Here is a 69,116-nt window from a genome sequence, read left to right on the forward strand (position 1 = left end):
AGTGCATTAACACAAACATGGATGCATGTCCCTGCACACAACCAAATCCATTTAAAGATATGTTTAAATGTAATATGTGGAAAGCTAAAAATACTATTATGAAGCCATGTGTTACTGTTGAGTTTTCTACTGCTTTGCTGGTCAGGAGTTAAATTACTCATTGTTGAAGTGATGACAGTGTTGATTACTGTAAGACTTTTCTAAACAGTCATAGTACCACTAATTCAAGTACTAATTAGACACAAGGCTCTCAGTAGTTTTTGTGATAGGGTAGTAAAAATACTACAAGAAACATACAACAGCTGGTTGATGGATGCCACACTCACATGTTTATGACATAAGTTTGTGTTATTTTGTTTTAGTGACTATTTTCCACATCTTCAAACACAATATTTAGAGAGTTGGGGTTTTTTTTAGGGTCCTGCTACAAAAATCAGGAAGTGAATCTCTTTGTTATAAGAAAAACTTTAATTTTAGATGTTTTTAATTTTTCACATACTTGAAAAGAAGTCCATGTCACAACTGCGTGCTACACCCTTCCAGTTGTGACCCAATGAACTAGAACAGAAATCTTTCGTTTTATGCAAGTGCAGTATGCCCAGCCATGAGATACATTTATTTTCATAATCAAAGCATATTTATTTACACGTACCGAGTGTTGTGCCATGTTTTAAAGTATAAAAAAATTTATTACATGCTTATTTTGGATTTGATCCAAGATTCCTGGCTGAACACACCTATACTTTCTCTATTTGAGGAAATGGTGTAGCCAAAGATGTTATGGATGTCAATATTTCCCCCAGTGTTTGTGTGATTTAACAACAGTAAAGTGCTGAAAAGTACAATTCACATAGAAAAACAAACTTTATAAATATATTTAAAACCTCTGTGTTCATATCTACTTTTATTTCCATTTAATAAGTGATTGTTTTGAATAATATTTAATTTTATTTATGCTCATGTTATTGTTTTATGTGCATCTAGATCTAAGTTTGGCTGTTTTTACAATTACTTTTGCAGTTTTTAAGGTGCAATGGATAGGGATAGTTATAGTTTTTGCCAGTTTTAGTCATTCTTACTTCAAGGATGGCACACAAATAAAAACATAATCTAGAGATACACTTACCCACTAAAACCCAGGATGTGTTTCATTTTAGCCCCACAGTCTTGTGTTTTTGCTGTTTGTATCCCTTACAAAGAAGCCACAAAGCATGTGCACTTTTAGGTCAAATGATGGTTTTCACTTGAGAGCAAGTAAAATTTCCCTTTTGAAAAAAAGGGCCTGCCACTTTTACAATGGGAGGAAAGTGTGTTTGCGTGTGGAAAAAAAAAATGTGTTAATGCATCAATAACTGCTATTCACACATGGAATTCACATACAGGTTTTCACCACTTGTTATTAAGCATGTTATGAATACACTGAAGTGTTGCCCACCAAGACACAGCAATGGCACGGTCCACACATTGCAACTCTTGCAGAGATAAAGGCTGCTAAAAATGTAATTACACCAAGAAACTGTTATTGTACACACAACTTTTAGACAATTCAAACATAGGTGCACAAAAATATTTGTTGAGAGTGGTTGAGAATGAGAAGGAGGCTAGAGAAAGTAGCTGAAGCAGATTTACTATTCCACACCAATGAAATAGGAAGATAAGTTATCAATATTCCAGACAAATGGAAAACAGGTATTACTAATGGAATGGAGTTTTAAAAAGTACTCGTAATGCACAACGGTGCATGTAGTGGACAGTTTATGTATCATGTTTTACAAACGTAACTGGTTTATATGTAAAATAATAGTCTGAAAAAACTACTGCAATGAGATAAAAGTATACAGAGTATAAAGTGGATTATAAAGTATAAAGCAGCTTAACAGTACATTAAGTAAGTGCAGTGGAGTCAATTCACTGCCTCTGAAGCTCAAATCATGTTTGGAAATTTGGTGTTTACTGTCTGGATTTAAGGATTCCAACATTTCCAAACATGATGTGCTGTATTGTATGAAATGATGCAATATATTTTTATTTAGCTGTAATTGCACAACTCTGAAAAATAACATATTGGCTTGACATTCAAATGCAGCATAATTGGTCCACTGTCTGCAACAACTGTGTTTTTTGTTTAATTTTGATCTTGGAGCAACACAAAGGGTCATTTAATATGATGAGAAAGCTCCAAGTGAAACAGCTTGAAATGTTTTGATTGGAACATAACTAACTTTGACTTGTGTGCAGGTAGCATTCTTCCCTCGGACTGTGTATACACCACATGTGTCCCAGCGAAGTTCTGATGATGAAGACCACGGAGGACGAAGTCCCCCGCTGGAGGTGTCTGATGAAGAGTGTCTGAGAGATCGTGTACCTTATATCCCACCAGGAGAACTTGGTAAGGAGCCAGATTTACTTACTTACCACATTTAAATATCATATTCTATGTACCTTATATTAGCGGAACAGTTCTCTACTGAGCGGTTAACACAGACACTTCAAGACACAAGTGTCCTTCTCACGCGAAGATTCTCAGTCATTCAGGTCATGTTATATGTACAAGTGCTAAGTCACTGAACTTGCTTTTGATGCTTAAGATTCAGGCATCTAAAGCAAGTCCAGTGACTTAGCACTTCTACACACGCTGGCCATTGCAATATGTGGTTATGCTATATGGCAACACTGCATGTGTGGTCTCACTGATTACTTGATTCTCTCCAGCAAGAAGGGGATGTGTGCAGTTGCTTTTCTATTTAATTATCTGACAAGTGCTAAAATGTGTGAGTTGGCATTAATGGTTTAGATCTTTCAACCGTGTAAGAAGAACTTTCTGGATTTCAGCTCAGTGTCGTTTTACAGACAAAGAAGAGTGGATGTTTGGCATTAAGTCATGTCAACTCTGTGTTTTGCCCACAACTTAAATGCACTTTTAGTATGAGCTACCTGTTGCACAACTGCTTTTACACTTATAGTCATGCATCTTCAACAGAAGATTTTTACAGCTGTTTCATAGAAAGTATTGACCTTGGTCTCCATGCATGGGTTTTTCTTAGTAATAATCCAACTTGCGCACTACTAAGAGACTTAAAGTCATAAGTGAATCAGAGCTCTGGGGAATGATACTTTATGTTATTTAACCAAGTGCCACAGCATAAGTATGGCAGGTAGCACCTTGTTTGTGAGCAGATGTTGTGTAAAGTACAACGTTCTGAACCAGACTGGCAAGACGTCCAAATCAGTGGACCTTAGTAATGGATCACGTCTTTGCTGTAGTTAACCGTAGTTGCTCGCTTACCAAATGGCCTTTCCACTTCCTCTTTTGGCCATTAAACGATCCGACAAAACCAGCTGAGTCTGAGTAGTGTCTGTTACGCAGACTCTGCAGTGCCTGTAGTCAAGTGGACTGAGAGCAAAATACCTTTGTAATGAACTAAATGAAGCTATTTTCTATTTAAGCACCCAGGTGAGCACTTTGATAGCAGCGACTGTATCTTATCTACTTCACCATGACCACATTATTGTCGTATTTTTTATGCAATGCCAAACAGCATGGCCTTACAGAGTCCCTTAGCAATTGGAATATGAAGGTGCAGAGGTTAATAAAGAACAGTTAGATAAAGTTACCACAGTTCTCCACAAACATGAACATATGAAGTATGAAGTTCAAGTAACTCATCATGGCTTTTTATTACTTAACCAATGTTGGGACATTGGGGAAAATATTCTTTCCCTGGTGTACAATTAAATTAGTATTTATGGCTTCTTATGATGTATGTGGGAACTTTTAAGAACAAAAACTTGACATTTGGACATGATTCTTACTTCTGTATATAAAGTGATGTAAAGAGCAATCGCTCTGTTTATTGTGTAGCACAATGACAATGTAGAAAACAAATTAAAATGATGAATCATGAATGGTTACATTTACCAGTAGTTCTTTGAGTGTTAAGGACTTTTATATATTCACCCTCTGCTCTCCAACAAATACATTATTATTTTTAATAATTTGCCTTATGTTTGAATACTTCAATATCAGTTTTAATAATTTTTAACAACTGCTAAACGCACCTTCCAACAAGTAACTTAAAAAAAAAATTCAGAATTTCTATTCATATAAATGAATATTACAGAGTTAGCAACAACATGCTTTTAATAATAGATCCAACTTTGTGATGTTTCCAGGTAATAAAAAGAAGATCCGTTTGTACCAGTTCTTGTTGGACCTTTTAAGGAACGGGGATATGAAGGACAGTATCTGGTGGGTGGACAGAGAAAGAGGAACATTCCAGTTTTCTTCCAAACACAAGGAGGCACTCGCACACCGCTGGGGAATCCAGAAGGGCAACCGCAAAAAAATGACCTATCAGAAGATGGCTCGTGCTTTGCGCAACTATGGCAAAACTGGAGAGGTGAAGAAGATCAAGAAGAAGCTGACGTACCAGTTTAGTGACGAGGTGCTGGGGAAGACTCATCTGGAGAGAAAATCATACATGTAAACAGGCATGATACTGAAATCTCAGGACTGAATCATTGGTTGTAGTTTCTGGTAGATGCTTATCAGTGTTACTCATCTGGTCTGAGCTAATCCAGCATAAAAGTGTGGACCAAGAGACAAAATACTTTGTGTGTAGACTTTCTGTATAATAGGTCGTTTGGTGACCACTTTTGTCATGCAAAGTAGAGAAGAAATACCATAGAAAGCTCAGGTTTGTCGGGTCTGTCTGAACGTAGCAGTATGGAAATAAAGTCAGGACCAAAGATGAAAATGTGTAACCTATCATTTACAAATGTGCACAGGGATTTAGAAATAGGTACTTAGATTTAGGAAAAAAACATTGTAAATATCTACTGTTTGTGAATTCAGTTTCTTATGCCACCCTCAGACTTACTATGGCATGTGCACAACATGCACTCTGAACTGTTCCAGTGCAGTGGTCAAAGTTGGAACTGCAGGTCATGTGATGCAAGCCACTCTTTAGATGCCACACGTTGGTTCAAATACACTTACACTCACTCACTAATTTATAAAGTGCATCTAGTTAGACAAAATAGACTCTGAAACATTTAGTGGAACTTATTTTAAGATAATCTAGCTAAAAAACAAAAAATCATCTCTGTATGAAAAACTGCAGCCTTTAACATGATGCCGTTTAAACAACAACTAGTATGAGTATGCAAGACAAAGACACACATGCATGAGTATCATACATGTAGGCTTGCAAACAGGAAATATAAGAACCTTCCTTTGCAGCCAGTATGTACTAGGGTAGGTCATTTTAATTGAAATAACCGGGCCATCAGTTTTGGCATCTAGTGCTTAATATATCCAAGGTGCTAAATGCTGCATGCAGCTTTAAAGCAGTCAAACCACTACTAGTCAACATGAACATCTACGATTATAGCACATCAGTACATTCACAGTACTAAAATCACAGATATTGAGCTGTGGCACTGGCTTTCAAATCTGAATATACATTTACAAATCTCTGCTGATATGTCCAAATGAGGATGCAAATGAGGATGCATAAAGGATTTTCTTTTATTTTCTTTGTTCCTTTTTTTAATTCTCTTTTTTGAGGTTATCTTTGGAGAAGTATACTTGTTGACTTTAGGAAGATGAGGAGATTGATGCTGTTTATGCGGATGTCTGTACAAAAACCTAAATGTCAGCCAGGGCAATGACCAATCCTATCACATCATCTAACTTTTAGCATTAAAGAGAATGAATATAGGCAAAGGAAGGCAGAGATAAGAGACTCTGAACTTACATTATGCATATGAGACCCCAGGTTACTGTGAAACCTAGTTGAAATGCTTTTCCACAAATGTAAATGCACAGAGTCTATATATGAAAACATATGTTTACACATTAAAGTCATTAAAGTATACGTTTGATGACATGCAACCACTAGTTGTCCTCAGTAGGTCTGCCCTCCACCCCACTGGTTTTGCATCTCTTTGTGTTTGACATGCTTACAGTAAGTTTTCTTTGTATGTAATTCTACTGTACCTGCATATTTAACTTGACAATTAATATTTAAAACTCCAAGGACACGTAAATAAGACATGAGACTAACCTTGAGCAGTAAGTGTGATTAGGGTATATATGTTGGTATGTAGTACATGATATGAAATGTTTTGCACAGATCCGTGAAACTCTGCAACCTATGTTATAAATTGCGTGTAAAAATAAATTGTTCATGTGTGTTTACGACTTGTTACTTTTTTAAAACCCTCAAGAAGTAATAACATCTCACACCAGACGAAAAAGAAGAAGAGGGAAAGGAAGAAGAAGTAATTATTGTATGAAGAAGGTGTCCAGATGAGGTTGCTCACCTTTCATTACAACTGTAAAGATAACTGTTGACCTAAGAGGAACTATGAGGTTTATACAGGGCATGGGGTGAAGTGTCTTGTCACCCACTTCTTAAATATATTGGTCAGTGTATCTTGACACACTGAAGGCCCCAGCCCTCATGCTGAGCTCATGAAATCTAGTGCTAGACTGAGTTTTCATGCCAAAGATGTTTACAGTGTAGTTGTGTATCCACCTTCAAATAATTCAGCTTATCCTGATGAACACATCTCTTTAGATTCATGTATGTCACCGGTGTTTCATTTGTCATATTCCAGAACAAGTTTTCAGAGACATACACAGAGGCTTGTGAAATGCTTAACAACAACTTCACCACCATCACACGTCCCTTTTAACAGAAAAAGAGGAAGTAGCTCAGCCATATTTATTTATGACATATGACTGTAATTCATAAAAACAACAAAAACACAGTAAAACAAAGCAGCGATGACTTTCTAAAATGTAATGTGCAGCGCATAAAAGTAAAAATACTGCAGCACCTGGTGTCCCAAGAGCCGACATCTCCGTGGTCAAGTTGTAATTGATACCCAAAAGTGGAGAGAAGGTGGAAAGAAATGACCTTGATTAAACCAAGACACTAATCATCTTAGACACAATAAAAATATCATAGTATGTGCACAGAGCTCAGGGTATCAGAACAACAAAATAAAGTACAGTGGTGTGTATTTTACAGTGTTGTACATTACAGTGTAGTGTAGTATATTACAGTATAGGATCGTACAATGATGTTTATTGTTTCAGATAATCAAAAAAAAAAACAATCCCACAACATAGAAACATGTTTTTTAGAAGTCCAAAATCCAAATTCCATTTCCTGTCCAAGTAATGATCACATCTTGCATATTGCATAAATGTATTTCGCATATGTGTTGATACTGAACGCTTTATTAAAATATTTCCTAAAAAGTATTGAGGAACAACATCCACTCACAGTAACTATAAGCTATTAACTTTTCTATGCTCATGTTGAGGTACTCACAGCCCAATATGACCTCCAACCTAAACAGCCATATATGTCATTTGTCCTACCCTCCCGGTGCAGGTCGTCTAACTTTAACACATTACTGCCGGCACATTTGAACTCATAATTTTTACAACAGGACGAGACTCTTTCAGTACAGTTGGAGGTTTTAATGAAATGTAAACAAACATGTTGTGCCTTTGCTGTGGACCTCACCGTTATTGAACCAGGTCGTCTTACAATAAACTTCACCAAAGCGCTTTTGTTGTCTACACTTTAGCACAGACAGGAGACGTGGATGCCTCTGCATCACTTCTACCAACAGAGCAACACATGTGTGGATCCCTTTGCTTTTATCCACTCTATCCTTCTTCGCTTCATTACAGGGCGACACAATGCAGCACAGATGTGTGGAGAGCAAACATACAACTTTTTTTCTGCGTTCAAGGATCTAAATTTAAACATACCTTCCCCTCCCTTTCAAGGCCTGTCATTCAGGCGAGGTGTTGGAAGAAAGGATGGTTAAAATATAGTCCGAGGTCAGACATGACTGTGGGTGGGGTGGGGTGATGTGGGGGCAGAGTTGTTGTTAGGATGGGATGAGGGGGGTGGTTGTGACTTTTTGGACATTGTGTTGGGCCTAGAAAAAAAAGAACGGAGAAGTGGGATGGTAGATGAAAGGAGGGGAGGCTATTTTGAAGCAGTGGGACTATTAAAGGCAGAGGACTGAGATAGGCACAGAGCTGTTTAGTAACCGTGAGTCACACCGTGGAGGAGAAGATGCCAGAGCCAGTGAAAAAAGCAGGTAGGTGTACTCATTCAACTACTTTTGAGGAAGAGCACTTCATTACCACATGAAAATGGAACAATGCACAGTATATAGTGTTAAACCCCAAACTTTCAATGTTAACATAAGCCTGTTCTCACACCCCATGTTTGGTTTCTGCAAGTTAATCAGCAAAGTACAGTTCGCGACCTGTTAAAATGATGAACTTTGAGCTTCACACATGATCGTGTTATCAACAGAGTGCAAGTGAGCGTCTTGTCCTGAATGTTACTTTCTTTGTGCAATATTCTCTTTAGACAGAAAAGCATTGCTTAACAAACAATGTAACATTAAAATGTGTGAGAAAATAATAAGATTTGGCCTCACCTTATGCAACTATAAACCCAGGGAGTCCCTTCAGACCTCACCATTATCACATATAAAAATACATCATGTTTATTGTTTATGTTTGTTTAATTGCTAAGCTTGATGTCTTATTTGTGATAATTTGTCACAATAAAAAACTTATTGTTGACAATTACCAGTATATTATACCATTCAACAGTAAGACTGTATTTATATATGTGTATTTATAATATATGTACTACAATGATGTAAAACCAGTATAAGTGAGGATAAAGATGATAAGGAGTGTTGGATTTTATGCAATTGTTCATTTGGAAGTAAAGTAGCTATGCAGAAACTAAGATAAATTTTATATGGTTCATATATGTTCAGTGAATTAATAAAGTAGCACAAGGTTAAGCGATGCTCCATCTCTCATGTATCCAGTAACCAGAATCCGGCAATTATTATTATCCATCCTCACTCCAAAGTCTTCTGACCACTTGAAGGAGTCATTCACACGTCACATGGTCCAAGCAGAAACATGGTGTGATGTGAATTCGACACTGTCACATTTCCCACAGTGCTGCATTCACAAAATGCTCCACTGCTCCAAAAATGCCAGAGCAGATTCCAACTTGATGAATGACTTTCAACAGTTTTTTTTTTTTTACTCCTCTCTTCAGTGGCAGTGGATTGTTGAGAAGTCTGATGTATCGCATGACACATCACACAGTGCAGCCCAAATGGCCAGTGTGAAAACACTTTTAGTGTCAAGGATTTGTTCAGGACAATGAGTGTTGATTGTCCAGAGCCCTTAGCATTATTATCAGTTATTATCAATTATGAAGATGTTTTTTTTTTATCTTTTGCTACAGAAAATAACAAAGGAATAAACAAAAGAAGCTTGGTACAATTCTGTAACAGATGCAGATAACATAAATAAAAGCAACTATTACAATAAGCATAACAGAATAGAAATAAAATCAAACAATAGAAAAAAATGTCAGGAATAAACAGTTATAGACATAAACTAATACATTAGTTGTTAGAACAATAGGGAATATGGGAAGTTATTATTGCCTTGTATTATATTTTCATAAGTAATTTCATAAGTAGAACATCTAAACGTAGGTAGAACATCTATCTACGTTTTATTTCATGAAGGAGCCACAGCCAAATACTGTTATCTGTCATTTAAAATAAATATTAACGCATTAAACTTAATACTGACATTAGCCTTACATTTAATCAACATTAAATGAACCATAATGCGATTAAATTTGAATTTAACCTTAATACACAGCGTCATTAAAAGTATACCAGCAGGTTATTTATTAAGAGTAATCATTGATTGATTAGGTATAATTTAATTAAATGCCTTGTGGATATTTGACTAAAACAGATATAAGATAAGTGTGTGAAAGGTGTAGCAGCAGACCGACTGACCTCATGAAAAGAGCTGGTGTTACAGTAGGGAGCAGCGGCTGCAGACAGACTGAGGTCACAACATTCTTCCTTTGCCTCCAGAGGCACAAAAATAGAGGGAACTTAATCCCTCCACTGTGATACCTGTTGCAGCTGAAGCCTTTATTAGTCCGGTACAAACGGTTTACATCCTACTGTATATACACTCATCAACTACAGCTTTAGTAAAAAACTATAAGTATCCAGGCTTCCACGTCCATGGTGTTTTTGTTAAAGACGTCTACTGTCAGGCCCGTTACTATGTTTAGCTCCATTTTAAAGATGACAAGTGTTTCACAATGACTTTTCTATAGAGCAAATAGATCTCACAAAAACAAAAACACCAACAGCTGGTGTTTTACTGGTACTGTGCTTTCAGAGGTACTTGATTCTGTGCTGCTTTGTACTTTGTTCTGCTGTGATACATTTTTAATTAGAATAATCTTCTTCACAGTACTTTTTACAAATATATTTTACTTAACAAAAGTAAGTTTACATTTACTATTAATATAAAAGCTGTGTAAGACAACAAACACACACACACAGATAGAACCTTTAAAGACAGATGTCTGTGCCATGGAAAACTGCATTTGTCTTTTTTTGTCTTGAATTTGAATCTTGAAATTCACCGGTTTCACTTAGACCCGCCCAGTTTTCCGCAGACTGTACACTGTACTTTTTCAACATGAGAGGTTCTGCTTGTACAATGCACAGTATGTGTTGCTCTTACTTTGAGAATGTGTGACGCATTTGAATGAATGAGACAATCATCAGTTCTTTCTCATTAAGAAGAAATTATATTTCAAAGGGCTTGCTTTATATTGTAAACCCACCCTCCCTTGTCAGTTTCAGCATTTGCCAAGAAGCCAAAGACTCAGGAGGCAGAGGAGGGGTCCTCTGTGGTCTTTGAAGCAGAGACTGAGAAGTCTGATGCTAAAGTAAAATGGCAGTGTAACTCAAAGGACATTGCCAGTGACACCAAATACGTGATCACAGCTGATGGAAACGTGCACTCGCTCACCATAAAAGCTATTACCAAGGAAGATGCCAATTCTTATGCAGTGATTGCTGGCGGGTCAAAGGTCAAGTTTGAGCTGAAGGTCATATCTAAACCAGGTGGGAGACTTTGATCCTGCAGCTGTGTGTCTGAGGTCTCTGTTCGCTCACCTGCTGGCTGTGCATTTACAACAGACAACAAAGTAAACTGGAGCACTCAATGCAGAAAATCACTGAGGCAGTAAATAGTTGAAGCACTGCATGCACTTGATGTTTCTGCACATGGAGTCACGTTCTGAACCCTCTGTCAGCTGCACAACACAAGTCCCTGCAGCAGCTTTGCTTGTTTGGTCTGAGGAATATTTGCACTTAAAGAAAAAGTCTGATATTTTGGGAAATAGGTCTATTTAATATCTTCAGAGTCAAATTAAATAAAAATAAAAGTGGCATAACCGTATTTCCCAGAATATTCAGTAGCAACATGTCCTATCACTGATTGAATCACACCTTTTTGTCCTGCACTTTTTGTCACATCTATTGAGCACTGTGTTGCGACTGCGAGCCATGTGTGCCACGGAGCTACATTTTTGCTATTAGTCTGTGAGCATGACTTGCTGAGGACACTACAATAACAATAACATTTAGTGATTTATCAGACGCTTTTATCCAAAGCGACTTACAAGTGTTTGGAGTTGATAAGGTGAAAACAGATCTCAAAGAAAACGCAGCAGTCTAGTGGGCGCAGTGTGTATTATGAGCGTCCGCCCGCAGCTGTCTGCGGCTCATATCATGGCCGTCCTGACTCTGTCTGCACGGTGACCTTGACCCTCACACCAGCACATTATTTCCTCATGAGTAACCACCACTTGACTGGTGCTCAGGATAGGCTTGAGAGGCAGCTGATAACACGTGGAAAATCAGTCGACCATTCAAAGAAGATAAGACATAAGAAATATTTGGGATGATAAATGTTTGCCAGAGAATATTTTCACTCCTACATAACAGTTTTTAAAACAGCGTTAAATTGATTAAATGGCTCAAACGTCTACATTTTTTAGTCATTGCATGTCTCTGTGCAGAAAGTATTCACGTGTTAAACCCTCCCCTCAAAGCTGCACTTTCTAAAATGTACCACTTTATATTTACCAAACATGTAAAAAAATAGGTGTGGTTTACAACACATTCATTTTTAAAAGAGGTATAATATGAAATATATGTCATCTCATTGTATCTCTCTTTTGTCATCTCTGTGGTGATGGTAACTTAGACGCTCCAGCTGAGGCCCCTGCTAGTGAAGCTGGGACAGTCAATGTAGAACCAGCCCCTGCACCACCTCCAACAGCACCAACAGGAGAGGGACACGATCCACGTCCCGCCGAAGGTGAGTTACTATGTCCATTCAATATCATTTACTCCTCTGTTCAGTACCTTGTAATGTCCAGTCTATTGTCATTTTGTCAAATGTAATATTGTCAAAGACGTCCCGTGGACTAAGCTGACATCAACAGACAAACACACTGTATGTTTTAATTTAAGTTTACACCTCATTTTCTATGCCTCTGACACATATTTTTGACTTTGCAAATGGCTGCAGCCTGTGCAACAGATGCTACTCGAGCTCCTGTTAAAGATTCACACACTCGCACACACACACACACACACACACAAACGAAGTGGACATAATTGTGCAATGTACTGCACTTGCTGCTACACACACACACACACACACAGACTAAACAGACTCAAATTGTGCAATACTCCTGCTGCAATGTTACGCACACACACACACACACACCAAATGTACATAATTGTGCAATAATCCTGCAGCTATATGTGATTTACACTGAAGCTCTTCTTCCTTTCATTTTCACTAATTAAATTCTGTTCAGCACATGTATTGTTTTTGTGGTTTACTGTGCTGTTTTTTGTTTGTTTGTTTATTTGTTTGTTATATAATTTGACTTTGCCTCTGGAGGTAGAAGTGATTGTCATTTCGTTTTGCTGTGCACCATGTCATGTGAGTGGTTTTGAATGGCAATTGCTTCCACAAAGTGGTCACTAGTCTTCCTGGGTTCCACTGTAGCAGAGATTAAACACACAGCGAGTCCAATCACATTGATCAATAAACCAAACAACAATCACAATCAACAAACGCAGAGAACTTTTGAAAAACAAGCTGAAAAACGATAGCATAAGAAAAACTTCTCTCAAAGACTGGATTGATAATCCAACATGATTTGAATTTGACATTTTTTTTAATTATCATTCTTCAGCTCTATGTTGTGGTTGTATTTTTTAGATGGACACTCGCGAGACACCAGACAGGACCTGACTGGACTCTTCACAGAGAAACCCCAGAGCGGAGAAGTTGCTGTGGGTAAGTGGCTTCACAGTGCATCAAATGCATGAACATATTATACATATTTATATAGAAATGTTAAAATATGTAAATGTGCATGTGCAGGACAGATATACAGACATTACATAAAGTTACACTGGATGTCACAGTGTGAAGGAGAATGTGTGAAGCCACATGATAACTTGTCCTCTTGTGCAGGTGGAAACATCACATTTGTGGCTAAAGTGAATGCTGAATCATTGCTGAAGAAACCCTCTATCAAATGGTTCAAAGGGAAGTGGATGGACCTCGCCAGCAAGTCCGGAAAACACCTGCAGCTAAAGGAGTCGTACGACCGCAACACCAAGGTAGAGTAAGGCTGCAGGCACGAAAACAGGAAGATAGACATTAGCAGAATGAATTAGCAGAAAACATTGTTTGTCAAGATTTTGAAGATTGTATTCTTTCTCTGAAGAGAGCACATAAACAACTTGGGCTTTCAACTGAAATATGAACCATTTTACTTTGAAGCAACAAAATGGTTTTGCAAGTCTTGCCTTTCTCACCTTCAGTTTGGCAACGTCTTGCTTCAGTCGCACTTGCTGATAACATGATGAACCACAGACAAACTACCTTAGGTATTTCTTATGGTCAGCATATAACGCCCCTTCACATTCAAGAAATTCACAATTTCATAATAAGATACAGAGACAAAGCATTAAAAAGTAAATTAGGGAGTGAAGCGCACTGACACCCTCCTTAATTATCCCAAATCTAAAACAGACTACCAATGGTATATACATGGAGCTTAAGAGTTTATTCGTTGTTTAACATTAAAAACTCAGTGTCTCACATCTGTCATGCATGTGGCTGCAGGTCTACACGTTTGAGATGCACCTTATTGCTGCCAAGGCAAATTTTGCAGGAGCTTACAGATGTGAGGTTACATCCAAGGACAAGTTTGATAGCTGCAATTTTAACTTGACTGTACATGGTGAGTGTGCTTATTGTTTAAACGTTTATTATTCTTAAGATCTGTTGCTAATATGATCGTTAAGTATGAAGTTAGTATGAGTATGATCCTTATTTGTGTTTCAGAGACTTGTACCAATGAAGGTTTGGACATAAGAGCAGCTTTTAGGCGCACGTAAGTTTCATAAAACTTCATGTCTTTGTAGAAGAGAGAAAAAAATACTTTTGATCACAGTTCACAGTTTAAAACTGAATATGAACACTATACAGTACTAATCTATAAAAATACTATCAGGTAAATAAGATCAAATTTTAATTCTCTCTTGTGCTTGAGCACATACCATCAATTGCAATTTTGTAGGTATCCAAGGTCATTTAAAAGACAAAGAGATTATGAGTTGTTAATTAGTCAAATAAGCCAGCGCAATGAAAATCTGCATTATTTATAAGCAGCACAGCTGGAAACTACCTAAGAGCTGAATTCATCATTATCATCATCAATAATTCTGTGCATATGAATGATAAAGTTTGTCCATGCTGATAGCTAAGGGGAAAAAATGAACTAGAGTTGAACATTACCATGCTATATTTAAGAAGATATAACTGTGGGAATGCTAACCTATCAGGAATGAAGGCGGTAAGAAGAGAAGTGGACCATCAACAAGGTAGTAAAAGGGTTTGTTGCAACAATGACGACTCAAAGTCAAACTCTGATGACTCTGATTGTTAAAGAACAGAGAAAACAGACTCTGGATCAGGGATTCGTTCTCTGTCCCGGAGCCTGTTTCCTCCGTGAATTCTAGTCAAACTGAACCAGTGTTGTTGATGCTGAATTTTGAGAGAATAACCACAGCAGGAAGATCACGAGAGAGCCAAACGCAAAATTCAACATCCCGTCATAGTAGCAGTGATTTTGTTAACCTTTCTCTCAATACGTAGACGTGTGGTTTACTTAACAGTTGTGTACTGCAAAAAGAAGTAGTCACAGCAATCAGCTCTTTCTGATCTCCTGCTGGGTCTCAATCAAAACAGAAGAGCCAGCTGCTCAAACAGCCTCCCTGCACAGTGAGTTTTGACAGTGGTTTAATCATACTGAAAGTTCAGGATGTGCTAAGACACACGGGCTTTTCAGTAGCCGAGCTCTTCCACAGGGTTGCCACATAGAGGAAGTGCAGCCATGGTGTGTTGTAACTTTACCACATAAACCAGACACTCACCTTCTAATCCCCTGTACAGTACCAGAGGCAGGAGAAAAGCCCACTGATGAGAGTCGAGCAGACCCTACATCATGTCCAGTGTTTCCTTTAACCTTGAGTGTTTTGTATTGTTCTGACTTGGATGTTTTTTTTTCTGCTGCTCATGGCTTAAAGCAGTAGTTGGACATTTTGGGAAATAAGCTTTATTCTCTTTCTGAGTTACTGTGGTTGAAAGGACTTGAAGTCAGCCTGTGGTGATAAGTTCACAGTAACAGGGTGGAAGCAGCTAGTCTAGCTCTCAGCATTTCTGGAAGACCAGAGGTTAAGGTTTAAACCAAATACATGCCCATGGTGCTTTTTCCTGGAAAAGGGAAAGGGGCAAAGATTTAGCTAGATTTAGTTCCAGGTCCAGCAAAACAATTGTGGTTTGGCGTAAAGCAACCACAACATGTTATAAAACTTTTATTATTATGGTTAGAATTTAGTTCACTTTGTCGACTGGTTAAACTACACAATGTTTCACTCTTTAAGTGGACGTCATTGTGAAAGTCTGCAGTTTTCTGACTTGAACTTCCATCCTTTTAGGCCAAGTCAAGCTAATCCACGCTCTGCTTTAGCTCCTGGTTGAGACACAAACACCAGAGTAGTACTGTATAAATCAACAAGAGTATCTCCCAAAATGTTGAATGTTCTTTAAACATCAGCAGCGCCTCTTCTTTCTCGTCTTTCCAGCAAAACTACTGCCTGTCCATTCACACCCGTCAGTCTACTTATTTCCTTTCGGTCTTGGAGAATGATTATGATTATTTGAATGTTTGTGTTGCACCATTCAGCATCTTTCTGCACCTGCATATTGGAGCAAGAGTGGACAGGAAATTATTAATATTGTGTAGACCCCTAGAAATATGGATTGTTTTATATGAAACAAATCATGCCTGTGAATTATTAACATTTGTCTTTCCTTTGGAGAAATAAAGCACCCTGCACTGTGGTGTTGATGTTTTGTTGCTGCTGGCTGATGTTTCTACAGTAGTACAGATGGAAATGAAGACTCGGGAGAGCTGGACTTCAGCACCTTATTAAAAAAGAGGTAAACAAGTACAAAATAGTGACAGTAATTGGTGGACTTTAGGGATAAAATAACATGTTTTTCTATCTTTTAAAATTTAATTCTTTCTTATTCTTATTCTTTACGGATCGTGCTACATCTTCAGAGAGTAAGAAACTTTGATAAATGATAGTTTGAATAACACCTAACACGCTAAAAAATCTACTTAACTGCCTGCAAAAAAGTTTGAATATGAACTTACATTTACGCATGATAAGCTGGGGTGACAATTTAACTTAAAAAAACAAAGTTTAGAGATTCTCTGTCAAATTATTTCATTTTCCTTTGATGTGAAAACACATTTTAGTACCATTTTGTAACACAGGCTTCTTAAAATATAGTCACCCTATATTATCTCACTTTTTTTAGAGTTCCGCTGATTATAAACCTACTGATGTTCATTTTTCTGCTGTTACTGTTTTTAACCCCTTCGTGTTATTACTAATTTTTCATGACACTATTGAGATTTACTATTGTCAATTCACCTCATTATCCCTCCTGTCATTTTTCTTCTTCTTGGATACTTTGTGGTGGTCCCCAAAAATCTGTCTATCACGCACCACTGTTAGATACTTAATGCTCCCTGTGCACAAGAAAACTGGACATAGAGTCAAAGTCACCACAGAAAGCATGACATGATTATCACTGATGTTTTTTGGGCATGCTGCTTCCTGTTGCTGCAGGCTTGCGTCAATGCAGTTTTACCAGTATTATAATAATTTGTCTGAAAAACATATTTCTGTTATGCTGGTTGTGTTTTTCTTCTGCTGTGTTTTAACTTCTCTGTTTGTTTTGCCATAATTGCCTCTTGGGTTCAACCTCTGAATGAGCAGCAGTTTCTTAAAATCCTCAAATCGGTAAGAAACTGCTGTGTGCATGTCACAGTGGAGGGTCTGTTATTTTGTAGTTAACAGAACAGTTTAATTGAAAGCACCTTACTCTGGTGAATCAAGCCAATAAGCATCAAATCACAGCAGGCAAGATATGAGCAAGAAATAAGCACCATGACAAGCTAATAAAGAAACACAAAAGGCCTTAACACTGAAAACCACCCAGATTAAATTAGTGAACAGATACTAACAAAAACCTTTGTCCACTTGAAGTGATGGGAGCAAGCTGCAGGCAAAGATCTGCTCACAAGTGCAGCCCAGAGTCAGGCGATTGGCTGAGGTACAAAAGTTGCTGAGGGCACCTAGTGGACAGGTGTGGAAACACACTTGAACTAGAGACGAGGACAGTAAGAAAGAGGAAAGGGATCACAGTAGCTGTGTCCCGGACGTATAAAAGACACTGATTTCAAGCAGGTTTTTAGGTTGTACCTGTCAAACATCTAGACTTATGTAGACTTCAGTAAGTCAGAAATCTAAGATGAGACTACTGCTGTGCAGAAACTGTGAGCATCACAAATAACAAATGTGGAGCTACAAAGAGAAACGAGGCATTTTTGTGTAAAAGTAGTGAATAAGATGTTTAATCAATTGATGTTTTATGTAAGAAACTGTCATTTAGTATGAAAACGTATATAGAGTATAAAACTTATTTCATATACTCAGGCATCATCTTAGTCAGATCATACATATATGTCATGCATAATAAACAGTATATAATGTAAACTAATCATCACTTGCTTATTAAGTATTATTAATTATTAATAGTGAAGAAAATTAGAAACTGTAAACAGTAATCTGATAATGAGGTTACTGTATGCCTGACTCCCTTTAGCCTGTATTCACAATGTAAATTGTAAACTCTCCTTCTGGCTGGTTTGCATGTTTTAGAGCTGTGCACGCGAGCACCGAGCCTGACCTGGACGTGTGGGACATTCTCCGCCATGCTCCGGCTTCAGAATATGAGAAGATTGCTTTTCAGTATGGCATTACCGACTTAAGAGGCATGCTCAAGAGACTGAAGAAGATGAAGAAAGAGGAGAAGAAAAGCGAAGGTTGGTGTGCCGAAATTTTTAACCGGCTGCACTATTATAACCCTAAAGAATTTGATTAAAGGCCTAACAGTGACTGATTTCTCTATTTTATACACTCTGAAACTCAGCTTTCCTCAAAAAGTTGGATCCCGCCTATCAAGTGTCAAAAGGACATAAAATAAAACTGGCGGTTGAGGTGGCAAATCCAGATGTTGAGGTGAAATGGCTGAAGAATGGACAAGAACTTCAACCGACTGGAAGGTTTGAATTCACCTCAACTTCAAAACATATGTTGTACTGTAACTGAAGATATTTAATTTCCCTGTCTCTCTCTCTCTCTCTCTCTCTCTATCTTGCCTTTGCTCTCATCAATATATGATCAAATTCCCTATGATGTTTCATCACTAGCAAGTAAGTGTGGTCTAAGAGCTTATTATAGTTATGTTTCCAAGTTAATTCACCTAAATAAAAAGTGATTCATTTTATTGTTATTCCATTTTATTGTTATTCTTTTAATATACTGTAGATTATTAATTAGATTGTCCTTAAAATTAAAAATAAAAATAAAATAAAATAAAAACAGCACTTTTACTATGTGACACTTTCTGTTCTGTGTCAAGGTACATATTTGAGAGCGTTGGCAACATGCGCTACCTCACCATCAACCACTGCTCCCTGGCTGATGATGCAGCATACTGCTGTGTGGTGGGAGAGGAGAAATGCACCACCGAGCTCTTTGTTAAAGGTATTTAGAGGAAACAAGTCAGAACAGTAATGATTTGTAAGATGAACAGTGACGTGTTCATCTTTTGTTCACGTGTGTTTTCTGCAGAACCTCCTATCCTGATCGTGAAGAATTTGGAGGATCAGATGGTCATGAAGGGCGAGCGGGTGGAGCTAGAGTGTGAAGTCTCAGAGGAAGGAGCCAATGTTAAATGGTAAGATGTTATTCCTTACTTAGGCTCACAAATAATTCAGTTATAGTAGCTGAATTGTCAGTGCTCACAAAAAAGATTCAAACAGAAGCTGTCAACTATCATAAAATCAAATGGATCAGGTTTAAGTTTGTCTCTCTTATAATTCATCTTCAGTCACACTTACATTGCACACTGATCATTGCTCAGATATACAGCAGGTGGCATTTGAGTTTGTCATGTCCACAGACAGATGCCAGACCTCTGAGCACTATGTCAGTGACAGAAGTGTGACCGCAAGCTGTAAATCATCTGCTCAATGAAAAGGTCACATCAGCATTTCTGTATGTCCCATGTGACTTTTATCTGAAGGAGAAATGTGCTGTAAACATGTTCCAGCTTTTATATGAATTCAGTATAATTCTAAATTACGTGTGGGATAAAGAGTTAAATGATTAGTTAAACTGAGGTGAGATCGGTCTTTGCGAATAAATAAATAAATCTAGAAACTGTTCTGCATGCTGTACCAATTGTTTGTCACAAACATAGAGGTCCAGTTCTTAGGTTTTACTGACTTTCACATCTCAATAAAGTAACTTATTCATTTAATTATTATGACAAGACCCGAATTTGAACATTATCGTTGCTCACATGAAAACAAGTGGTCTGAAATAGGATGAACATTACAATGTGAGATGTTGTTGAAAGCTCCAAAAATATCAAGAGGGCCTCGGAGGTTAGTTTCACTTCGAGTTTAAGTTTTACCACGTTATTAAAGAAGTGTTAACCAGCTCTTAAAAATCTGCCAAAATGTTTAAGTAAGATATTGAACTACTGAGTGTACATCCTGTGTCAATTTCTGTGCAGGGAGAAAGACGGTGTTGAGCTGACGAGAGACGAGTCCTTCAAGTATCGCTTCAAGAAGGACGGCTGCAAACATGTCCTGATGATCAATGAGGCCACAAAAGAAGACTGTGGCCACTACAAAGTTAAAACGAATGGTGGCGAGTCCATGGCTGAGGTCATGGTGCAGGGTGAGTGCTGGAAACGGTATGAGCACATTTTCATTGCCTACCAATGGCTGCGTGGCCTCGCCACTCTTGGCATGCTGTCTATCCTTGGGATGTGCATGCAGGGACTCTTTCCACTGCCCGCACCATTCTGGCACAGTTCCTGCAACAATGCAGTCTACATGCCAGCTAAAGTTGGAAGAACCTGAACGGCTGCAGGCCTGACCGCATGTTCAACGGCACGTTTTTGTTTCCATGTGTTGCTTTAATGTTTTTTTTTATTTACACCTTAATAACTGATTTATCATCTTTTTTGTCTGTCTACACTTTTATGGTCTTATTGGTTCCAACATGCAACATTTGATCCTAAACTCCACAGTTTTTATGGGCAAATTTTCCATGAGGGTAAAAATTCAAGTCTGGATGATGACATATCTTGCTCCAGTGCTATTGCAATTAAAAGATTTGTATTTAAATATTCAATCAAATATTTTTTTATTTATATTTAAAACAATGTATGTTTACAGATTTTACTGAGTTTTCAGTAAATCCAAGAACAATGATGGGGATGGGTCAAACTCACCTGGATTTAGGCAGCTAGTCTCACCTGATTTTATATTTTATCACCCAGTAACAATTTCATTTTTCATAACAATAGATCACAGATTAGTCCCATTCAGATTAGATAACTTTAAATCATTACATGACACCCTTCTGTGACAGCCATTCTTAAATACATATTCATGTGTGTAGATTAAAACCCACTCGTTCTTCCTGCATCAGTCCAGTTATCTGGCCTGTTCAACAGCCTGTTAAAGAGCCTGCCAAGTATTACCAGCTGCCATTGTGCAGCACGGCACTACACCTCTCTGGCAGCGAGCTGACGTGAAACCTGTAACCTTTACAAGGAGCGTGGTGTGAGTTATCTCGCCCAGATAACAATTTGCTTGAGATAACTTTAATAACTACAGTAATAGCCCAAAGCTACTGCATCTGTTCCTCATATCCTCCCACTAAATTTTCTAACATAAATCCCATTGACTATTCTCCTCATGTCTGTTGCTAAGATACAACACAGAAAAGCCGCACAAAGATAATGAACACCTCACGCTTGAATATATTATTGCCACATTATCCTGACACATCATCATCTTTTGTGCGTCGTGTTCTGTTTTCTCTCAAAGTAGCACCTCCTCTGAACTCGGAAGTCCTCGGTAGTTTGACTCAGTCTGAGCCTGTGTGTTTCTGACTGTGTAGAGAAAGAACTGGAGATTTACCAGAGCATCGCAGATCTCACAGTGAAGGCAAAGGACCAGGCGGTTTTTAAGTGCGAGGTGTCAGATGAGAACGTGAGAGGAACCTGGTACAAGAATGGTGTTGAAGTCAAACCTGATGCCAGAATAAATACCACACATATTGGCAGGTGAAAATACTTTTACATGTGTGTTTCAATATGTTGCGTGTATCCCATAATACCGTGATGTAACCTGTTAATTTTACTCTTTTAGGATCCACAAACTGACCATTGATGATGTCAAACCAGAGGATGAGGGGGACTACACTTTTGTGCCCGATGGCTACGCTTTCAACCTTTCTGCTAAACTTAATTTTCTGGGTAATATTTATCACTCAATCAAGATAATTCCCAGACTCAAAAGCTAAATTTCACCTAAACAAATTCTCACTCTTTTTTTCTTGTGTTCCTAGAGGTGAAGATTGATTACGTGCCACGTCAAGGTACCACATATTCACTCTCTAGTAGGGAGCATTTACAACCATTTGAAATGCAACGCTCTGTTCATTTTCACCTTTCCTCACTGTGTCCTAAGATCCTCCAAAGATCCACCTGGACTGTATGGGGCGCACTTCCGAGTCAACCATCGTGGTGGTGGCTGGCAACAAACTGCGTTTGGACGTCCCAATCACTGGAGACCCTGCTCCCACAGTCATCTGGACCAAAGGAGAGAAGGTAAACAGACACCAGGCTTGTGTTGTTAATCAGCCGCATACCCACGGTGGGACATTTGCCGTCTGTCCTGAGCGCAGTAGGTAAGGCCTGAAAACTGAAGCTTCAGTAGAAAGCAACACCTCAAAGCATTACTAATGCTGCCATATTTAATCACTATGTAGTACAGATCCATGATGATACGCACTGAGTTGATTATAGTTTCAATCATCAAATAATTATTTTGATTAACCTTTCTAAAAGGTTAATCAAAATAATTATTTGATGAACTTGTACCACTTAAAGTTTAAGTGGCACAGGTTAACTCTGTGGACACACTAATGTCATGATAGCTAATGCATTGCTCCCTGCTAATACGTGATCTAGATTAGTAATAGTAATTACAGTGCAACTAACAGCTTAATGTGATGCCGCCTGCAAGCGTTGGGGAAGAAGAGAGGCGACATGCCCCTTGTGTGCTCTTTGGCTTTTACTGCTTTGTTCTGCTCAAATGTAGGTTAGCTCTGTAAATCCTGATGAAGAAGAGAAAAGAAGGCCGACCACCAGCTGGACCATAAAGGCTGGGGACGTAAGTATGCATGACCTGTATTAACATAATCCGGTTTGTGGTGATTAAGAAGACAGCATTGTCTTCATCCTCTGTGCCAGAATGTACAAATGTAGGGGAAGAAGCAGATTCAGACAAAGTTTCTCCAGCTGCTGTACTGTACTGTCCACGCACCCACTTCACGCAGCACTCAGAGCAAGGTCACAATTCAATGTCTGTCCATGTCGATCAGGTAAGAGCATGCTCTGAACCTTCCTTCAGACGCACACAGGTCAGAGGAAACTGGGCAGTAAGTACATTTTTTGCTTGAAAGTTTTATACAGTAAAATAATCTTTGGATTGTATCAAATTACATAGCATGAGACATACATTACATTAAGGCTTGTGCAGAGCTGTAGCATGCCTACAGACAGCATCTCTTACATCAAGAAAACAGGGCGTCTGTTTTCTACAATGTAAATAACATTCACAATTTCTCACTTTCAGATTCAACAGGAAATCGGAGAAGCCAGTTTTTAAAACAGCACTAATTCTCTTCAGTGCACAATTTTCGAGGCTGCTCTAAGTTTAGAGTGAAAGGAGACGTACCGATGGATACTACTCAGGAGTGATCAGTAACTGTAGACTGGTTCTTACTGTTTAGGTCATCACAGAGGGAGATGATAGGGTCCATGTTGAAACCACCAAGGGCCACTGTGTCTTCACCATTGAGGGGGCTGAGAAGCAGGACGAGGGAGTCTACTCTGTTGTGGTTCGAAACCCTGCTGGGGAGGACACAGCAGACATCAATGTGAAAGTTGTCGGTAAGACGGGGATTTCACGTTAATGACAGCAGTAATCAGATTAGTGGAAATACTTCAGTCATGAAGCCACAAATATTTTATGTCAAAGGGATTTATATGAAGTAAACACTGTCTGGTCATTCAGTGTAAACGTGCTTTTTATTTCTAAGTAGATAGAGTAATGTTTCCCTCCCAGATGTTCCAGACCCTCCCCAGATTCCCAGAATCCTCAGCGTGGGAGAGGACTCCTGTGTGGTCGAGTGGGATCCCCCTCTGTTTGACGGTGGACAGCCAATTATTGGTGAGAGAATATACTGTATGTTTAAGTTCTGAGGTCGATTTTTAGGGGTCCTCCTGTTTTGTTCTGACAAACCTGGTTTATAACGACGTTATTTGCATTTGTTTTAATTCCCAGGATACGTGCTGGAGAGAAAGAAGAAGAAGAGCTACAGGTGGATGAGACTGAACTTTGACCCTTACCCTGAAACGACGTATGAAGCAAAGCGCATGATTGAGGGAGTGCCGTATGAAATGCGAGTCTATGCCGTCAACAGTATCGGCATGTCTCGTCACAGTCCCGCCTCACAGCCGTTTGTGCCAGTTGGTGAGTCTTTACCAACAGCTTGTTATTGGCTCTGATCCCACTTTGATTTAACCATCACTTGTTGTGTGGTCCACAGGAGGAGCTGTCTATTGCTAAGAAAAGGTTTTGCACATTATGACAGAATAAAAGAAAACTATTTAAATTATAATTACAAAAATAAAGATGACAGGTCAGATCTTTATATTTAGTTATTTAATTAGTAGTACTCTATTATGCCATTAGCAATCATGGTTAAAGAAGTACTCCATCAATTTCCTGTAGCGCTGTCTTCATACAACACAGTCAGACTCTCTATCCACAGTTAAAATGATCACAATCACATCTGAACCAGAGATATTGTCTTTCGTCTTCTACACATTGTTCTTTGCTGTTTAAATCTAGTGCAATTATCCACAATGCAACTTCTCTACTGACACTTTAGTCACAGATTCCCCACACCAGCTCATATTATATCACTCCACAAAAAGTGAAGTTGAAATAGTTTACATATGCAGTAGAACTCACCAAGACCTGTAAACCGATGTTGATAAAAGCAGATAGAGTTCCCCTATAAGTGTCTTACATAATAGTTGCACAGGGTTTGAGAGCGCATTAGAGAATAATAAGCAATTTAAGAAGCACTATACATAACAACTTCTCTCTGCATTCATGACATTGCACAAACAAATATAACACCAACAAATTTATTTAAGTCTTGTGTTATTTTATTCATAAAAGTTGGGCTTTTGAGTTTAAACTCTTAATTAATATTTCTAAAGCTGCATTGTTGCATAAATATATTGAACATGCAGCTTAAAGTTAATTTCCATGAGGAATTTGCATGTACTTACACCTGTATTGTATTTCTCTGAAGTTAAATTTCTTGTTCATTATGTTACGTTGTAGATTTTCTATGTCCACCTTTACTCTTTATACATTGAGTAAGTTGAGTAGTCTCTAATCCTGTCGCTGATTTGTACCATACCATCACTGTATCCTCTATTGTTGATTTAAGAGGGAACATAATTGTGTCCAGAGGCCAAACTGATTAGAGAACTATCCATGGCCTCCGTCTCTATAAATAATGGCCTGGAAGTACTTGGCTTAGCTGGTACCAGCTGCTAAACACAGAGGGTTTCGTGCTACTGTGGAGGCTGCTGCAGAACAAGCAGTCTTGTTGCTACAGCAAAGAGAACAAGAGGCCGCGTGTGAGAGGGAGGCGTTTGGCAGAAGAGGGAAACACATCTGACCACCAGCCTGGAACAGCAGCAGGGCTGCTTCACAGAGAAAGAATGATAACGCCTGGACTTCCAAAGACAGCTGAGAGGAAACCAGTAGCAGATAAGAAACCTGTGGAACCTCCAGCGGAGACACCGACTGAGGTGGAAACCTGCAAACAAGAGACACCTACACCCCCCTTCCCCTGCAGAGGCATCCCCCAGTGGGGCAGAGCAATCTCCAGCGGAGAATGAGACACCACCAGGGGAGAGTGTCCCCTCAACAGAACGTGGCCCCCCTGCCAAGAAGGAAGCTGCACCTCTTGCAGCAGAGACCCCTGTGGAGCCTGCTCCTGCTGCTGAACCAGAGCCAGAACCACAACCTGTTGGCAGTAGGCATTATTCAGTTTGAGATGTTGGACTATCATGTGGGTTCTGTATAACAGAAAAATTCATTTGAGCAGTCACTAATTAGTTTTAAAGACAAATCTGAATTAGATTCCCACATTGACTTTTTGCTCTCATAACAACCCTTGACCTCTGACCTGTGCTCCTACTATTTGCTTGGACTGGATAAAAATCTGAATAAGAAAAAAATGGTTTTCACATACAAAGAAATTCACCTTGATGAGCTGATGCAAAACTAGTTGAGAAAATTGAGTTGAGATATTCGAATGTGTGGGAAAAGAGTTCAGTACGTGTGCCTCGTTGAAGAGGCAGCAGCAGTTGGGAAGATCATCTCATATCTACACGTGTCACTTCATCACAACACTAGCTACAGTTTTTCTTTAAATCGCTCCACGTGCTTTTTCTCTTGTACGCACAAAACATTTGCACTTTTGTTTTTTAAATCAACAACAAACAAAAATGTATGAATCTACTTGCAGATGAAGGATAATGCTCCAGATGTGCTGGAACTTTTGCCTCGAAATGAAAAATGAATCATCACTAAACCAGCCAAATAAACGTCTACCGAGCTCACAACAGAGACATTTTCAATTTGTTAGGAATGATCCTGTTTGACCACAAACAGGATTATTCCTTATTTTCCTATCAGCAGATCATAAATCATACGTCTTCGCTCCTTGACCCTAACATGCATAAGCCTGTAACGGAAAGTAAAAGTCCTAAATCCCAATGCTAAATGTTGTTATTAAAATTTTGCTTTTTCATTTGCTTTTTTTGCTTGACACCAGACCTTTTTAGTATGGGTTTGCTAAAATTTATTTTGACATTGGTTGCTCGCTTTTGGCATTTGAGTTATAAAAGAAATGTGTGGGAAGTAGCTCATGGCCTAAACTGTTTGATATGAACTTACATCATGTCACTTTATCCCTGAAGGACGTAAAGTACAGCAGGCACTTAGGCAGTCAGACATCTCATGTTTCCCCAGACGAAAAAAGATACCACATGCAGGCTTACAGGCTAATAGAGCGTGTTGACCCTGTTTTAATATTGAAATTAATATTACCCTTGTTGTTATTTGAAGTAAGACTATTGCCAGGATCAAAAAAACAGATTTACACCACTTTTAGTTACTTCGACATGTTGGAAAATTCTACAAGAGACAATATTTTAAAACCCTCTATTGTATTTTCACATTAAACAACTGTAGCTGTAGAAGACTGTAAATGAAGTTACTATATATGAATGAAACTTGCTCAGTAATCCATTCTAAATGTAGTGAAGTAATGCTCTAAGTGACTAACAGAGCTTATCCTACTCACTCTCAGCTCCTACAAGTGAGCCCACCGGACTATGTGTTGACGACATCAGTGACACGTCCATCTCGCTGAAGTGGAGGCCGCCTGAGAGGATCGGCTCAGCTGAACTTGAGGGTTATGGTGTTGAATACTGCAAGGAAGGCAGTAAGTGCTGCAACAAAACCATACATGTTTCTTTAATGTCATTTTATATATTATCATCGTTTATGTTAAAGACGTCAAACAATTAAGGGATTGTTAAATGTCTGACACTGGCAGTTGGATATGTCAACCTCTGTCTTACTTTGCTCTATAATATCCACTTTCCAATAAAGTGTCAATCATTTATTTTCATTTGTTGTGTGTTTTCTGGTCTCAGCTGATGAGTGGATACCAGCCATTCAGGGTCTGACTGAGAGGACGTCAGTGATCATCAGAGACCTCACCACCGGAGACAAGCTGCAGTTCCGCGTGCGGGCCTACAACATGGCGGGACCCAGTCCTCCCGCCACTCTGGCTCAACACATCACCATCAGAGAGATAATGCGTAAGTAGATATGTCCTCATTCCTTTTGATGATTGTCTGCTTCTCCATTTGTACTTTAATCATTACACAACAGTTTTTTTATATAATTGTTGTGTAAAATTTAACTTTTATATCTTCTTCTTTTTTGTTTCACAGAACGCCCAAAAATCTGGCTCCCCAGAAATCTCCGCCAGACTCTCATCAAGAAAGTTGGAGACACTGTCAACATTGTGATTCCATTCCAGGTGTAATATGCGGTAGATGTAGAGGGCCTTTACTATCATGTCAATTATTAATTTGGTTTAATGGTAATACATAAAAAGGTCTGGGTCTTTAACCCTTTGAGTACCATGAATGCGTTCTTCACTCTGAAAACCTGCTGTCGTCTCTTCTGGTGATGCAGGGTAAACCCAGGCCAAAGGTTACGTGGAGCAAAGATGGGGAACCTCTGAACTCAGCATTCGCTAGTGTGAGGAACAGTGAAACAGATTCAATCCTCTTCATCCGCAAAACAGAAAGAAAACACTCGGGGAAGTATGTTCTCCAGGTGCAGATTGAGAACGTGGAAGACACAGCAACTGTCACACTGCAGATTGTTGGTAAGCAGGACGTAACACCACCACTGTCTGTGGCTATAAACACAAACTCTGTAGTGGACCTTAACAACAGAATCCACACCTCCCCTCTATAGACCTTCCAGGGTCTCCTGAGGCTCTGAAGATTGTGGATGTCTGGGGCTTCAATGTGGCACTTGAGTGGAAGCCGCCTAAGGACAACGGTAACTGTGAAATCACAGGTTACACCATTCAGAAAGCCGACAAGAAGACCATGGTGAGTCCAAACCGTGGGCAACAAAGCTCACACCAGCATTTTATATTACATTCAAACCTCCATTTCTATTAACACAAATTATAGTGTGTCTGTGCATGTTGGAAGACTGAATGCTGCATGGTCACAGAGGGATATTTTAACCTCCATGGTGACACTTATACTGTAATCAGCCAATGCTGAGCACACAGTCTCCATTGTGGCCCGTGAGTGATGCATTATGGGCCTGTTGGCACCGGCTCCAGCTGCCACCATCCTCCGCCTCAAGTTGCCAGAAACAGTATCAGCCAGGAATGTCCTAATCTTATCCTCGTAGCCTTGACCTGGTCTGGATTGTCTGAACAGTGACGCAGGACCATTGTTTAGCTGCCCGGCTCAGCTGAAGGCTAGTGTTTCACTGTAGTCATTATTAGGTCAAATTAATCTCTGTATAGTGAGTTTGGGAAACATGCTGCCAACATTCTGTGAATGCACTTTAAATCTACTTATATCCTGTTTCATTTGTGCCAAGAATTAAGAAACTAATGAGCAGGTACACAACTTCTGTAGTGTCAGGTGGATTATGAGGACATTTTGAAATCAATAATTTAGCCATATTTCCTGTGTGAACAAAACATGTTATGACCTCTTTTCTGCCCTTTTATTATTACAGCCTGTTTTATAGTATCACATTCAAAGATACAAAAGACTAATTTGCATTTCTCACTGTTTTGGTCAAAGATTACATTTTTGTATTTTTTTCTTTATTTTTTGCCGATTTTCACAATTTTTAAACTATAGTCACATTATCAGGTGAATGTTTCAGGGACATTATATGTAATCATGCACATACGCATGTGCAATATGACTATATAACAATGTTTAAAACCAGATCAAAGTTCACTTATGTGTTTGAAATGACGGACATATCTCTTCATTCATTATGATTCTCTACTGATAAGCCTAATGAATGCTTCCTGTAGAACATAAACTATATAACGAATTGGAAAAACTAAACCTGAATTTTATTTATTTATTTATTTTTGTGCTTCTTTTGAAGGAGTGGTACACAATCTATGAACAGTACAGACGAACCCACTGTGTCATATCCGATCTCATCATGGGGAATGAGTATGTCTTCCGGGTCTTTGCCATCAACCTGGTGGGCCTCAGCCCAGAGCCCTGCAGCTCAAAAGACAGTGTTTACATCCAGAAAACAGGTGGGCTGTCACTGCACACATAGTACATTATGTTTCTGGTTTTATGTCCTGTAATCATAGGTAATACATTTGAACCATGTGTCTGTGTCTCCTCAGGAATTGTATACAAGCCACCGACCTACAAGGACCCCGACTTCTCAGAGGCTCCTAAGTTTACTCATCCTTTGGTGAATCGCTCTGTTGTCGCGGGGTACAATGCAACCCTCAGCTGCTCGGTCAGAGGTATACCAAAGGTCAGTAGGGTCTTTACACGACAGCAAGTAAAGGATATTTATGATGAGAGAAATCTGATTATTACTAATGAAGCAGCAGTAAATATACCTCACTGACCATACAGTACATGAACTAACAGCAGTAAGACTGTGAAACTTACAACTTGACATACTGTAATACTTTGTTAGCCCAAAGTGACCTGGTATAAAAACAAGATGGACATCTCAAATGAAGCCAAGTACCGGATGCTCAGTCAGCAAGGTGTCCTGACACTGGAGATCCGCAAGCCTTGTCTGTTTGATGGAGGCGTGTACACGTGCAAAGCAGTCAACGACAGCGGAGAAGACAGTGTGGAGTGTAAACTGGAGGTTCGCCGTAAGTATCTGACACATGCAGTGTGTAATGGCTTTCTGCTCATTTATAACACATTTACTTTAGTTTTTTTTTACAGCTGTCTTTCTGATTAAAGTAAAAACAGAAACTGACCTGAAAGAACTGCAAAATGTACAGTAATCCCCAATAAACATGCACAACTCTCATCACACTCATCACAACTTACTTTCAGTTCCATTTCTTGACTTTCCTCATTGGTGGTGACATGTGACCAAATTATTAGAACCTCTTGTGTTTCTAAGGCAAAGAAAATATATTAATAATTAAAAATAAATATTCATTATTTATTGACATATTTATTACACATGCATATATATTTGCATTATTCTTCACATATGTTTATTCTATGTCTTTCCAGTGACAAATGTGTTTCTAATGTTTACCTTACCTGCTGTACTCTTACTTACTACAATTACATTTTGTTTGCTGTTTTTCTGCTGTTATTGCACAGTACCAAACTAAATACTTCTTTATGAGATAACTTCTTGAAGATTATTGGGAAGTTATGACTTTCTTAATTTTAACTCTCAAAGCTTTGCAGGCACCGTTAGCAGCCGTTTACAGAAAAAAAAAAAAAAACCAGAGTACACTTCCTGCTCAGCACCAGTCAGCAAACAAGCAAAGTCAATAGTCTTTGCACCTTGTTTGCACTGCCCTCAAATGGACAAAAAAAGATCTGTTATTGCAGGTTTAACTCATTTAACCTTCATTTAGTTAAGTGTTGATAATATGTAATACTGAGTGTGTTTGTGGTTTTGAACATTGTGCCACCAGTTTGTACTCTGTGCAGTTCAATTATTAACATCTCTGTATCTTGTTCCTGCAGCTCAAATTGCTAAAGAAGAAAAGAAAGATGAAAAGAAGTGAGCGGCTCGAGCTTCTCTGTAGAGATCAGTTTGTCTTCGGTGACTTCTGCATGTTGGCTGCTCTGCGTCATGAAAATCTCTTCATTTATTGCCGTCTGTGTTTAGCCCATATCTGCTGTCTTTTTGCACCACTTCCTTCTTCTGCATCATTACTATCATATGTAACACTGATTGGGACTCATGCATGAGTATCTCTGTATTATTTAACAAGTCATTATTGGTGTATCAGTGTATTTCTCATCAATTTCATGCTCTAGTCTTGTGTGTAGTAAAGCAGCCATATGTAGCCTGTGAATCTAATTTATGATTTATGGTTCTGTTTCTCACTTCTTTTCTCAGTTACAAGAGGGAGAAATTGAATTAGAGTGTTTGGATTGGTTTGTGTGCATAAAAATAGCTTCAAAAACACAAAACATGGAGTGATTTCATTCAGTCATATATGCAGGAGACATGATAAATTGCACAGGTGGACTGGACCTCCTGAAACTGCCATCATGACATCTGTAGCAGCTGTGGTTTACATAAAAAGCAAACGCAAGTCACAGATGCTCAGAAGTCCAGTGGAATGGACAAGACTTGTCAGGGTCTTAGTGTAAATGGAACAAAGCCTCGCTAAATCCACAGGTGTCCGGCATGTACGCGTGCGCTACAGAGGGATGTGTGTGAAGGGCTGGAATAGCTGGGATGTCCTCCTGCCACTGAGGACGTGTGAGTGACGTGAAACACGTGGTGGTACAGTATACATCGAGTGGGGGGTGCTCTAATACTCCGTGTTATTCCTTTGATTGATTCTTTTGAAATCAGGAAAAAAAAAGTACCTCATAATCTATTAACTCCTACCATAATAAATGCTGATGCAGTTATGTTTATCTTATTTACATGGTTTATCTTTACTTTGTGTTAATATTTTAACAGCTAAGCCTGATGGGAATGTAGTTAGTTTTGTAGGCATGTTATTTTATAGATATCATGTATATTATTTATCACATACTTGTTAAGTCCTCTGACAAATCAAATCTAATTCATCACCATAGTAAATTATCTCTATTTTAAGTAAGGTGGCACAAGACAAGTCCAGTTTAGTAAAAACAGAAAATAGGTGATAATTTCCAGGAGATGCAACCTTGCTATGAAACACCAGGAATCCAATCTTCCACAGTACACCAAAGGGGTTACATGATATGTAACAAGTTTTACCAAGATTAAAGTACAATAATAATTAAAAAAAAAGGTTGTCTTGTAAATTTTATTCATTCACTATTTTCCTTTTCTACTTGATCAGAATAAAAACAAATTGGGGAGATCTCACATGGAAAATTATACAAATAAGATTTAATTTCAGTTTAAATTAGGTGAGCTATTTCCATAATCATATTTTTAATCAAAAAAAAAAAAAAAAAAAAAAAAAAAAAATCACAGTATACAGTACATAAATTCCTCCCCCAATCTGCACTTAACTAAAAAGATGACGTAGAACCACAAGTCAACATAAAGCTGAAAACAACTTAAAAAAAAAAAAAGAAGACTATTCTTTGGCTGCTGCTGGTAGCCACTACAGTTGAGGAGGTAGCTTCCTTTGTTAGCATCCCATTCTTGATTACTTGTCTTTTCAAATAATTCACATACAAATACAAAAACCAATAAGACAAACTACCAAACGATTTGTACATGGGACATCAGACATCTTAAACAATCAACTGACATTTTGGTTGGTGCAACAATTCACACACCCAGTCCAGGCTACGCGAAAACAGAAAAGAAATCCAAAACATTACACCTAAATGGCGCATTATAAAAGGACACAAAATGTCTTGGTGGGGGAAGAAAACGTTGCTCTACATTGCCTAAATTCCTGAGCACTCACATGACGTACACTTGTGGATACACGCTCAGAGGGTGTATCCGCCTTAATGTGTAGAGTCATGCTCCAGCACAACAAACATCAGTCAATCCCTCGTCACACAGTCTCACTCAGGCCGAAAAGAAACCTACACATATGTGGTTTACGTTAAAATAATGCTCGATACAATAAAACTTGATAATAGAGACCGAAATGAACACAGCATTGTATTTATCACCAGATTGCCAAGACAACAGAGGCAATTATTCAGTTTAATGGTAATTCCTCCTGATTTCAACATAGGCCTTATTTTCATATGTTTGTGCCAGAAAGCCAAATTATTGTGGTCATAGTTCGCCAGGTACTTTGCTGTAGAGTACAACAGGTACACAAACCACAAACAAGAAAAAATACTTTAAAAACATAAACACATTGTACTGCAGATACTTGTCTTTAAATGCCTTTGGTTGAATAATGATCACCAACATTTTAATTATAATAGTTAGTTTTGTACTTTTTGGCACTGCGTATATGCTTTCTTGTTGACTCAGCTGGCTGCCAGTCTGGTGCTGCATTCACATCAAGCTGGAAGAGGTGGAAGAGTGGGATTACATTCACATGTTTAACTTGGACAGTATTCATGTGTTTAACTTGCAGCAAGCCAAATTATGTTTAATACTCTTTTTTTTAAATCAATCTGGAAAATATGACAGATAACACTCAGCTCGTGGTTCAACTAGTGTGAAGGCAGACTTTCTGATGGAGTACTCCAACTGCTGAATTATTCCTGTGGTTGATATGCACGTTTTTAACAACAACTAGTGTATTAATCAGAGCCACGACTCCATTGTTCTGTCAGACAAAAATAATCTAAAAAGCATGTCTCGTTTGAGTGGTGCCCTTCAGAAAAGGAAATATATGTGTGTGTGTCGGGTCTGTGAAACAAAATGTATAATTCTGCCGTTAAAAAACATTTCATCCAAATCAAAAAGCATGATGGCAAAACTCAGAAAATAAGGCCCAGGCTGTAGTTTTGGTGAATATAGTATATTCATTATTCATAGGCCACCTTTCACACACCTGAAGTCATCTCCACACAGACAATCCTGCTGCTCAAACAATCTTTTAAACCCGCCAGGAATAATTGTTGCTAAAACAGTGACATCTGCTACTTTTATCACATTCTTAGACTTAGTTACTTAAAGCAAACAAGTGTTTATTGAAGATTGGTATTTACCATTCTCACACTGATAGACTATGACAGAGGAAGACAGGGCAGAAAGTATTGCTGATGTTACATTATTCCCCTCTGATGGGTGAAAACCACCTGAAAGTTACATTCACACATAAAAGTCTAGGATTATTACGGCGTTTGCTACATTTATGTAAAAATTAAATCAAAGTATAAAATCAGAAACTTTAAGAATTGACACAATGTATAACAAACATTTGAAAGCTTATAAGTACACGTAAAACACAGACATCACATCTTTAACACATACTTTGCAACATCATGACTTCCACTCAAAAGCAAGAGGCAGGCACTGGTGGTAAGAGTTTTCTTTGAAGGTTCCTTTGTTTGAAAGTTGATGTGCTCCGATCACTCAGCTCAGCTCACTTAGAAATGGTCTCTGAGTTCAAAAAACACCAAGTTCCCTTTAAATGATTGGCTGCATCTCTGTTTATACAGTAATTGCAATTATAAGTGCTTGCTGAATAGTCTTTTTAGCAGGGCAGTTGGCACATTTTGTGGTTTTATATAAAAATGTTTACATATTTTGTGGCATCTAAATTCATGACAGAAAGATCTGTGCACACTGACGTAGTGGAGCTCTGAAGGGTCCTTAGTCTTTGACTCGAGGTATGTTGTATGAGTAGTGTACAAGAGGAAGGCCTCTGCTCTGACAGAAGCAGGCTCTGCCACAGGCCTGAACCTGGTCTGAGCTGTCTGACACAAATGAGTCCCCCTCATCAGCGTATTCAGACTGAGCAGAGGGTGTGCCACTGTCTGCCCAAAACCCCTCTGCACGCTGGCACAGCGCAGCTCCTGCCAGCAGGGTGGGACAGCTATGAGACTTCACCAAGTGTCTGCAGAGTGTGGAGGACGAGGGGGAAGTACATGTCCTGGCATGCAGCACTGCCTCGCACTGTTCACATACAACTGTCTCTCCACAAAGCTGTGAGTACACCCCACAGTCAAAGCCCAGGTGGGTTGAGGAGCTGCCGTCTGAGAGATCCGACCCTCCGCCACCATCATCCCTGTGACTTTCTGCACCAGCCTTTACCTCCCTGGTTAAACCCCTGCGAATTCGTAGTCTGAGCCAGTCCTCTCTGAAGATCGGGCTAAAGAACACATACAGCACTGGGTTCAGACACGCAGGCAGTGGGAAGAAAATGAGGGTGACAGACTTGGCGATCTCTGGGCCACCAGCTGTAGAACCAGTCAAAAGAGGGGCGAAAGAGAAAGCCGCCACAGGGCAGAAGAAGATGCAGTTGGTAAAGATGAGCCAGGCAACGTGTCGCAGGGCACCTGTCTGCTCTGGGTCTGCCAGCTCCACCCTGCCCAGGTGGCAGTACAGCTGGGTGTACACAGCTGCAGTGAACAGGTATGCCAGTGTGTTGAGAAGCACCAGAACCACAGTAATGCTGAGAGCCGGACTCTCCCCATCAGCGAAGGGCAGGCAGAGAGGAGAGGAGGGCTGGTCACTGGAGGTCAGGAGAGGCAGGCAGGCTCCAGCAGCAGCTAGCACCCCCAGTAGTCCTGCAACAAGGCTGTACCGTTTATCTCCTCTCCAGCATCTACGGCGGCTGCCACCATTCCTCCTGGGTGACATCATTACCTTCCCTAGAATTGTCCGCACAGCCATGCTGCGCTCCACGGCTGCCAGGGACAGTAATAAGACTGCCCACTCTGAAGAAAACACAGCGAGGGCTCCTGTGATCTGGCAGCCAGGCCCCATTTCCCACCACACACCGAACTCAGCAAAGGAACCCCAGGTAGCAACATCGAGCACTGTCAGCACACCAACATACAGGCCTGTGAGCAGATTGGCCAGGGCCAGCAACCCCATCAACAGCCTGGCTGGAGAAAGAGACGAAGTCAGAGAGTGGGAGCGCCCTGCAGCTCGGTGATGTGTCGAGGAGAAGGTGACCACCAACACCAGGCTGTTAAAAACCAGCGACACAAGGCAGATGAACCAGACTGTCAGCCGAATCATCCAGTTGCCCAGGAGGTGCTCACAAGGCTTGAAGGCTCCTGAAGACAGAAACAATGTGGTTGTTCAAACTTTTAATTTACTTTCAGATTTTGTGCATATGAACATAGTAAAAGAAGAAAAACATGGTTTGATGCTTACCTGGTGAAGGAGAGCAATGCATAATCATAGAGATTCTTTCCACATCCTCCACACCTAAAATACAAAATGATATAAACAAAACCAAAACTCAAACCTTGCTAAAACAGTAGGCAGACGAATTGCAGCAAGATGACGGATTCTGTTTGACTTTTTGCTAGGAAAATACCAATAATTCATGTGATAGTTAATTTTAATACAATTAATTGTATGTTACTACAGGGTACAGTGGTCCAGAACTTCAGTAGCTTCTGTAACTTCATGTTTTAAAACCATGTTAAATGTTAGTGGATGACATTGTTTTTAGAAAACCAGGAAATGCACTTTTTCCTAAACGTTGGTAGAAATTTCCATCAACTTCACATCATTTTTCAAGCTGTTCTTACTGCAGCATTCTCACCTGTAGATTTCTTGACATCCTTTTCATCAGAAGCACTCATCACTGAGTCACATCCAACAAATGCGCAGCACTGGTAGGCGTAAGGGACAGAGATGGACCTACAAACAAACATTTATTTAGAAAGGCTGTGAACATCCTGCAGAGAGCCAGTGTTGATAATACAGATGGCCTCAAATCTCAGTGCCGTATTGGAAAAAGTATAAATAATGTGCTTGAAAATATTTGGCCATTCAGTCTTTTTTTTTTTCCACAATAATATTTGGATGTTTCCATAGCACGTCTACAATTGTGGAGAAAACAGATTCAGCTGGCTTTCTCATTAAACGTACAAGAAGAGGTGGAGTTTGCTTCTGTTTCTCTGTCAGCCTGTCACATGAATGTAATCACAGCAGAGACAAGAAAAGGAAAAGGGGATATTATTTTCTGATAATTTCTGTTCACTCAAAGACTAGTCCAATTGATTGTATTTATTTGTATTTATGTATCACGGGTCAGGGTTTTCTTATGTTTCCAGTTCAATAACTCAGTTGCTTTGATTGGATTGAGCAGCACAACGAGTTTGCCTTTGTGTTACAACAAGTGTGTTTTTGATATGATAACACTGCCCACAAGTGGTGTGGGTGACATTACTGTATAAGTCACAAGTAAGGCATAAATGTCAACTACCCCTTTTTTGGGCAGGAGATGAAACCACAAAATGGATAAAATGATTAAACAACATTATACAGCAGTAGCAGAGAAGACGTCTTCAGAAACATCACATCAGCCTAAAGCCGTTACAAACAAATAAATAAGGCTTTACTATCTGTTAATGGGCAATGTCATGTTTGTCTGAAATCTAGATCTATGGTTAATAAATACATTTTTATTTCAATATATATGGAAAAGTTGTTAAAGGTTTTCACTCTTTGGATGACAGAACTTAACTGTCGCCTACAGAAGGTGTCTCCCACCTGAGTTTGGGTAGGTTTTCTGCAGGCAGCATATTTTTCATGTGGGGGTTCCCTGAGAGTTTCAGCTGACTGAGGGCGACCAGTCCAGTTGTCGGAATCACAGTCAGTGAGTTCATACTTAGATCTCTACAAAAACAACAGAAAACATAACATTATACAACACAGATAAACAACAATAACATGTATTCATGGAGTTCTCATTATGATGACAGGTGATAAAATAATACTCACAAGTTGGTGAGTGCAGTGAGGGTAAGGAAAGAATCTCTGTGGATAACTCTGATCTCATTTCTACTGAGGTCTCTGTAAAATCATAATCCAGGCCATTTGTTTAAAAATCTACTGTTGATGTATTAAAATATTATAGAGAGGTTAACATACTGAGTATGACAGAAGAGACTTACAGTAGACGGAGAGCTGAGAGACCTTGAAAAGTGTCCCTTCTGATTTGTTGAACATGGTTGTGCTGAAAGCTTCTGTAAAGTGGAAAGAAGAATGTAACATATGTTGTTGGATGATATTATTTTAATCTTTACCATTACTTTCTGAATCTGTGAACTGACTTCTACATGTTCGACACTCACATCTCCTGCAGTCGGACGCAGCCCTGTAGGGATGGTAGGTCGTTGATCTCATTGTAGGACAGGTCTCTGATGGAGGAAGACAAACATTAGGTAACTGGGATTATTTTAAAACAAAGAATGTAGACAGAAGTTTGAAAAGGCATGTTCCAACCTGTAAGGTATAATTGGTCTATGAACAAGTTCCCTGTAAAAACTCATCTTAAATCTTAATTAACGACCAGAGGAAAAAAGAAAAGTTTCTTACAGTGTCCGAAGCAACTTGAGATCCTCACACAACGCAGCAGGGATGGATGATATCTTGGTTCCTGACAGAGTCCTGGAAATTAAAAATTCAATCAGTCACTTGTGAAACACCCAAAAGCACAGGCAGGAACAGATGCTGTGTGCATGTGCACTCACAGACTCTCGAGGTTATTAGTCCATGTGAGGATTGGAAAGTCCTGCATCATACTGGCCCCACGTAACATCCTGAAACACACACGGTGACAGATCAGTACAATCACTGCCATGAGATCAAGGCAAGAGTTTGTGTGCATTTAAAACACACTTTAATATATTTTTAAATGTTTTAGTGTCAACTGACTGAATGACTTACAGGGAGTGCAGGTCTGACAGATTCTGGAAAGCTGAAACTCCCACAAAGGACAGAGGGTTGTCGTAAAGATGTCTGGGAGGGCAACAGCAGCACAAGGGGAGAGTTCAAACCAAAACCATTTACTGTGCATGAATGGCACCATCTTCTGGACATTCATCTGTTGAAGCCTGACACTAATATCCTCATGTCACTCATATTACCCAATACTGCATGTGTACTTTATAGAAGGCTTACTGTACATTGGGCTTTTTTTTTTGTTATCGATGTATTGTGCGTATTTCTTTATAGTGTCAGTGAATGAGAGGAGTTTGATCTTACATGGTTCGCAGCAGAGGGTTGTTATGGAAAGCCCCTTCAGGTATTGAAGTAATATCGTTGCTGTGAAACCCGCTAGAAGAAGAAGGTGAAAGAAACAGTGTAAAGACACTTTGTTTATTATGAAACCCAACATATATGTAAATTAATGTAAGAGAGATACTTTAAAGAAAGTCAGAGGAATTGTCTCAAAAACATCTTTAGGAGGAGGAGGCACAGGTCACAAATATGCTACAGCTAATAAATACCAGTCGTGCTCGGTGATTACTCAGGTCGCTCAAATAGTTCGATGTCATCAAAATGTCTTCACAAATTCAATTTTATTGTCAATGCTCACATCATCATCCAAACGACTTCAGTTCTAAGAAGCCACTTTTTTTAAGGCAGTGTTATAAATTTATAGCTATTTTGTTAGATATTTGTCTTATTTCAATCACATAAAAACAAAACAAAACAAGAAAAAAAAACAAACAAAAAACATTTCGTTCATCCAGAAAAAGCAGGTTATACTCACAGCTCCTTCAGTTTGGGCAGGGCCTCGATTGCTCTGGGAAAAGTCATCAGGTTGTTGAAGTTAAGATCTCTAGAATGAGACAGTGGGAGATACAGGAAGTTAGTGCCGTTTTCTTTCATTTGCACACTAATTAATGGTACATCCGACATGTCTACACACTGATTACTACAAACTAGGTCTACTAGCATTGTTTCAATCAATGACATGACACAATATGACTTTCTAAAAGGGTGAAAGATAAATTCTGCTATAACCTATAAAGACCAGACTAAGATTAATATAAGTCAATTTAAATAGTCCTAATAAATAAAGACGTTATAACCGATCCCCAACACACTAATTTATTGAAGTCAGACCTCACTGTGAAAAACATCCCATTGCAGCTAAAGATGGAGTTATTGACTAACAACTGATGTGTTGATCTTTACTTGGTTTTAATTGATGGTTGCTTTGTACATACAATGTCACAACTAGTAAGGACAATGCTTCACTAACCTATACCAAAAGATAATAAATCTAAACCAATATGAAACAAAGAAGCATTATTTAAATATTTATTTTCTGTCCATCAACTAAACAGTGGCCATGATTTCAGCATAATGTGATGCAAGATGAGCAGATAAACAGCAAACCAGCTTTCCAATTAAACAACACGATGCACTGTCTCTGAAATGCTGTTGTTAATGTAAAAATGCATCTGATCTTAATGTGTTCAACATAGAGCGTCTTCCCATCACAGCAGTTCTAACTACTTACTATACAGGGTGAGTTAATGCTAATGTTTGAGTCTGGGACTTAGGACAACCGTGGTATCAGGACATCTGCAGTCACCTGTAAAGGTATGTATGTTGTACAGTAGCTGTTTGCAATCAGGCAAGTCTGTCACAGAGATTTTTTATGGCTGTGTGACAGGAGGAAGTGTACAGTGGGAGGGCAGATTTGATAAGCATCAGGTACTTTGCTCTATTTATCCTAGAGCAATTAAAGGAGGAAGTGGACACAATGATGTCTGGAGGGCTGGAGCAGAGGTGGGTGGGGGAGCAGTTAGAACACACAAACACGAGCACAGACACATTCAAGCCCATTATACAGTCACAAATGCATCAACTACTGTGGGGCTGTGCACTTACAGGGTCTCCAGGTTCAGGAGTCCAGCAAAACAGTTGTCTCCCATGTGCTTAATTCTGTTGTTATGAAGATGCCTGAAAAAGCAAAAGCAATTTTACATACATCTGTGAGAACAGCTATAAAATAACCTTTGACACTCATCATGGGTTTTAATCCTCGTGATCTGTGAAAACAGGTGTCTGTACTGTATGTGTATATGCAGAAGGCTTTTCTTGTCTAACAGACGCAAGGTCTTTTCTTCCTGTTTATCCTGTCATGTTTATACTAACCCTGCAGCAATACCAGTCAGCCTGTGTTTCTGTGTGTGTGAGTGTTTAAATGTATAAAAGCAGCAGGAAAAAATACAAGTTTGGAACAATCCTTCAGATTCATAATATACCACACACGCTACCTGTGATTTCATCCACCATTTCATTGACTTATTAAGTGTAAGTTGTGGAAGTAAATACAACAGTATGTTTATCTCTCATTTGCAGTCACTCAGATGATACATTCAGAGCTACAGGAAAACACAAAGACATACTCTTTGTGTTGATTTGTGGCAACATACAGTATTAATGTGTAATGGACATAATATGTGTCGAGTAAATAGAAATGATGGCCAATTTAGTTGTACAGAGCCAAGAAAAAGTAAGTGACTTATGAATGTAGATACAATCTATTTTAACCAATAAAACACAAATCACTTAAACACATTGAATATGTCACTCAAACATTTGCAGAATAGGCGAGGAGTAGTATGTCAAACCCAAGGCTAATGACACTAACAGGTGTTAATTGGAGTCAGAAGTTACAAAGGTTGGAGTCCAATCATTGATTGGACATTTGGATCAGAGATACTCTCACTTCCAAATACACCAAACACATTTTGAGTTTGCTATTCACAAAACAACAACAAAAACATCTACTTATGTAAACCATGCAGTATAAAAATGAATTTCAGTCATTGGATTTGCACAGAACTGCAAGGGGTTAAAAAGTAACCTCAAAAAGGTTAGATATTCACCAGTCTACCGAGAGAAAATGTTTATAAGTGGAGACAGAATGCTCAATGCAAGTATAGCTAAAAGCTAAAAGGAATCATTGTAGTTAATATTACTGATTTATCTAGTGGAAGCCAACAATGGTTTGGGAAGAACCATAAGTAGGGGGCATTATTTATAGAGTAAAATAGCACAGTTTACAAACAGGAAAACATCATGACAGTGAAATATCGTGCAGAGAGCATCATAATTTAACGCCACCAGCAAGAGGCTCAGCAACCATACTGAAGTTCAGATCACATTCATTACAAATTAAAGCAGAAAACTAGTTAACTCTAAATATAAACGTAGATTTGCCACTTTTTTTTACTATGCAAAGATAGTTAATAAGAAAAAATATTCCCAAAGTCTTTAACCCCGACTCAGAAAAATGCTCATCAACTCTCTACACGCCATGACTCAGAAACTAAAGAGACATCGAATTATTACTGCCACAGTCACACTGCAGAGAACTGGCATGTGTTGGCTTTCAGCTTGAGAAATATCCTGATCAACAGAACACCGAGTGACTTTCAGTCATTCAGCTACTCCCTCAGGTCATTTTAGTAAACACAAGAATGTTCTCAGTCAGTGTGCCTGGTTAATTAATGTTTAAAAAGCACACAGGCAGGTTGTTCCTGCTCAGTTATTTAGTGTACATATCTACTGCATGCAAAGTTCTCCTGGCTGTCCTGGGGAAGTTCCCTTAACTACTCTGAAATGGTGTATTACTCAAATGCTATAGCAGCTATAGACTGATGAAATGGCATGATAACTAAACAACCTCTAAATCAATCTATGGAGTGAGGGTTTCAAGACATGACTTATCTAGTTGATTCAGGTTTATATTGACAAATTGTCATCAGTATGATATTGCATCCAGCTGAATGCACTGACCAGTTACATTCAGTCATTCGGCAGATACTTTTATCCAAAATGACAAACTGACCAGTTTGGAGCATCTGGTCTTTTTATGAACTGTGCACACTGTGACAAACACCTGACTGGACAGAAATACTGTAAAATAATGTCAAATGTCTAATAAACATTACTGTGAAGAAATGTCCTTTTAATTATTACGTTTATTTGTGTGACTTACAGCACGACTAGACTGGTGAGGTTTGCAAAGGCATTGTCTGGTATGTACAAGATGCGGTTGAGCGCCAATGTCAGAGCCTGAAGGTTCGCTTGGTGTCTCAGAGAACCTATAGGGACCTCCGTCAGGTTGTTATCATCCAACCAGAGGTGGCGCAGCTGCTGGAGGCCTTCAAAACTGTCATCTGGAACTGTGGTAATATGGTTTGCATCCAGGCGACTACAAAACAGAGAAAAAGAAAAAAACTTTCATATGAATCTTAATTGTATTTAATATTTCCCATAATGCTTTTAGAACAATACTAAAAGGAAAAAATATTCATAGGTTTATTAACTACAATGATTTATGTGTAACACAATCTTGTAGGCAAGTTAATGTGCTCTCAACCGATGTGAGATAAAGTTGTTATATTAAATATCTCCAAATAGAACCATCCAACTGGCCCAAGCTCACACCATTTACCTCAGTGCAGCAGGCAGCAGCTCAGCATCAAGATCCTGCTAAACTGTTAATTCCTCAAGACATATTGTTACCAACATCGTGTGACTGTGGGCCAAGAATTAAAAAAAGGCTGACTGTTAGAAATTAAAAGCTTTACTCTGTGGCTACACTCCCCGTTTCTAACCATGACTAGTACATTGTCAGCATTACTGCATTAACTGCAATAGTCCAACTCTCAATTCTCATTTCTGAGAAATACTAAGATAGCTGTAATCCTTCATTCCTGAATCAAATCACACACATCTTAGACCTACTTACCGCTAGGGAGGATGACATTTATGTTAATCTGGCTGCCACGGCAAATGTGACACATCAACTTGACGATATCTTAATGGTTACAGCAAAAAATTTAAATTCTATAATATCTTATTATACAATAATAATAATGCAACACTCAAGTATGATTATTCAAAATTCTAATTAGAAACCAAAGAGTTGCAGTAAAAAAGAGAAATGTTTATTATTCAAGCAGTATTGTGAATGCAGAAGTGTTCTTTTCACTATCACCATGCTGTTTTCTCCTGCTATCCTCTTTTACTGAGTGTCTCGCCCTCCCTCAAAATTCCTCAAGTGTCTGGGCTGGAAGAAAAACAGTCTTGATTGACATTTAGCTCTCTAAGGCTTTATACAAACCAAGTCCTGGCTCTGCCAAACTATATTACTCCAGCTACAGACCTTAAAACTCTCACAGAGAAAAGACATCTGTTAAAAAGAAAGAAGAGAGGCAGAAAAAAGGAAGAGGGGAAGCAAGGGACAAGGGGAGGGATATGGAGGGGTGATAATAGCTGAAAGCTGGATTTTCAGCACATTACTCCAGCTGGAGCCATTTCTCCATTAGTCTCTGACAAATTCAAAGGCAAAGTGGTGGAGGGAGGTGGCAGAAATTAAGCTACGTACATGTTGTGGTGTCAGTGAAACAGACATTCAGTAGAAAAAGAAAAACAACGCCAAGACTGAGAGTGAGTGGAGCAAGAAATTGTGAGAGGGCTGACAGCTTTGAGTAAATACACTGGCTGCTTGAAAAATCCACCAATCAAACAGAAAAAGAAAAAAAGTTAGCTACAGATCTGCTGAATAGTACTGACCTACATTTGCACAGAGCTATTGCTGGGCTTAGTGCACAAAAAATACTGCAGCAGGAGTCAAGTATGTGGTGTACATGAGTGGAGCTACCCTAAAATCAACAACGCCTGAAGTAAATAATGAGATTTTTTAACTGTATTCTCCATGTGGAAGAAGAGTAAAGCTTTTACCTGCAGTTTGATGCTTCTAGTGTGAACTTTGGCTAACACAGCATGTGGCGTAAATGCAAGTTATTTCAATATTATCTTCACATTTTTAAAACCAGAAGGACCAGGAGTCAATAACCATTCAAGCAGCTGTGAGGTTGTACTTGGGCACTGGAACTAAATGCTAAAGCTAACATGGCCCATCACAGATCACCAATTCATCAGTTAACAGTTATCAAGTCATTTGACTCTACTAATGTCAGTGGCTTGGTGTGGCCGTCAACACCAGGAAAGCCATTCAACAGTTCTTTAGTCCAGTGGTCCCCAACCCTAGTCCTCAAAGCCCACTGTCCTGCTTGTCTTCCAACTGCCCCTTTACCACCCACTGATAATTACCTGGATCAGGTGTTTTCAGCCATTTAGAAGCTGACTGGAAACGGCTTCTGTTAGCTTCTGATTGGCTGAAAACCCAGGCGGGCCTTGAGGACCAGGATTGCTGGTTAACAAAAAAAGTGGACCATTTCCATACACACTATCGCATTGTCATCATCATATAGCCATGCATACCTCTAGCTGGAAAAAACCCAAATAACGCATTTATCTCTAGTGCACTTTTGCATAAATTAGTTTTGCATTCCCATCTTTGTATAGATTAGCAGCTTAGATGAGTAATGATTTACCATACTGTTGCCGCTGTTGCTTTATTATTATTATTATGAAATAAAACATTAATTACTGCTTTTGTGCCGCACCTCTACCACCTTCTGATCATTATCAGTGCTTCAGAAAGCGACATAAGCCAAAATAAACTGACTTACAGAGACTGGAGAGAATGCAGGTTCTTCAGGGCTGCACTGGGCACAGACTTCAGTTGATTATTCTGGAGCATCCTGAAGGTAAAAAGAAACAACAAAATGATGATTTCACCATAACTCGCTCCCTCCACTGTGAATCTTAAACAATGTTTATCCACAAATACATTTAATGTTAATTATGTTAGCTTAGGGCTTCCTGCAGGTCTCCACTCCATGCTGCTGTTTATACTGATCCACGTTAGTTACTGTAATTCCCTTGGTAAGGCAGAGGTGTACCAAAATTCAATATTCAAGTAAAAGTGCAAGTACTTTCCCAGTAAATACTTGACTACAAGTACGAGCACCCTTTGATTATTTTATTCAAGTAAAATATTAAAGTATGACCACTAAATTCTGCTCAGAGACAGCAAGTTAATCCATAAAGAAGCATTTTAATAATATCTAATGAATTTTATATAAGAACTTATTCATGCAATATGTAATTAAATTATTAAATGCTAAAGTTAATGTAGCAAAGTAGAAGTACAATATTTTCCTCTGGAAAAATGACATAAAATGGAAATAATCCATTAAAGTACCTCAAAATTGTACTTAAGTACAGTACTTAAGTGTAAGGGATACTGGCCTCAGAGTTTGACAGATTGCTCCATTTTAAGAGTTTAAATATAGAAATGAAGCTTTAGGCCACAAGCCAATGAATACATTTTAAACACTAAGAGTTACAGACCCGTCCCATAATCACTTTATTTAAACTTTTGTCAATGAGTCTTTGGTTTATTAGGAGCCTGTAGAACTGTGCATGCTGCAGCAGTTACAGTATTTGCAAAAAGAGACACAATATCATGTGAATGGTGTTTGTACAAAAATGAACGACATGTACTAAAAATAGTCCAAATTGTTTTCACTTATGTAGTTACAAGCAACAATGGGAATAAATCACTTGGTAAGCATAAAATGTCTCCATTTGTTTATTTGTCTTGTTTCCAAGACTTCACCTGTAGATCAACAGGACTTTGAACTTTTGACTCAGTGCAGATTCAACAGAGCAGAGTGTTGTGCTTTGCTCAGGGTGTCCAAGTCTGGGGTGTGCTGATATAATATAAATTATGCAAACTCATTTTTGCACAGAGCTTGTATGCAACTCTCTGTTGGGAGTTTTTTTTTTTTTTTTTTACAGTCACAGGTCTGTTGGAGTAAAGATGGGAAAATGCATTTACTCTACTCCTCGTGGATGTACATTTTATGAATATGTTTAGGGTGGCAGTAACTGACAGCACCACAGTGTTACCACAAACTGCAATATTTACTCTCTCCCCCAGTGTGTGGAAAACTTCACACCGTCTCAGTCGTAACTGTGCGTGTGTATGTGTACGCGTTGATGCTAGTAGTGGTGGCAGGAAGAGTGTATGCTTACAGGACTTTGAGCTGATGCAGTCCAGACAGGGCTTCAGGGTGGATGAATGACAGGTCATTCCCCGCAAGTCGTCTGGGTGGGAGAAAGAGTGTATTCAGTACATTTCTCAAATGTTTTAACTTAACAGGAAAATGTGTTTTCTGCATTTAGAACGCACTGTAACAAGCACACACCAACTTTTATTTGCGAATAAAGCATTGCATAGTACTGAGAATGTCCAACACCTCAGTAGATCAGGTTCCAGCTCTCAAGCTGAACATGGGGCCTGGGGTGTCAAAGACATGTGTCTGTGCCATGGCCTGTTGTCACTTCGTCTGTCACCCACAAGAGATTAGAACTGTTTCTGGACACCTCCCTCCTTAGTTTCCCTCTTGAGCCTCCCAAACATCACTATTCAGTCTCCATTTAGAGGAAGTGAAATAAAAACTCACCTATCTGAGGCTGTAACCAGCAGTGTAGGAATATAATATTTGTCCTTTTAACAGTTTTGTAACGTTTACCCTCAGGCAACTGCTTCAGTTCTTGCATGAGGCTAAGTGGACACCTCCCTTTCCTGTTGTGAACAGGAAGTGTATAGGAAATAAGGGTGTAAATAAGCATGGGACAGACTGACTGGGACACAGAGTTCAAGTATACTATCTGGCCTGAGAGATTAGCAACAGATTTATCACTCTGCAATGTGAGTCGGGCCAGGCTGAATTCCCTGCAGCAAGAGTTGCTGGGTGAAAGCTTGAAAATCAAGGCTAACTGTTTCAGAGGATCACATACACTAATGAAGACGCAAAACCGGACTTTTGTTTATTTGACATGAATTTCACTGGTTTCACAAGTCTTCATCTGCCTGTTTTTAGGTGCATTTTTAATGTACATTGTGTCATCCTTTTTCTTATTTGGACATTTTTTTCTATTCTTTTTCACAGTTTTAGGTTTGACTGTTGTTATTTTACTTGCATCATCTTTTTGTGTCGTTGTTTTCTTCCGTAAAAGTTTAATGGCACAGCAAGAGGCAGCTTAACCAGCTGCTTATTTCAATAAATCAACTAGTACTATTCACAGAGTAATGGATGTAAACACACATTAATTCCCATTTTCTTTTGCCGATTTTGTACAAATTCAATCCAACATTCTAAAAGAAACCTGTATACAAAGGCAACGAATCACTTATCTGTGCTTCCAATCTAAAAAGTGCTTTACAGGAGAGCATGTGAATAGTGTGAATGCCTCTGAACACACAATAAATGAAACATTTAGTCAATCACAGGCCCCATTTACTGTGTGCTTTGTTGTGGTTGACCATAACTGTCCTATTAGGATGTGAATGCTCATTATGTTCATAAAAAGGATGTACACTTCTCAAGCTGAACCACCACCACCACCAAATCAACCAAAGTTAAACAACGGTGTCTCTACTGAGCCACAACTTATCAAGAGGATTCAGCTTTTTGAAATTTGATTTTAATTCCAAGACTGTAATCTGTAGTTGGAGTCATTGCCACAGTTGTCACACACATCTGGACACCTACAAACTCAAAATGACAAGCATCTGGTCTACAGCTGTTGATTCATTCTTGTAGATTTGGTCAGACAGTGGCCAACATGGATAAATAAACCCAATTTAACTGCATGAGAACTCACACAACCCAGGAACATGCAGTGCATGTCACAAGCCACTAAGCACCGCATGCAAACATGTTTTGAATCATTTTCAAATCATTCAGGTATCCTTCACGTTCTGTTAAAGATCTTCTTGTTTTGCATCTTTTAGCAAGGCTTCAATGACAACAGAACAATCCCTCAAACCTGTACTCCACACCACTAAGCGTATATCTCTATGAAGAGTGAATTCGCAAAGAGCTCAACAGCGCAGCAGTAAACGACTACGAACATGATTGAGGCTTCCAAATATGTAATAGCAATGCAATTTAACTGCCTGTTGGGAAACTACAGTGGTGAAACGGAAATAAGCACCCCTCCCCCACGACATGCACCTACATGTACAATACACACCTTTTTGCACAACTGCTGCAATAGGTAGTTGTGATGATAAGGCTGTGACTTCATTTCCTATGTTGATGTTGGCAGTGACAGTGCTCATTTTATAGTTTTCAATAATCATGGTATAGCATCTATAACTCTCTTATGCTCTGTCACTTCACTTTTTATTTTACTTTTACCTAAAAGATTAAAATGCTGTAAATTCCCTACTGAAAGAGCAAAATGTCTGAAATTTTCCATCACTCTATGGCAGAGCCTTACAGACAGACGAGGTGAGACACTGAGGGGTCAAAAAACGATAGGGAGTTACATAATTAATGTAACCTTAAATGGTTCTAAAAGGGTGATTAAGCAACATAATCCTTGCTATTAACTTGTTATTGTAGGAAACAATGTTGTGTTGAAAACACCCAGTTAAACAGCACCAACACTACTAGTTACCAGTTTTTGGAACCATTTAAAGTCACCATGGTCGCCATTCTTGGAAAACAAAAAAAAAACTGTTCTCATATAGAGTCAATGGAGATTCTTTCTCAGATTTGCTCCTGGGACTTTATTGGTAGCAATATAATATATATCCTCTAATTTCTAGAGGAATACTCACGAAACATCTTGTATTTATTAAAAAATTTTTTTACAAGCTCACTGGTACTAAAAACACAATCAATAATCTATGTGATGATAGGTACAGAACAAAAAATAAAATCACACAGATTAAAGTAGATTAAAAATAGCATGAAAAAAAAAAAGGGGGACATGTTGTGCAAATGAAACAACAAAAAGGAAATGAAAAAACCCTGTTGCAATAACAAAAATTATTTAAAATAATATTATTAAAACTGTATTAAATATGTGACAAATGTTTTCCATGATTCTGTCAACAAAATGCAACATGTCGACAGTAGAAGACTGACTCAGACGCCATTACCTCAATTTACTTTAGATATATAGAGAGTCGGTCACAGTCAGGTTATTTTCAAGAATAACACACTGCAAAACAAACTGCAAAGGAGACAGAATACCTGTCATCACGTCTGCTGAGCTTTGTTGTGCCTTTGGCAAGAAACAAAGAGAGTGGAGGAGATTGCGTGACTATGAAGGAGGGAATATTCTTCCCTTGTCTCAGCTCCTGTCCTGTATGACGATGGCTCGCTCTCTTTCTCTTTTAACTCTCTCCGTCTTTTCCTTCAGGGCCCGTGCTCTGGTTCACTGACACTACTGCAGCCCTAGAGCGAAAAAGTCATCCTCCGAAGCTCAAGGAGACAAGCCAGCAGATTTGTTCCCAGAAAAAGGTTAAATAAACACCAATGTGAACTAAGGTGTTATACTGTCAATCAAAATACCAGTTTATACCTTTATAAACAGACACCCCAACGACAGTTCATCTATTATAATGATCTGAAAAGAAAGAAGACGCAACAAGACTTGGTGGGTTTTCTAGTTGCCACAGAAACCATTGTTTTGTCCCCCTTCCTTCCTGCCTTGCATTCCTCCACATAATGTGATGAAAAGTAAATTGCCTTTTGACAAAGCAGATTGAAGTGGTGTATGGAAAAGTAGAGGGTGAAGACCCGGCCAGCTGAAAGATGCACGAGAGCTGACAAAAAAAAAACGCACAAAAAGGCCAAGTGAAGCTGGAACAGCTGTTTACTCATTGGTCATTTTGCATTCTCAGGGTCGCATGTTACCTGATATCAGGTAGACAGATTTTATCTTTACCTCCCAGCAGCACCGAGCCAGACAGCGGAGTATTTGAAGAGTAAAAAAATAACAAACACCCACTAAGATTAGATGTACGCCACTCAACAAAGCCCCAGAGCATAGATGTGCTGTTGCCACCCTGATAATCCTTTAAAAGCAAAAATCCACACAGGACATCACATGAATGTAGCTTCAATACACATTGTCGCACCTCCTCTTTTTTATTGAGCATTACTGCACCTATTGTAGCTGCTCCTGTTAAATTCGTGAATGGTGAGTGATTCGTAACCTCACGTAATGCTGCACTTATCTTTTTCAACTGCGGAAAAGGGCAAGTTATGTACCGATACTGTGTGTTTTGCAGTACAAATACCCAGGTGCATATCATAAAAAACCCAACCCACATGTCAACATTATACAGAGCAAATACATCATTAACAAGAGAAACAGGAGGCATGTACTTACAATTCTTCCAGATAGGGGAAACTCTTGAATACATATGCTGGAAGCTCGGTGATGTTGTTCATGCTCAGGTCACTATGAAAACAAAACAAAACAAAACAAAAAAATCTTAGGAACAGTGAAATCTCCGAGTTCATCATACCTGTAACAAAGTTTGTTAAACTCAGTTTGGTCACATGCAACTTGTTTCCAACAGACCACTTTTGTACACTTGTTGTGTTGTTATTTAACCATGTTCCCTGTCTATGACTTATATATTGATTTAGAATATATTTGTATTGCTTTGCATTAATAACAAAGTAACTATTTAATCCCTGTATTTTCAAAGACTTGCACTCATTTTATTTACATAAGATTTTCTGACTAATGACTCAATTCTCACAATGAAATACTCAGCAATATATGACGCGATAACATAGCTATAGAAAACATACTAAGGCAATAACATGATTTTGAGAGTAATTGTGGACTATGTGCTTGAACAATTGAGTAGTTGTGTCACCTATTCCTAACAGTGTTGTGTCTTTTGACTGTGCCTGCATGTGTATAACCTCAACAAAAAGCCTTGAAAAGGCACTTCTCTTTAGCCCCAGGGATCTTCATTTTCCAAACCAACTTCAAATAAAGATAGGCATGTAGCAGCATGAAAAATATGCACACAGGACTTCATTTGCTTTTGCTTATGCTTGTGTGTGCATGTGTTTACATCTTAATAATGATAATTAAAAATATACAGTAAACACACTTATGTCTTCAAGCTTACAACTGAACATGTCTGAACTTTACTAAAGCAGTGCAGAACTATACTGCACTATAAAAAAAGGGGCACAATAAGAAGAGGGGACCGAAGACTGACGTAGATCTACTGAAAAGACACTGCGTTTAAATTCAGAGCAAAAATTTAATCTTGATTGAAAATCCACTAACTTGCTGCAAGGAAAAGGTCCATAGACACCACTTATAAAGAGATGGCACATATCAAAACTGAAAAAACATCTGGGGTTCACTAGTGAAGCAACACTAGTACTTCTCCTCTCCCTTCCCTTTCACTCTCCCACTGGTCATTTTGAATTTCACTGCCAGATCTCTGTAAGACCTTGTGTGTGGGCCCCTGAATCCTACAAGGATCATATTGCCCTTCCTCTGCAGTCCCAACTATACACACACACACACACATACACACACACACACTTTAAAGGGACCCTCATAAAACCCTCATCCTCCCTGTTACCAATGTCTAATCTCTGCTTACCTGGTTATCCAATTACCATATGGAAGCAACACTTCCATCAACATCCACCCACTGCTTCTGGGTTTATCCTACCCAGACAAGTTCTGGGTTGTGTTCTACAACCGCTGCTGCAGATCTACTACCACTGGTGGTCAGATGGATACATCCCTAACCACATTTTAAACCGTTCGACTAAATCTTCCGCAGACTGTTGACTGGTCTGAACCACATGCAGAGCTGGGGAGTACAGGGGGCCTGCATGACTCTATTACACTTCCTCCCTCCCTCTGAGTTTGGCTGCTTTACTCATCCAGGTCCTGGCCTGTCCTAGCTAAGACAGATTGAAGGACACCAACATGCAGCTGTGATAAATGGTGACAAGCCTAAATGCTTCTACAAACAAGCATCCGTAAATTTCTATCCCATGTGCCATTTGGCTTCATTTTAGCAGAAAGGAAGCAGAAAATCTCAAAAATAACAAACATAGTTAGCAACTATATTTTTTGTTTCTCAGAGGAGAAGAACGAACATGTTCTAAAAGTCAAAACAACTCAATAAAATACAAGACTTAAAAGGTTTTGTATAGTGCTGAATAACAATGTTGTTTTTAGATGCACATTGAGTAGTAAGTAAAGTAAACTATTATTATAGTTAGTCATTATTATGTCAAAGGAAATGTCAAATTCTTATCAGGTGGAGGAATTATCACAAGATATCATGGACAATTTGGCACAGCTTTATGTCAGAGTGAATAAGAAGCACAGATTATACTATATTAAGGTATCTGTATCTAAAGGTATCTGAAATCTGTTGCTAAGAGCAATTAAATATATTATACTTTTGTTAACATTAACTACTGGGTGTAATTGCAGCACCTTAACCACATGCTAAAACCTAGGTAATGGGAAACTGTTTAAAACTATTTCTAATAAGTTACCGAGAATCAAGACCAAAACAAAACCCAGAAAAGGATTTTTGGATCATAAGCCAAGATACCAAAAACTTCACGAGAAAGGGCAACAATCAGAGCTTCACAGCTTGCACAGCAAGACTGGTAGAGACGCCAAAACAAATGCAGTCCTGAAAAAAGGCACATTTTGAACATGGATCCTGCAGTTTCACAAAAGTCAAATCCAACACTGCAGCAATGTGCAAAGTGTAATGCCCAACCAGACATACCGTTTGTTTTCATCTATCTAACAACATTCCACACAATTTAGAAATCACTGCATCTAAACCCTGAGCAACAATAATTTTTCGTTTCTGTGTTGTATGCCTCTAGACTCTTCTCCACAAAGGAAGGTGAAACATATAGTACATTCTGCCATCAATGTTTCTATTGACTAACCTGTATCACTGTACAGTGTTCAGAAAGGAATAAAACATTCCTGTCATGCTAAACGCCTTTAATTTACATGAATACAGTGGTGTAAAGCTATTATAAAGACACAGCACGTCATTACAGTAACTACACACTTTAAGCCTGTATTCAGTAATAATAATAAACTTGTGTGATCTTGTGTTACAATTACTGAGAATACTGCAAAACAATGTTTATTTTACAATGTAATAAAATCACTTACAAGAAACTTTATTTAAAGTTCTAACTTATAACACATGCAATTACATGTGCATAGTCAGTTATGGCTTGTTTGGTTTCACCAAAGTTAATCTGCTGCTCTGGTTACCTGCAGTTTATTAAACCATGCACACCGATGGTGGTTACAATATTGACCAGCTAGCTGTATGGATAAAAATGCTGTCAACATGTCAAAAAAGTTCATATCTGCCTCATATGTTAGTAATTGATACATTATAAAGACAGCGAGGTCCGTTGCCCACTTGGTAAGTCAGATGAATCCAGTGTTTTCATTTGGTCAGATGTGAGAAGCAGCTCTAAAGTCTGCTCTCAGTGAACTAAAACCTTATTTTCATTCCCCCTCAACTGAGACTTTCATAATGCTATGCCTTTGTGAATTTGGATGTCATGTTTGCTAACAGACCATATTTTTTACTGCTTCTGACGTATTACTTGCATTCAACTCTACATTCAACATGGAGTCGTGACTGTCCAGTCATAGAGGTGGCAGCCAACTGAGTTTATATCAAAAAGGAAAAGTGAGTGAATATTGTGGTTGTCCAGTTACTGTCCACTGCTGGTTGTTCAAAGAGCTTCCCTCAAGCCACTGTACCATAAAAACCTAATTGATGGAGTGCTGGTGCCATGTTCATCGTTCTCTGCAGTTTCTTATGTAAATATCTGACTGATTTTTGGTCTCCTCTCTGACAAAAACAAATTTTCTGAATACTTTTTAGTAAATGTACTTAATTTTTACTGTTCATTTTTGTTATAAATTTAAAATTAAATCCAAAACAAAATGAATTGTGAAAAATCTGTTTGTGAACCCTTTTTTTCCTATTCCAGAGCAAACAACACATTTGAAGTTGCCACTACATTCTAGGAAACTGGAATAGATATGTTTCATTATGTTCTGGTGTTTTAAATATTAAATGATGAGCAAACACAAAGTAGAGTTGAGTCTTTCTACACTCTCAAGAACATCTCCACTTGAGCTATGACTTTGCATTGCTGATCTGACACAAACGGGCACTATTTTAACTAATAGCACCACCGTTTACAGCAGCTTTCTCTACTCTTGCTTCTACTCTCCACACAAGGCAACTACCTCCCAAATAACATATCACTCCCACTAGGCCAACGGTGCAATGCATCATAATTTCCTCAAAACATACAATCAAGGGTGTTCAAGATAATACGTGTAACGTACAATTAAACTAATGCTGAGGCGCAACCCAAGACCATTCAAGGTAACACAAAATAATACAGCAACAATGCAAGCACAACTACACACAATTATATCCATATGCATCCAGCATGGTCAGATACACTCACAGGCCACTTTATTAAAAAACACCTGTAAAAAGAGAATTCATGGCAGCTGGGAGCTTCTGCATTAGATTGAACAGGTGTACCTAATAAAGTGGTCAGTGAGTGTATGTGTGTGTGAGTGAAAGTGATGCAGATAGTTAATATTATGCAAAACAAGTGTTTACATTAGGAGTTTCAGCAGTTATTTTATAGACGACTGGTGAGGAGCAAAGTTAGCAGACCTTTCAAATACCATAGTCCAGGGCTATGATAACTTAGATTTGTCACAGTCCTAGTCCTTTATTGTAGCCATAAATCCCAGATGTGCTCATATGACAATATTTGAGATTTTAATTAATTTCTGAGCATCGTCCTTTGAACGCCTCATAGAAACTATGTGACGGGGGGGGATGGGAATAGGTGTATAAGTGGAGGACAGGGTTGGAGCCTCAGAGAGGGGGAGCATAAATACTCTCCCACCCACAAGTCATCCTGTCTGAGAGCGGGAACCACTGACTTGCTCCTTTCACCTCTGATGACCAAGAACAAAAGTATCATTCAGCTAAAATGGATTGAGGGCACCAATGGTGAAGCAGGCAAGCTTCACCAGCAGAGAGCAAGACCCCTAGCGCCAAGTCTCAACCTTGTTCAAGTTATGAAAGAACCCAACATAAGTAAGATGTAGGATGTAATAACCCCCTGTTGCTCCCTTAAAATGCACAAGTTCATGCAGACTCTGTGCCAAAAATGAAACCTATGCAAAGACTACATACCTTAAGGAGTGTTTGCTTTGTTACTTACTGAGGGGCCTCCACTTTTCTCTCATCTGCTTTTCTGTGACAGGACTGTTTCCATTACAAAAACCAAAACTCAGCTCCCTGTGGCCGTAGGTAAGAGTCCACTCCAACACTGTCATATGATTTATTGTAAAATGTGTGGTCTTCCATTACCTTACTTTCTTTTCGTTCTGTTTCTGCCATTAAAAGTGCATGTGTGTTTGTATCTTTAAATTGTCATTCTTTTGTTTGGCACTGACTAGACTGGATTTTCTACTGGAGTTTCTACACCATCATAATGACTCTAAAAACAGTTTAGCTGCAAATCAATTTATATGTGCTACGTTTAAATATTGCAATTGTAAAACACTCATGAGCTTTTTCCTTTACACATCAGCAGGCCATTGTTAGTGCATTAGCCCTGAGAGGAGTCCTTGCAGCTGCAATATGTCTCACTAATCCATCATGATCCCTAACCCCAGTGCTTCACATACAAAAGACGAAGGGAGAGGGAGAGGACAACTAAAGTTCAAGAGACCAGGAGCACAAATGAGAGTAGGACAGACTGAGACAAAAAAAAAAAAAACCTTTCACATACTTTTCTCATACTTTTTATAGTTTGAAAGATAGCACAATCCTGCAAAACAACATATTGTTTTCCATTTTGGCACAAAGTACGCCAGCAGAGTGGCAGTATGGGGTATGATATCATTTTATGAAAACATTGTTTCATGTTGAGATGTCAGACTTCCCATAATAAATTGAAGTATTTTTTTTTCCCCAGAGGAAAAAGTATGCAGAGTTTCAGCTGTAAGCAGTAGGCCTAGTGTGACATGTCTTGACAGTCTGGTATAGGAATCCACTCCCTCTGTTTATTTTACCTAACACTCTTAACAATGGCGATTTCAAGTGGCACAGTATTGGCTCTAGTGTAGCGAGACTTTCTTAAAAGATGATAAAAACAGCACCCAGGTTTCGGCCACTAACAATTATACAGTAAAATACTGTTTCTGTACCATATAACACGTTCTAAATAATAAAAGTGAGCGTCTGTGTAAAACTCTCAGTCATCATTTCTTCTATTTGTTTTTGAAGGAGCACAGTAATTACAAAAAGCCACAATAAACTGCTGATTTCAGTGTTGTTCCACATGTGGTTGTTGTAGTTTATGATTAACCCAGAGGCAGTGAAGCAAACTGAGAAGTTTCTTCATGGGGCAATCATCAACTGTATCATACACCAGTCCATGAAGCTCTAACCTACCTCTGCCTATCTGCTCTACTTTTTATAAGACACATAGCAGCAGCTACACTCTTAGTCTGACTTTATGGTCAGAATGTAATAATGGCAGAAACTCGACTCCTAATTATAGTATTTTGGACTAAACCTACAGCTCTGGGAATATGGCACTGCTGACTACAGTTCATGCAGCATTACTCGCCCAAATCTAGCCCATTTGTGACCTCAGCACACCCTGCATTACTCCATCATTTGGTCACACAGCATTCTGTCCTCAAACGTCAGGCCAAAATTCACAATATTATGCTTTTAGCTGTTATCCAGCAGCAGGTTGCATCTTCAAAAGGTACTTGTGTGTAACTTAAAACTGTGTCTGCCTGCCTGGAGAAATAAAATGTTTGTCAGGGACCAAACCAATGTTTAAACCCAATATTTCCACAGACTGCAAACCTGACGTAACTCCAGTGAAGAAGGAACACAGAGCACAGAGACTCAAACTGTGCAGATATTGGATATAAACACTGGTTTGGCCACAGACAAACATCTTATCACTCTCAGCACAAAGTAGATATCTTTGAGATCACATAAATATATTTGAAGAAATAACCTGCAGGTAAAAAAAAATAATAATGAAATCATAACAGAAATTCTGATTCATCATAAAATCACGAATCAAGCACAAAGATTTAATGTTCACTGAGTTTTTGTTAGCTCTTTTTCTTTTATACATTTGTAAATTAAATATTATTTAGATTTTGTACTGCTGGTTGAAGAAAACATTACATTTGTACAAAACCTTGCCTCTGGAGTCAAGGTAATAAGCATTTTTGCACTTTTATACAAACTAACTGCAGAAACTATTTATTAATCTGCCGATTATTTTCTCAGTAATAATTCAGTGAGTCTACAAATCAAAAAGTAGTTAACAGTGCCTGAAAAATGACACATTTAAATTGCTTATTTATCAAAGCAGTAAAACTAAAACTCAATATCCAGACAGCATGTTTCTTGAAAACGTACTTCACATTTTTAACAAATTGCCTCATTAATCAATCAATCAATACACGTACATACACACATTTTCTGGTTTTAAAGAGAGAATTGAGTCCTTTTTCACTCATACATGATAATAAACCTCCTTTTGCATCTCGTTTGCATTTTGACCTGTTGGTTGAACAAAACGAGACATCTGATAATGACACCTTCAGCTCTGAGTTATTATAATGGCCGGTCTACATCCTTTTTCTGACAATGTGCAGAAAGCTGAGACTGAATAATGAAAATGATCATTAACTGCAGTCCTGGATCATGATGATGATGATGATGATGATGATGATGATGATGTATGATCACTGGGACACAGGTAGAAGCTGTGAGCTGATGTGTGTTTAGCTGAAGACCCTGAGAGCTGTGACCCATTAAATAAAGTGAACAACAACCACAAGCTTGACTTTTACGAGCGTCTACATCGCAGCTTGTCCTCTGGACGGTCATTAGTGGAAAGTTTGCGGATGTTGACTGTCCATCATTCACTTGCAACAACCCCACATCCCATACAGCCACAGGCCCTCACGGCTAAGTGTGCGTTTACTGCCGAGTTTCTCGGTTGGTGTTGAAGTGTGGATGTTTCTCGGTACTTACAGGTAGTAGGTGAAAGTACTGAGCCCGGCCGGGACGGTGGTCAGCCCTCTCCCGGAGCAGTCTGCACCCCCATCTTCATCGCAGCCGCATGAGGGCGAACAAACGGCCGTCGACTGCCCTTGACCGGCGGCACCAGGACGGAGCAAACACCCCAAACACATCCAAAACAAGTCCACACGCATTTTTATTTTGTGTGTGTCCTCGTCGGTTCAGGTGAAAGCGACAAAGAACAGCAGCAGCAGGAGGTGGAGGAGGAGGTGGGGGGGCTTTGTGTGCGGTTCAGTCTATTCCGGACGTCGACTTCTCATGTGGTCGCGTCGGTCGAAGAGATGAAGCGTTTCAAAACAAAACGTCGCCTCCAAACGCTTCATCCATTCAAAAGCCCGCTAACGTTTAGCTAGCGTCAACAACACCGCGCTATCTTCGAAGGAGAGCGATTTACCTTCGCTGGGAAACATTTCTCAGACCCCCCCCCCCCCTCCCACCGCTGCGTGTCGTATTAGTCCATGAAAATAAAAGTAGCAGCGCTGGCGACGGGAGCGGGAGCCGGAGCCTACCTTGCGTTTTTTCTTTTGCGTGTTCGTTGTCCCATTAAATAACACACGCACAGCGAAGGGTTCGGGTTAACGCGTCGCTACGAGGCTGATCCGCTGGTGCTGGTGGTGGTGGGTGGAGGGGGGGAATGTGCAGCTCGACACGCCGGACGATCATTTGCTGCGTGCCGCTCTGCTTCCTTGCAGAAGATCACCGTCCGTTTGCAGCCATTCCTCACGTTCCCCTCCTCTGCCCCTGACATCAACAGCATGCGTGGAGCTCGGCGGGCACCCTACCGGACGACCTGCAGCACTGAACCCTGCACCGCGGCGTCCGTGTGCCAAACACGCTGCACACTCACAACTAGCAGTTAAAAAAAAAAACAACAAAAACAGGCAGGTAGAGTGTTGTGACGCCTGGTTTTGTGGGTCTCTTTATTTCCAAATCAGGAAAGAGTCCCGAGCTGTAGTTTGCTACTACAGGTAATCATTTATTTCTAAATGCTAAGCTAACACCCTGCAGGTGAGGTGCAGTAGCAGAAGTACGCAAACTCACATTTACTCAAGGAATCGTGCAAGTACATGTCTAAAAGAGTGTCAGAGTTCAAGTACTCGACTGAGAAACTAGTTTCTCTGGGCATCAATTCAGCTGATTTAGTTCTAGTCCAGATTTGTTTCACCAAAAAAAAAAAAAGGTTTCTGCAGCAGTGGAGAGTGTCTGGGCCTTGTTAAGTGGAATTTATATAGTTCAAGGAGAGAATGACTTTAAAGACAGAAAAGAGAAAATATTTATTGGGCTCAACACATTATACTGTAAGCTGCAAATCACTTCATGTCCTAGCAGATGGTTAATCAAAAACAATCAATCATAATTTATGAGTTAATTATATGTTATATTGAGCATCTGCGCCTGAAAAGTAACTAGTAACTGTAAAATGTAGTGGATTAAAAAGTACAATATTGCACTGGTTGAGAGTACTGTGCATTTTGACTTTATTTGAGTACTTCCATTTACTTCTACTTCATACTGACTTGATTACTGTACTTTTCAGAGGCTAATTCTGGACCCAGTTACATTTATTTGATAGTTTCTAGTTACCTTTCAGAATCTGACAAATAGAAATAAAACATATATGGTTGTAAAATAAGCTGACTCTTTTATACCCTGTTTATTCACTGTGTTACTTAGAATATTAGTGCCAATGCAGTTAAATACCAGTAGTTTTCCCACTTTAATCTGAGGCAATCACATTAAGTATTCACAGATAATCCAGGTTCATCATTTTGGGATTTCTCGACAACTCAAATGATACGGTCATTTGAATTGTCGAGAAATCCCAAAATACAACCTAATTAATATACTTAATAGGACATTTTAGAATAGTCTCTAACAACCAGTGCTTAATGCACACATTTAAAAATAAGGTGTATAATTATAATTATAATTACAGTATATATTATAGAAAAGTGTCTTTTTAAACCTCATAATTGTAAAATGTATGCTAATTTACAGTGCAGTGTAAACAGCAATCCTGCATATGGGTGTTTAAAGGGTTATATATTACCCCCTTGTCTGAAGGAGGAATGTCCAAAGAACTGAATTAATTGGCAGCTACCATTAACACCTTTTGAGAAAGAAGACACTAAACTGCAACAGCTTCGGCAGAGCCGTTCGCCCGGCTGTGGGAGGTCTAAGCTCTTCTTACATCTGCTTTGTGTGTCTTATTCAAATAGGGGTCAACTTACCATAAGCTTAACCAGTTTGATTTGACCTTTTAAATGTGGAGAATCAGGTTTTCTGCTGGATCTGCAACAATGTTAGCCAAATGTTTCATGACCATGAATTAATGGATGACTATTGTTAGTATTTTGTGATATATCGTCTTTGTTACATTAAAACTAACAAAACATTTTTATACAGATCAGTGACAATTAACACATCTGCACTTTTCAGCATGTAAAACAACACTGTGGAAAACATGGATTTTAAATTGTGATGATATGACAGAAACCTTAAATGAATGCAAAGGTCTTTTGTTGTTGTTGTTGTTTTTGATGGCTACAGTTCATTTCCTTTTAAATCATCTGTAGATGATTTCAGTGATCCAGTGCATTGTTGGCAGGCCATGAGTTTTGAAATGACACTTTGGTGTCTCGGCTTTGCTATGTGTTATTCAACACTAAAATGATAAATAAAGAACTGCTTTATGTATGTGAGTAGTTTACAATGACAGTTGCAAAAAAAACAAAACTTTTTTTCAACACAATAGTTTTGAATCTGCTATATCGATGTTATTTGTGGTTAAGTATGTTGTAACTTTAGGAAACGTGATGCATATTTGTACATATATTTAAGAATACTGATCATGATTAAATGTTGAATGATACAATGGGATGGAAAACCACAATGCCAAAGAAGGCAAACATTTAAATGTCTGTCCACCACCTAGACCTCTACATTCACCACACCCCATAGATCCTTGCCTCCACATATTTGTTTTCTCAAACATAGTTGCATGGTGAATAAAGTGTCTGTCTTAACATACCATTTATAAATTCGCATTTACAGCATCTGACACTTAGAGCATCTCCACCCTTCACATTATGGGATTATCAGTGGAGCATAGGGGAAAGGGCAGTCAACCAGGCTGGGTACAAGGTGCACGGGGTGTGGTGATAATGTTTGGCATTCATGTGCCCAGAGGCCTACACACCTGCAGCACATATAGAGACTGGGATTGGATTACGAGCAATGCATTATCGGTGGGGTGTTTTACAGCATGGCATCAATCACTACCAGTCAAATCAGCCTGGCTCAGTCACTTTAAAAGCCCCATATGCACTACATGCACTCTCTAATGTGGAAGAAATGCTCAGAGTGGCTGCTCAAAAGAGTGAACAACAAAAAGTGTCCAGAAGTAAAAGTTGGATTCACATATCTAAAAACATGAGTGTTTGGCACATTGCTGTAGACTATATAATTCCTGAAGCTCGTAGTATGTAAAGAGCAATAGGAACGTGTGTCTTAAATGAAGTAAAACAAGGCTGAAGACATGCTGGGCCTCTGCACTGGAGCCATTTAGTTCAAATATCAGTCTTATCACATTTTACTGTGGATAAGATGACAAACAGGAATACTTTCCATAACAGCCTTTAGTAACAAATAATGGATTTTGGTCTTTCTCATTAAATTCATGTTTCTGTTCTTCACTAGAGTCTATCCTTGTTTTGGAAATGACCAAACAATCTGTGTTGCAGCAAAGCATAAAGGAGCCAGCTTTTAACATTTGACATTGATTAATATAAATATACTTTTTCTTAAAATTCAGTATTTAATGAGGAAACATATTAAATCTAGATTCTCTGGTTGGGTGAGGCCTGAGGCGAAATATCAAAGCACAACAAATTATCCAGTAGACCACTGATCCAGGAGTACATTACAGCGCAGTATATAAATTCTAATATTATTATACTATGATTACATCTGTTGACATGGATGAAAAGAAAATGCACCGAGGTGTAATTTTTGTTTAAATCTAACGAGGCGCGGTTGAACATCAAATAAAATAATATGACAGGCTGTATAGTAATTCCTAGTTATTTGAATCTCTTAAATTCCTCCAGCACACACTTGTAGGATTTCACTTAATAAAACTAGCAGTCAGGTGTTTTGACTGAAGAACATTTCAAATTCACAACTTGTCTACACAACTATTACTTTATGTGCACACTGTAGAATAATCTTTCTTTATTTTTTGTATAAGTTGTGGTGTTTCAGAAAAAGCACAGAAATATTACGCCGGAAGACCAAAGAGGAGATTTGTGGACGTAGTGAAAGAGGTTAGCTGGTGTGAGAGAAGAGGATGCAGAGTAAAGGTTTAAATGGAGGCAGATGATTCACTGTGGCGACCCCTGAAAGGGAAGAGTTGAAAAGAAAGGAAGAAGTAAACATGATGTTTTACAATAGTTACTTTCTTAACACAGTTGTGGGTGTAGCCAAACTCTTATGAAGAGAAACACTACCCCACAGTGGTTAGATTTTCTCAGTGCTCCAAACTAGTTTCCTCTCACAATTCAGTGGTCATGATTTTTTTTTCTCCCCAACCCCACCCCCACCTCCTGGAGTATTACGCCGTACTGAAACAGAATCGGTCCATGTGGTGCATTTAAAGGGAAGAAAGCTGTATGAAACTGTATTTCACATGGCAGAAGATTAGTCAAAGTTTGGCACACCTGAGTTTCATGACTGTATGTGCAATATGTAAAAGAAATGTCGCTTCAGACGTCAGAAAATCTTGTGTCTATCTTCATAAACAAGCGAGAGAAAGAAAAACGCAAGGTGGGGATGGCTGATTTATTTGACCAGCACATAGAAAAGAATAATGAAGTAATTACATTAAACAATCCCAGTGGTAGAAAGTAAAGAAGAAAGTACATTTACTACATTTACATTTACTTAAGTACAGTACATGCAATTTTGAGGTGAATAAATTGATTAAATCTGACTTCAGTACAACCCAACCATATTTCAGAGGGAAATGTTATATGTTGATTTTTATAGTAATAATAAGTCAAGTGTCCATGTGTAATGTAAACAGAGTTGCTTACTGTAACAAAATTATTGAAGTTCCTGATTAATTACCAATTTATCACAAACTCTGAAGTTGGCCTCTGCTTCAGAGAGCTTTATAGCTATTTGATTGGTAATAAATGGATGTTAAAGTGTTGCTCTGTTAGTGCTGTTGAGCACTGAGTGTGTAAAGGGGCAAGTGTTTCCTAACATTCGAAACATCAACTTTACAAGGTGACGACATGTCAGTGATGTGTTTACAGCTTGTTGCTGTAAACACATCACAACACATCTGTGACAACATGGCCTTTGCTCTTGCACCACCTTCAGGCCCACTTTACACTTTATACCCCACTAGTGGTAAAATCCGATACTGTGGCAACGTCTCACCACTTCCCACTCATCCAACAATGATGCTATTGGTTACAGTTTTAAACAACTGAAGAAATGTGTAATAGGCACATCTAATTTCCCTGTAATTGCTTCACTATGACTATCACAGATTCAAGTGCCAGATAATATAGTTTCACATAGGCCTATCTTTTTCTGACGCTGGATTGGACCTCTTTGTGCTGTCATGCAAGATACTTAGCTGTGCTGTATACTCTCTGCAAAATGTCATTTATTGTCATATCTTGTCTCTCTGCCAGGCTGCTCCTTTTAACTGTGACGCTCAATGAGACAGGCAAGCCTTAATGGACAATTTGCTGCTACAGCTACTACAGTTATTAGCAACTAAGGGATAGTGTGACCGTAACACCAGATGACGCTATCTGTCCTCAGAGCAGTGTCAGTGGTCACAATGATCACCTTCTTCTAGAACAGCCTTGCATGTCCGATGTTCGTCATTCCCAGACTGCAATAAAGCTTCTTTTGTCTGATCACTATAGCTGACACAAATAAGGAGCATCTCAGGCAAAAGAATCATAGAAACGGAGTGAGCCGTGAAGTGAACTAACCAAAACACAGTCTACATTGGTATTTCAAGGTAATGAAGCACTTGTCATTTTGTTCAGACCGTATTACTATAGATAAATAACCTTGAGACAGTGCTGTGTTTTTGAATCTGTGAAAGGGGGCTTTAAGAACACGTAGCTTTCACCATTCAAGTTTCAGTACTGTGTTGCTTATGAGTTTCATTTACAGCAATAAACCACCCCAAACAAGAGCCACTATATTTACCATAAATTCATGGTCATGGAATTAAACAGAAACTGGATCAGGTTGTACTGACTCAGATAGATGAGGCTTGCGGACGTGGTGACCTAGAAATGTTAACTATTGAAGCCTACAGCTAACATTCTTATATTAAAGGTTACTCATGGATATAATTCTTCAGCAGCAATGGAGGAAAAATTATTCTAAAGAAGCATCTAAGTGTTCAGGCCTAAAGCTACCGCTCTCATTAAAAGTTACTCATGGATATAATGCCTTACCAGCAAATGAGGGCAAATTGTTCCAGGTTTTTAAATCAGAGAATGGTTGTTAGTTATGAGGTAATGAAGACTCTCATTTACTAGTGCATATGTTTCTGTTGTGATTTTTGTTGAAAGAGCTCAAAGTGAAGTGACACAGTGGCGTGAAGTTAAGATGCTCTATTCCTAAATTACCATTTAAATTTTGCAGAATGCATGTCCATTAATTGCATTCTTGCATGATCAGCCTATGTGGTCCTGTCATTCATTCTTTCTGTCTATATCAATGCTCATTGTGACACTGTGCCCTCAAGCTATATTCTAGTATCCGAGCACGCTAGCATCAGTACAGTGCTCACTGTTGTTTCTCACTAGTTGGTGTCATATGTCTGTTAGTGAGTATCCTCTCTGATGAACAAGATGCGCCTTCATCAGACTGACTACTGTCAGAATTGACAGCATAAATCATGATCATGGTTACTGTCTGTATCATGACCTTTTAATGTGTTCAAATTTCCCTAATGTGAGAAGGGTGTAAATTCAATTGAAAAGAAAAGGGGATTCCTTCTTGTTTTATTTACAACATAAATACACACATATTAAGAAATAAACCATGCAATGAAAAGCAATCATTAAATAATATTTAAAAACCTCTTTACTCTGTAGTGACAGTTTACCAATAATAGGGTAACAGATAGCATATTATTTTATTCTCAGTTATGAAGTTAGTTAATTGTTTGCTCAGTAAAACATCAGGAATAAAAAAAATGTCCTGAATAACATCAGGACGTTTTTGGCTTTTTCTTTAAAGAGGTCAATCATCCGATGCATGCATTATCTGTCAATCATCTAAGCAATTAATTGACATATTATATTATATAAGGATGCCTGCACACTAGCTTTCTGTCTTGTCCATTTCAACAAAAGCATTTAAAGAATGTGTTGCCTGGAGCAATGCACCAGTTGTGATTAAATGGTGGTGGCAGCAAAACCTTGACATTAGCTTCTCTGATACTGTCACAATTAGGGTGGAGCACATTTGTGTATATTATATACCAGTAAAATATACAGTACAAAAATTTGTGAGTGTGGAATGAGTGTTATTCAAAACTACGCGTCACCTTGCTTGCTTGTGTTTTTTTATTCCAGAATCTTAAAATAAATCAGCCTTTGCACATTACATGAGGATAAAATAATTCAATAGAAAATATTCTTAGTACTCAACAATAAAACCACCCAGTTGATAATAAATTAAATGAGGACCTTTTTAGCCACAAAGAGCAACCCAGTGTGAAACTCTGCCCATACAGTCTCAAAATATAATAATTAAAAACCGCAGAAGCAAGAGAAACATAGAAACAAATATTAGCCCATGTTCGTCCTGTAGCTCCAGGCTGTCTTTTGAAAGCATGCTGTCAGATTAATTTTCAGCCTCTCAATCTGAAAGTCCTGCTGATGGCGAGGTTTGGCTTATGCTGCCTGTTCATTGTGGAACTACATTTGCAATTGATGGAGCACCAGAAAACCATGCTGCTTTCCTTTTGTATGTCCACAAAGTCTAGTGGGTGTAGACAATGAAAAGAAACAGTGGTGTAATTTGAACAGTGCAGTGTATAGGGAGTGGGTCATGAAAACAAAGGTTGTCAGTTTGTTACATGTTTGGGTTAAAATGACTGAAATGCCATGCTAGTTAGTTATTTACTAATGGTGAATGTCAAGTCAACTGTTGTAGTTTATGAATTTGTGGAGGATTTCCTGATTCTCTAACATTAGGTTTCCTGTGGTCTACATTAAATTGCACATACACTACAAGATTTGTGATGCTAATACTAGTATTTGTTGATTATTTAGTGCTCCTCACTAACTTATAACTCAAAATGTTATTGTCTATATTCACAGTTACTTGTGTACACTTACTTTCTTTACCTTTGTTGATGCTTTTTTATGTTTTTGGATATTTTACTGTCTATCAGAGGAAAAGTGCCAAACCGATAAATAAAACAAATGTAACTAGTCTTGCCACAAAAGTTTCATTCATACAAAAAAAGAACACCTATCTATAAGAATATTGCTCAATAGCACTACTTCTTCTTCTCTTTCGGCTTTTCCCATCAGGGGTCGCCACAGCGAATCATCCTTCTCCACCTAACTCTATCATGGGCATCTTCTACCCTAACACTAGCCAACCTCATGTCCTCTGTTAAGACATCCATATATCTCCTCTTTGGTCTTCCTCTTGCCCTCCTGCCTGGCAGCTCCATCTCCAACATCCTTCTACCAATATACTCACTATCCCTCCTCTGAACATGTCCAAACCATCTCAGTCTGGCCTCTCTGACTTTGTCGCTAAATTGCTCAATAGCACTACTAGTGGATGAAAACTCCATGTGGTACCTTTAAAGTACAACACTGCTTAGTTAATAATATTTTACAATCTTTTAAGCTTGTGGCCTTTTAAATTATTTTTCAAGAAAACGTAAGTATTCTTAATATATTTTGTTGGATTTATTCAATCAGACGGTTTTAAATGATTCACAAAACAGAACAATTAACAATAATTGACTTTGACACATGTTCAAGCACAGAATATAATAGTATATAATAGTTATCCTTGATCAGTTGTTGCCCTGGGAGGGAATGGCATGCCTTTTCAGTATGGAGTGGTGTCCATGCTCACTAAGGACCCCTTGCATATGATCCAGATCATCCACTCACTCATTGCCAAGGCATCCCCAGATCATCAGGTTTCCACCTCTGTGCTTCACTGATGGTGTTAGGCAGGCATGTCTTCATGAGCTCTGCATTTGAGATCTGTACTGTATTATCTTAGCTTGGATCTGAACACCTCCCATCAGTCCACAAGATGTGGTTCCAGAAAAATCCACAGTTTGTGCATCTTGGCTCACTACAACATTTTCTTTCAATCTGCAAATCTTAGAAAATTTTTTTCTTAGAAACTCTGTCCATGAGACCAGCTGACCTGGGTCCTCTACACACATTGTCTCTGCACATTGGTTCCTCTCTTATTTTATTTAGCGATCTAATTAATTCAGGTCCAGTGAGGCATCTGTTTCTAAAGGTGAACATTTGTATGTATTTGTCTTCTTGGACGGATGTGTACTTTGGCCATTCACCATGTCTTCTGTCTTGATTGAGTCCAGTTGCAGCATGTCTTTGGATATTATAAAGTTTTAATTGGTGATTAAAATGTTATACATGAAAGAGGAAAATGTTTTTTGTGTGTTTTAGTAAAAATTTTTTACAGTACATTTCAATGTAAACATACAATATTGTCTTGGTGTCTCACAAAACCTTTTGGTTTTGAGTTGTGAGCACTTGCGCAATTAATTTTTTTTTTTTTTCAGGTTAACTGACTCAACTTGTAGTGAGTAGTGAAAATAACAGCATTTTAACAGCAATAAAGACATTTCCAAAAGGTAAAAAAGTGGATCAGATTTTTTTCTCCTACCCTCGTTATTGACTCGTGGCCTAGATTGGGTCATTGTGTTATGACACACAATAACCCAATCCAGGTCAACGGTGAGCGTCTGTGAGTCACTGTTGGCTTATACAACACAAACCTTCATAGTTCTCTCAGCTCTCCTCTTCTACCCTCTCTCGTTCTGTCACTCCTCTCATTCTCTCTTTCTCTCTCCATTTTCTCCACCATCGTGTAAAGTCTCAAGGGTAGACTGAATGTCCTCTTCCATTTGGCTGCTA

The 69,116-nt window shown here is 38.8% G+C and overlaps 3 protein-coding genes across 8 annotated transcripts in view; 2 read left to right on the plus strand and 1 right to left on the minus strand.

The window, feature by feature from the left end:
• Nucleotides 1-6,202, plus strand: part of spi1b (Spi-1 proto-oncogene b) — an 8,713-nt gene extending 2,511 nt beyond the window's left edge. Inside the window, exons 4-5 of the mRNA XM_026378312.1 lie at nt 2,239-2,389; nt 4,174-6,202. Coding sequence (XP_026234097.1) covers nt 2,239-2,389; nt 4,174-4,487 — 465 coding nt within the window. The 3' untranslated portion in view covers nt 4,488-6,202. The remainder of the gene's footprint in view (nt 1-2,238; nt 2,390-4,173) is intronic.
• Nucleotides 6,203-8,017: 1,815 nt separating this feature from the next.
• On the plus strand, nt 8,018-32,704 carry mybpc3 (myosin binding protein C3). Of its 5 annotated transcripts, XM_026378935.1 has the most exons (32): nt 8,018-8,133; nt 12,170-12,283; nt 13,202-13,279; nt 13,460-13,608; nt 14,117-14,234; nt 14,339-14,387; nt 14,839-14,877; nt 16,439-16,498; nt 16,623-16,625; nt 18,295-18,458; nt 18,566-18,698; nt 18,846-18,848; nt 19,058-19,182; nt 19,270-19,375; nt 20,219-20,385; nt 21,619-21,784; nt 21,870-21,976; nt 22,069-22,098; nt 22,191-22,330; nt 22,824-22,895; nt 23,518-23,677; nt 23,853-23,957; nt 24,072-24,260; nt 27,190-27,324; nt 27,539-27,706; nt 27,842-27,930; nt 28,089-28,284; nt 28,377-28,516; nt 29,553-29,712; nt 29,809-29,945; nt 30,114-30,300; nt 31,145-32,704. In XM_026378935.1, the coding sequence occupies exons 1-32, from the start codon at nt 8,109-8,111 to the stop codon at nt 31,183-31,185; spliced, it is 3,555 nt and encodes a 1,184-aa protein (XP_026234720.1). In that variant the 5' UTR covers nt 8,018-8,108; the 3' UTR covers nt 31,186-32,704. The 5 variants fall into 5 exon arrangements, with proteins under 5 accessions (XP_026234720.1, XP_026234716.1, XP_026234717.1 ...); XM_026378931.1 differs by lacking the exons at nt 14,839-14,877; nt 16,623-16,625 and adding an exon at nt 17,350-17,373; XM_026378932.1 differs by lacking the exons at nt 14,839-14,877; nt 16,623-16,625; nt 22,824-22,895 and adding an exon at nt 17,350-17,373 and having other exon boundaries at nt 8,019-8,133.
• Nucleotides 32,705-33,307: 603 nt separating this feature from the next.
• Nucleotides 33,308-60,051, minus strand: lgr4 (leucine-rich repeat containing G protein-coupled receptor 4). Of its 2 annotated transcripts, none has more exons than XM_026378937.1 (18): nt 59,436-60,051; nt 51,105-51,176; nt 46,944-47,015; nt 45,533-45,604; nt 42,988-43,203; nt 40,869-40,940; nt 39,739-39,807; nt 39,228-39,299; nt 38,910-38,981; nt 38,714-38,782; nt 38,559-38,630; nt 38,315-38,380; nt 38,135-38,206; nt 37,962-38,033; nt 37,731-37,856; nt 36,778-36,875; nt 36,381-36,434; nt 33,308-36,280 (listed from the first exon to the last, which is right to left on the minus strand). In XM_026378937.1, exons 1-18 carry the CDS (start codon nt 59,468-59,470, stop codon nt 34,869-34,871), a joined length of 2,793 nt encoding a protein of 930 aa, XP_026234722.1. In that variant the 5' UTR covers nt 59,471-60,051; the 3' UTR covers nt 33,308-34,868. The 2 variants fall into 2 exon arrangements, with proteins under 2 accessions (XP_026234722.1, XP_026234721.1); XM_026378936.1 differs by having other exon boundaries at nt 58,879-60,051.
• Between the last annotated feature and the right edge of the window lie 9,065 nt (nt 60,052-69,116).

Source organism: Anabas testudineus, chromosome 3 (assembly GCF_900324465.2).
Source record: "Anabas testudineus chromosome 3, fAnaTes1.2, whole genome shotgun sequence".
Taxonomy (NCBI): Eukaryota; Metazoa; Chordata; class Actinopteri; order Anabantiformes; family Anabantidae; genus Anabas; species Anabas testudineus.

Excerpts from the sequence above, each read along its gene's own strand:
- lgr4 (XM_026378936.1), bottom strand. The coding sequence starts at position 59,060 with ATGCGTGTGGACTTGTTTTGGATGTGTTTGGGGTGTTTGCTCCGTCCT. Across the intron at positions 47,016-51,104 it reads TTCCCCTATCTGGAAGAATT|ACGACTTGCGGGGAATGACC; the intron begins GTAAGTACATGC and ends TCTCCCACCCAG. Across the intron at positions 37,857-37,961 it reads CTCACTGCACTCACCAACTT|AGATCTAAGTATGAACTCAC; the intron begins GTGAGTATTATT and ends TTGTTTTTGTAG.
- mybpc3 (XM_026378935.1), top strand. The coding sequence starts at position 8,109 with ATGCCAGAGCCAGTGAAAAAAGCAG. Across the intron at positions 19,376-20,218 it reads GAAGGAGCCAATGTTAAATG|GGAGAAAGACGGTGTTGAGC; the intron begins GTAAGATGTTAT and ends ATTTCTGTGCAG. Across the intron at positions 29,713-29,808 it reads TGTTTACATCCAGAAAACAG|GAATTGTATACAAGCCACCG; the intron begins GTGGGCTGTCAC and ends GTGTCTCCTCAG.